The 72,089-nt window shown below is 40.9% G+C and overlaps 1 protein-coding gene across 1 annotated transcript; it reads left to right on the forward strand.

Annotated features, from left to right (window-relative positions):
* Nucleotides 1-5,257: 5,257 nt before the first annotated feature.
* RHCG (Rh family C glycoprotein) lies at nucleotides 5,258-28,510 on the forward strand. The gene is made up of 11 exons (XM_088148187.1): nucleotides 5,258-5,462; nucleotides 12,009-12,195; nucleotides 13,312-13,462; nucleotides 16,294-16,441; nucleotides 17,302-17,468; nucleotides 18,087-18,224; nucleotides 18,392-18,528; nucleotides 18,852-18,976; nucleotides 21,441-21,514; nucleotides 25,230-25,323; nucleotides 26,040-28,510. The coding sequence occupies exons 1-10, from the start codon at nucleotides 5,258-5,260 to the stop codon at nucleotides 25,299-25,301; spliced, it is 1,404 nt and encodes a 467-aa protein (XP_088004313.1). The 3' UTR covers nucleotides 25,302-25,323; nucleotides 26,040-28,510.
* Nucleotides 28,511-72,089: the final 43,579 nt, after the last annotated feature.

The raw sequence follows: 72,089 nt of genomic DNA on the forward strand, positions 1-72,089 counted from the left end.
GGGTAGGGATCCTCAGAATTCCTTCCCTGAAGGAGTATGCCAGGTGGGCCAAATCTTGCTTAGACACAATTCCCATTGATTGAGTTTTTATTTATATACACATACGCCTACATATATACACAGGCATATATGACTGATGTATAGGCTTGGGCTATATGGCTGTATTTTAAAAGTAAGGTATTGTAGGCTGATTTTAGGTTTGAAAGGCATTGCTGGGTTCACCAATTGCAGTAAGCCATGGTTTCTTTTATCTATGGTTTGCCAAACAAGCCATAGCAGTCCAGTTTGAACTGAGAGCTAGGGTAAAGTAATGGTGAATGTGATGGGCAGACTAAGAGACCAGGTTCAAATCTCTTCTCAGCCCTGGAGCTTATCAGATGGCTTTGGACCAACCTTGGTGTCTCAGCCTGACTCAGCTCATAGGGTTATTACTGTGGGGATAAAATGAAGGGAGATAACTTCACCTCCCCTTCCCATTTATACTGCCTTGGGCTTCCAGGGGAAAGGTAGTTGATAAATAGCTTCAATAGTCTAAGAAGGTTTCTTCAAGAAATAAGTTTACCCAAGGCGTTAGTTTTAGCAAAATGTCAAGTCCACGATGTCCAACTCCCAGTTCTGAAGCATTCTTACGCAACCCGGCTTGGTTCTTCTTTATTAAGTGGTACATGTAGCTTGTAAACAGAACATTGCTAAAATTAACGCCTTGGGTAAACTTCCCTCTATTTATCCCCCTCCCCTTATTGCCTGGTGTCGATTCCTCTTCACCTGGTGTTGACCTCCCACCTTCCTCTCCCTCCTACCCAAGCTCCTTCCTGGCTCTTTGGGCCCCAGCTGCCTGCCGGCAATCAAGCCAGTCTAAATTGCCCATATATGATTAAGCTGCTTCCCAGCTCCCATTACAACCATTAACAGCCACCACCACCCCCTTAGTACAATTGGCAGAAACAAATCAATCCAACTCCCAACGAATGCAATACAACGGAAAACAACAACAGTTGGGTGATGCAGGTTCTGACACAAGGCTGCAGGCTGATCAGGAGTGTGAATGATCTGCTCCCAACCTTTCCTTTATTAAGTTGAGCTGAATTGTACTTCTCATTCTATTTGCACCCATGTCTACAGATAAAGCAGATGCAAAGATTACAAAAACCTATTTTGGAGATATGTCACCATAGAATGAAATCCCTAGAATAAAATCACAAGGGCCGTGTGAAGATTTGATTAGCATATTCAGTGTGAAGACCCTTTGAATAAATCTCTGAATCAGATTGACTTTCTGAATTTGCATCAAACCTCTGAATCAAATTGGATGATTCAATGACCTTTTGCGCATACAAAGAAAAACTTGTTTTCAGAATCATATCAACTTGAAAATGCAATTCAAAAAACTGAGTTGGATTGATTCAGGGATCTGAACTGACAATTTGAATCAGATTTGACTTGATCTTCACACCCCTGCATAAAACCATGAGCAATCTAATTTAATAGATCTCAGTCTTCTTCCTTCTTATAAAGTGATTCACTCAGTTTGAGTCTAGCAGAGAGCTTTTCACCTCCATCTCTCTCTGTTGTAGATGTTGATTTGGGTTTGAACATGTTTGAAACTGGATAGTAGCCAGACGTTTTGTGGTGAGAAAGCCTAAGGGCTCAACAGATGGTGGAACATTCAACGCATAACAGGCAATTAGATTCAGGTAGTCAAATGAGTTATTTAACTATGTTAAATATTACTTTTTAGAATATTTTGAAATAGGTCTAGGAATTATTTGCTAGATCAGGATCTTTTCCCTGATTGGATCACAAATTCAGCAGTGGGAATAAGCATGGATTTCAAAATACAGTTATGCAGTTAAAAGATAGAATGAACGTTGAAAATTTAAGGAAGAAGGCTTGAATGTCCTTGGAGAGGAAGGAGGATTCTACAGGACTCCCTGAGATAAATGTTTTCCTGATCTGAAAGCAAATTGACTAATTCTCAGTGTGCAAACGTGTACTTTAACTGGGGAACACAAGAAAATAAACAGAATGCCATGAGGTTGAGCAGAAGGACTGAGGCTCACTAGAAAAGTTGTTAAAAAGGTGAAAAATACGGTAGGTCATATTCCTTCCTTTCGGTGTGTGTAGATGCAGAATTGCCATGTTTCATAACTGTCATGATTTTTTTCAAGCTAGGAGGAAAAGTGATCTAAAATGAATATGCTTCACTGCTGACCTGTACAGTTGTAAAGGGCCAGGAACTCACATTAGAACTGGACTTGTAAATTGGTTTCTCTCAGCGCTCCAAGTCTTAATCCTGACCCCAGGATCATCCTGGCCACAGGGTCACCCTTGGCAAGCTTGAGGGCTTCAGGGAGCTGGATAGTCTTCTCTTCAAGGTCCTGCTGCCCCACCACACCTATCCCCCCTGCCTTCCCCACCCCATCACTGCTTCCTGCACACTGAGGCAGTGCTACAAATTCTTCAAGGTTTGTGTTTGTAAATCAGGAAATAGGTATTTCAGAAGTAGAATAGGATAATGACTAATGAGAATGTTGGACTTTGGCCAAGGAAGATAGAGTTTCAGTTTTTCATTCAGTCACGAAGCTTATGCTATGACCTTGGACCACTCTCTCTCTCCTGCATTACAGGATTATTATTTTTTTGTTGTTTTTGTTTTTAGAGGGATAAAGTCAGATAAATGACCCTGAGTTTCATAGAGAAAGGATGGGCTACAGATCTGAATACTTCATAACCCATAGTAATATAGTAACAGGATCAGTAGAAGAAGCTCTTTGAAGATTAAGAATAAGGAGGGACGAGACTGACTGGCATTATATGTGAGGGCAACACAACAATAGAGAAAAGCATGGAGAACCTATGGCCTTCAGATGTTGTTGAACTTCCAGTGCCAGCAGCTTATGCCATCATAGGCAATGGTGAGGGGTGTTGGGAGTTGTAATCCAGGGGAATTACAGGTTTCCTCCCCTGGCATGCAAATTAATTAATGGCTCTGCTTGCCAGAGAAACCAATTACTAAACAATTTTTTAAAAAAAATCTCTCCAACATGCCAAGATCAGCAGCCACTCGCAAATTGGTAATACCTCTGTGCTGAAATGAACACTCAACATGCCAGTCACTTAGGCACAGCTGAGGCAAGATCCAGAATAAAGTACAGTTTGTTACTGTATGGCTCTTTTGGTAGGATGGAGTGAACCTGGAAGGAGATAATGGAGAAAGAGAACTGGGAATAGGTACAAGTTTGGGGAAGGGGGGGGGGGCGTGCTTTTAATATGGGTAAGCACTTCCTGTGTGGATTGTTTCTAAATCAGGTTTAGGTCTAGAAAGCTGTATTGTGTCAAAATCTGCACTGTGATTTCTCAAATGTTTTCTTCTTCTGTGGAAGATGTTTCTGTTTTCTACCTTATTCACAGAATGTTTGAGAATTCATTTCTCGTTTCTCTTGGAGATGTCTTTGAGCTTGATTGTAACTTGGAAGTGGTGAAGGCTGCTGTCACTGGTGGTGGTATAGAACATATTTTTCCATCTTCCTGAATCTCCCCTGTCCACTGGGAGGAATTTCCTCCTGATAGATTCCTTGGGATTTAATGGAATCCTAAGAAACCAGGGAGGCTGCAAATTGTTGAAGATAACAGCTGTCTCCAAAAAAGCAGGCCATTCAGATACACACCCTTTGGCTACCACCTAACAAAACCAGTGAAATGTACCTCTCCCCCCCCCCCCTCAATTACTGTGACAGTAATTTCAAAAGCGAATTCCCTTTCATTCAACTGAATAGGGAGAAAAAATGCAGGAGAAATGTTCAATGTGGCACTAGTTGGAATGCTAAGAATTAATATCATTGAGGGTCTCTCAACCAGCTTAAGTCAACCAGGCACACTCCAGATTGGTAGAACTACAACCTCATGCTCCCTGGTCAATGTTTGGAGGAAATTAGTGGAGCTGTAAATCAAGACACAGGAAGGTGTTGGGCTGGAGACAACTGCTTTCTACAGAACATATAATTGCAATTCCATTGGGGCTCTAGTGGTCTCACTCATTCACTCACTCGAGTCATCCACAGCTAATGTATCCCCCCACTGGGTGGGGATGATGAGAATTATAGCCCAACACATCCCAAGAACAGTAGCTAAGTTGTTCTGATGTGCATATAAGATGACTAGGTCATCATGAAGAAGAATCTGACTGCTGGATTCCCAGGGTGGGGGACAGTTTAAAGATGCTGAGAGTACATATGTACCCCAAACCAAAAGATGAGACAAAAAGGGGAAGCAGTCATTCTGGAACTGCTTTGAATTCAAATAACTTGTAAGAGAAATAAAAACTTTTCTTTAAAGTGAATTAAAATTAGGATTGGTAAGGATTTGATATGTTTTTGAATTAAAATCTATGACGATGTCATCCTTTTCCTTTATCTTATGCACGCACAAAGACATACATCTTGGACAAAATGGATGAAATGTCAGCTGTCATTTTCTTGAAAGAGATTAACATTTACATGTGCATTTACTTGGAAATAAGTCCTACTAAATTAAATCAGAATTGGCCCTAGAAAAACAGGCACAAGACTGCAACTGAACATTGTGAATAGGATAGTTCTAGTAAGGGAAGGTTTAATGCTCTCTTTCTCTAAATCATGCACACACAAACATACGCACCTAGAAACCTTAAAAATAAGCTGATTGCTATAGCCTGTGGATTCCAGATCCTAGCGCGAGTGATAGAGTGCATCCTCTTTTTAGCTCATGCTTATACAGGTACGAGGAACTCAGGAGGAAATAGTGAGGCCAAAGAAGCAGGATCTCAGCCTTTCTATGCAAAGGTATATGAGATCAGCCCCCTAGATGCACAATGGTTTGCTTTGTCCTTCTAAGATATTTCCTTGTTTTATCTCCCTCCACCTTCACTTGGAATGTGACAAGGCAGGGCAGGCTTGTGGCGCTGAACACAGAATCCATTCATCTATGATGTTGAGCTCATAGAATACATTCTTAAGAAAAGCCGGGACATGTGCTTTGCCTCTTCTCTGTTGACTAGAATGAGAGAGTCCAGAGACAGATGCAAGCTGGCTCAGTCATGGCATTTGTTCCTGGGGCTGCTGCCCTCTGAGGGTGGCTGTGATGACCGGCAGCCACACAGCCACACCCACTTCTCCCCAGATACATAAAATGAATGAACAGGTTGGATTGTGAGTTGGTGCTTCCAAGCTCCTGGAACTTCAGTTTCCTGTCCCCTTCATTGAACAAGGAAATCCAACTCATGGTGCGCCCTAGCTTGATGGCGAAGAATACTGATATGCACTGGCGCCTACCTTTGGTTTGCCTCCTCTGGGAGGTGGCCATGATTGTCCTTTTTGGCATTTTTGTACGCTTCAGCCCTGAGGCTAATGTGGCTGATTGGGAGAAGGAAAAACACCAAAGGAACATCTCTGATGTGGAGAATGAATTCTACTTCAGATACCCCTGTGAGTATAATTATACCAGGCAGTGATCCAGACTTTTGTTTATTCGTTACACCTCTGGTGTAGTGCTTTTCCTTCTGAATGGCAGAAGGGCGTACTTGCACACAGTCTTGAGAATCATAATGCTGGATAGATTCGGCCGGGAGCTCCAGATTAATGCCATAATCTGTAGTAGCGTGGTCAGGCACAGAGTGCTGAGTCTGGACTTTATGGCTGTGCAGGGACCTTCTTTGCTTGATTGGGCTGCGCAACTTTTCCTGGGTTGTGCATCTGGGCTGTGACCACAGCAAAAGCTTTAATTTGATTTCTCTTTGCTTGCAGGTACATTGAAGCCAAATCAAATATAATTCATATCATTTATTTCCATTAATTAAAAAAAAACAATTTCCTCTCTCCTGTCACATTAAAAGTGACCATTTGAAGATTTTGGAGGTGCACCCAAGAGTTGGGGAAGAAACATATCACCCTGAAACTAGAGATGGATTGTTTCACTTACTTCGAACATCTAACACGGCTTCTCCCTGTTTTAGATGGCAATATGTATTTCTTCACGATCTATATGAGACAAGCCTATGTTTGGAGTTCCTGCCATCCCTCATTTCCTGAGTGAGGTTCTGGATGTCTACCCTAAAAGTTCTGATCTGAAAAATCCCATGTCATCTGTGTTTAGGTAGGGTTAGTGTTTTGGCTGGAGGGAATAATAGAAAAGTGAATCAAGACATTCTGAAACCACAATTGCAATGCAGCCTTTCATAAAGGAATCTTCACACAGAGCAGGACATTTAAGAGGTGGTTAATGATCTGATTGATTTTTGTTGTAAAATAACTTCTGCTTTTTCAGTGGGCAACCAACTTCCATTGTAGATCAACTTGGAAATTGGGCAAGTTTCTCAACCTCAGCATCTTTAAGATGGGTGGACTTCAACTCCTAGAATTCCCCAACCAGCATGCATGAGCTGATGTCCACACATCTTAAAGTTGCTGAGGTTGAGAAACACTGGTTTAGATAGATTCCTCCAGAGGGAAATTCATGCTCTGAGCAGAGAATGTTTCTGGATGTTAAGGTCAATCGAGGAGGCTGAACTTTTAGGCAGGAGATTGGAAAGCAGAAAGCAGGTGGGGTTTTCCTAGCAGATCACTGGATATTTTTTTTAGTAGAGTGTCAAACTCCCCATATTGCAGAGATGGTCAAAGATTTCACTTTGCAAGTGGTTGGGATGGGGGAATTGGAGGTCCCAAAATAGGTAGAGAGAACCAGTATGATGTAATGGTTAAGGCACCAGGCTAGAAACTGGGAGATGGTGAGTTCTAGTCCCGCTTTAGGCACAAAAGCCAGCTGGGTGACCTTGGGCCAGTCCCTCTCTCTCAGCCCTAGGAAGGAGGCAATGGCAAACCAGTTCCAAAAATCTGCCAGGAAATTTGCAAGGACTTGTTCAAGGCAGTTGCTAGGAGTCAACATTGATTTGAAGGCACCAAAAAAAAAAAAAAAAAGTAGGCAGAGTCACATCACACATGTAACCAGGACTGCTTTCCTCTCTGTGTGTCTTTTCAAAGAGGATTGTCTTTGCCTTTTACCTATGGTATAGCTACACTAAGTAGGTTTGTCTATGTAGTGTACTTAGTAAATGTACTCGGCGTCCACTTAAACTAACATTTTTAACATAGTCCCTGCCTTAAAATAGGGAGAAACTGGGCTGCCAATTTTGGGCAGCAATGTTCAGAGGAATCTCCAACAGAGAGAAAAAAGTCCATGCGGTCACTGAATGTACTGATGGGAGACTCCTTTAGGCAATAATATAAAATCATTGCATCCTTCATAGGAAGCCAGAGAAGTTGCGTTTGCCAAGGCCTTTTCCTCATTTTGCTGGTAGGGGATGAGGCTAGACAACTCCCAAGTTCTGCTCTCACAATGCCTCTGCTGAGGCCCTGAGGCTTAACCATCAGAGGCAAGAAAAGCTTGTTCCGTGGTCCCTTAGGCTGTTAATCTCCCAGGCCTGTAATACAGCCTTCCTGAAGCTGAAGCCCTCCAGGGTTGGGCCCCCAGCTTCAAGAACTTCTAGCCAGTTGTGTTTTGAACTACAGTTCTTGGTGGAGGGTCAAAGACACCAGTAATAACAGTGTTTATGTTATTATCAAAGCTGATGAAAAACCTCTTAAAGAAAAGAGCAAACTCTCTTGAATTCATCCAGACTCTTGTTCATATTGCACTAAGCCATGGTTCCCCTAACTATGGTTCATTGAATCAGCCATGATTGATTGTGCTCATATAACACACTTGATAACATACTGTAGTCCTGAAAACACCATGGTTGAGTTCATGCAACACATGAATACTAAACAAATCGTGACACTTTAGTGCAAAGATTAATTCACTCTTAATCAGAATGAATGTTTCAACAAGCATAAATATATGGGAAAGGGTGAAAAGTATCTTGATGAACACATAAAACAGACCAATAAAAAAACCCCAGATCAGCAGACTTTGTTTCTTAGACTGCTCACAATGCATATTTAATCAGAATTAAGTCACCTGTGGATTCCTCTCAAGCAAATGTAGATAAGTTGTCACATTTAGACAGCCTTGGTTATCCTCAATGCAACAAGATCTCTCATTGCATCAACAATTAAAGAAACACCTTTGCTGATTACCAGTAATAATATGGTGATAACTAATCACTTTAATACTTAAGAGAGAGATATCAAGAATACAATTAGGAATAAAAGTTATTTAACTGTCGTAACTAGAAGCAGCACAGAAGACTCCTTCAAATACTGGAATTGCTCAAAGCAGATTTATGGAATAATTAGCATTCATGATAATCAGCTTCAAACATAGATCTACCAAATGAACAGCAATCTTTGCTCCAATGTCATGCTAGCTGGGAATTATGGGACCTGTGGTGAAAGGGGTCTCCTTTGTTACGGGCAGTATTGACACAATATGGCTTGTTTCAGGAACTGCCTCCCATTCCAGAGTCTTCATGAAGTTTGATACTTCATTATTAACCAAGTCGCAGTCTTAATGCACTTAGAGGAAATTACCCATTTCCCACTTAGATTTCATAAACAGAACACCTCACTTCATTAAGCACGGGTTTTTGATGAGAATCGGCTAGTTCCGTCAGTCCCTGGAGAGCTTTAAGCTGCCCGGTTTCACACTAATCACCATCCTGGATTAAGCCAGGGAAGGGTTTAATCATTAAACTTCTTTCAGATAACAGCAATGGTGTTTCAGCCTAAATCCTCTTCTTTCTTAGTGAGTCCACATATGAAAATCAACTTCCAGATTAGGGTAATGTATTTACTGTGTCAAATCAGAGGTCACAGAACTCTGCGCAAGCTTTTGAGTTCAGCAGAACTCTTTGCCAGGCAAGAGGAAGGAAGGAAGGAAGGAAGGAAGGAAGGAAGGAAGGAAGGAAGGAAGGAAGGAAGGAAGGAAGGAAGGAAGGAAGGAAGGAAGGAAGGAAGGAAGGAAGAAAAAGAAAGAGAAAGTTATAGAAGTTTTGCTATGGCTGTAATACTTTCTTGATTGTATCTGCAATAAGTAATAATTGATTACTAATTCTGTAAGTATAAAATCCAGATATAACTGGCCTCCATTTCCATCCTTCGACAAAACATGTAGGTTCTTCACCAGATAAAAACAAAAGGAGGGAGAAACTAGAAAGTTTTCACAGTAAGAAAACTAGAGAAAATGATAGATGAGTATGTGGGGGAACAATATATTTGATAAGATTGAATATCAGATGCCAAATGTCCACTTCCTTTGTGTTGAGAGATAAAATTTAGTCTTCTTTACTTGCATCTACTGATTGGGCTGGCTTTTCCATGAAATGATAAAGTATTGTGCATGCTCTCTTTCTCTGAAAGAAAATGTAATTTGTCAGAATGAGTAAACCAGGCATGGATGGAATCCAGAAACGGAATGACCTTTTTTCCTCACTGATGCTTTATAACAAAAGATAAAGAAAGAAAAGGAAAAACAGGAGAATTACTCAGAATGCTGCTGGTCATAATTTGCTGAAGCTTCACAAGTTACAACATTTTCCTTGATAGTGGAGAAATTGTTTTATCTGAAGACAGTTGCTCTATCGTTAATCAAACAATTTTTTTTTTTGATACCCAGATGAGAGAGAGATCAGTGAAAGCTCCCATATCATCTACTCTGAAAAGTATTTAAAATGTGGTGGTGGTGGTGATCCAGAGGCTGATGGGATAAGGAAGTAGAAATGTCAGAGTGTTCCTGAGAACCTTTTAAGAATTTGTTGTTTGGCTAGCGGGAGCTAGTTTTGGATCCACTAGTCAATCTCAGAGAAATTGGCATTTGGCCTCCAAAGGTTTCTGATAACCAATAATTTGATTTTGTAGTCTGAATACATGTTCAGCAGATATGGGTTTGTTTCGATCTGTGACTGCAATTCAGCTGTGACTGAATTATTAGCTAAAATGCACAGGGATGCCCCAAATCCCTGGGGATTTGGGGCATCCCTGTGCATTTTAGCTAATAATGTCACAATACCTCCCTTTATTGTTGGAATGTGAGTAAAGCGATGGGTTCTTTGCTCCTTGTCTGTCTTGAAGGGCTGATACATGAGGTGTTTTCCATGGCTCTGCAATGTTTCTGGCCATCTCTCCTTCCTGGTCTGAAAAAATCACATGGGAGGAATTTCCTTGCAACACCTTTCATGGGGATGGAATTGAAATGTGGGGTGCCATGGAGGCTGCAGACTGCCAGAGACAAGATGGTACAGACGTTCACCAGTACCTTATAATTATAGGTAGTCCACAGTTAACAACGGTATTTGGGACTGGAATTTCTGTCGCTAAGTGTTGCTGTCATAAACCTGATCACTTAGCAGTGGCAATTCTGGCAGTCTCCATTTCTGTCATTAAGCGAATCCCACTGGTTGTTAGGCGAGGACCCACCCAGATCCAAGCCATTCCCGGTTTGGTCCCTCCCAGCCCCGAGCCTCAGTAATATAAGGGACTGCCTCCTCTTCAGCTGTCCCTACTTGCCTATCTCTCACCCAACTCTGCCCTTTTGACTGCCCTGTGCTCCGCTGGCCCTGCCACCCTGCGATCTGGACAAGGGCACACACGGCCTTGGGAAGAATGCCTCATGGCCAGCAGCTGTCTTACAAATGGCTAGGCTGGGCACACCTTGTCAGCAGCGGGAGGAAGAAGATGGTGAAGGTCAACTGGGGCAGCAGGCTGGCAAGGCCAGCAGGCCGGCAGAGGCAGTGGAGCGCAGGGCAGCCAAAAGGGCATAGGTGGGGGGAGACCTAGGTGGGTGGGGGAAGTTGAAGTTGCATGTGGAGGTGGGGGAGGGGGTGGATCCCAAGCCAGTGATGGAAGAAACACAACCCCATCTTCAACTTGTTCACTTGCCTTTGGCATCTCCTGGACCACCAATAATTGCCAAGTTTTATTTTATAGCACAGAAGCAGATTTCTGTTTTGAAAATATGATGAGCAGCAAAGTTGGTTAAAGATCTGTGAAGCTGCTTTGTCCTGTAGATAAAGTGTATCCCATCCCACTGCCTGGGGTATAGGGTGAAAATTGCTATTAATCGTATCCCCTGCATAGAGCAAATTCCAGGAGATCACTATTAGATTTTGAAGTTTTTGACCAAAAAAAGACAGCAGCAACATTTTTTTTTCATTAGCGGTTAGGCCAATATTGACTGTGTTCACACAACAAATTTACTCTGGTTGCTGCATTCACTTTTTTTGTGGAGTGTCACAATGCATTAAACCATAAACTAATCAAATGGGCTGGCTTCATACAACTGCTAAGTCACAAAAATACTAAGTAAGTTTAACATTAACCAAGCTTATCATGTTGTGTGAATGACTCTTCTGGAAATCTTTAGTTGACCTGGTTAAACCTACTGCACGAACATAGCTTGACTCATACCTTCCTTCTAAAGTCAAGGCAAGTTATATGGAACTGATACGCATGCACTTCAAGCAATCCTGTGAGGTAGGTTGAGGGAAATGAAAGACAGTTCAAAGATCAACCAATAAATATCATGGCTGACCAGCATCTGAACCCAAATCTCCTGTGTGCAACTAGTCTTGCCCTTTGAGGAATCCTGACTTGTCAAAACTTGGGCATGCAATTAATTCTAGCCACTGTATCTACCAGCATGAAATTCTAGGAGATAATCTTCTTTAGAAGCATTTGCCTATTAATTCAAAATTAATTGTGGTTGCTCAGGAATAAGAGAAAACACTTTACCTTTGCACTCAAGCAGTGTTTCTCAGAATCTTTCAACTTTTAAGGAACTTTGTTCACCCTGCTTTATCTCCCACAATATGCTTGAAGCATCCGCTACAGAACATCTGTATTGTAGGCAGTGCTGTGATGGATTCCAGGGAAGATGCTTATGGTATGTACTGTTCTGACATAAACTGAATGTTGTAGACCTTAAGTGAGGAACAGTTGTGTGTAAACTAGTTGAGTGAGGAAGTTGCTAGACATGCAGGTAGGTGTGGAATAAGGATGCGGGTGACAGTCCACATAATGGAGTATCTTTCTTTATTGCAGCTTTCCAAGATGTCCATGTGATGATTTTTGTGGGTTTTGGCTTCCTCATGACCTTTCTTCAACGCTATGGCTTTGGAGCTGTTGGCTTCAACTTTCTCCTTGCTGCCTTTGGGATCCAGTGGGCTCTCCTGATGCAAGGCTGGTTTCATACCTTTGAGCATGGGAAGATACTCATTGGAGTAGAAAGGTAAGATGGCATGCTTGGACATGGGAAAAAAAGAAAGAAAGAATTTCTGGGTAGCAGGACACAAGACTAGCATGATACAGTGATGAAAATAGATTAAATTTGTGGCTTTGGAATGCAAAGATGGACATTGGGTGAGAGATAAGATGGACTCTCTTATCTTTTATGGAGTCAGAAATAAATGTTCCGGACATCCAAAAGTAGGATTTAGAGAGAATATGGAAGCATCCTCTGAGACACTCCATTTAGTCTGAGGCACGCTTGGAATTTTGGACCAAGTGCACATGTGAATATGTTGGAATTTAGAGTGAATATACTGAGTGCACTCACAAAATGGCTGCCATGGTGTATATGTTAGCAATGGTGAGGTAGACTTTCAGGATGTTCTCTACCATCCCTAGAGGACCTTGTGGTCCAAAGGGAATTCCTGCCAACAGATAAGATACCAGAGGCTGGTGTTTTACTTTACAGCATGCCAGATTTCTGTTTAATTTTTTTTAAATAGAAAATAGTCAGTGGAACAAGGAAAGTGGTGGGTTCCAAGAGATATACCTGAAGGGATATTGGGGGCTGCAAGCTCATGCTGCCCTACCCTACTGCAAGCTAAGACCATTATTGTAAATTCTGCACAATGGATGATAGAAAATGTATATCAGGTCAAAGCTATTGTGTGACACTTAGGGACAGATTGGAAGAGTGCTATTATATCCCTTGTCAGTCATCTCAAGGCTAAGCAAATCCATTCTTCAATTCTCATTGCTCTAATATGAACCTTTCCCAATTGCTTGAATACTTACAGTGTAGTGCTCAAGCAAAGAAAAGAACCGTGGCTTCCCATGATTTGGAAATTCAGCTTCTATTGATGCAGCCTAATTGGAAGACCTCAAAGACCAACTTAGGGTCAGATCATTGTGGAGAAAACCTACCTATGTGGTCACCAAGTGTCAATAACGACCTGATGGTACATAATCAATCAATCTATCTATCCAATTGTGTTTGTCATATTTGTAGCCATGTCTCACTGCTGGCTCATGTGATCAACTACAGTTCCAAGACACTCATTGTTGTGTTGCTTCAGTAGCCTTCTCTGACTCCTTCATCTCTTCCTTCTCCTCTCAGCCTGATTAATGCAGATTTCTGCGTGGGTTCTGTTTGTATCGCCTTTGGTGCCATTTTGGGCAAAGTCAGCCCTGTGCAGCTGCTCGTTATGACACTGTTTCAAGTGACCCTCTTCTCCGTCAATGAATATATCCTGCTTGACCTGCTTCATGTAAGGCTATTCACCTTGGTTCCAAAAATTCAGAGATTCTTCTATTTCTTAACTTCCACGTGACAAAATTGCCTTGTGTTTTTGGTTATTACGTAGCATTCTTAACAACTCTGTGCAGTAGGCAAGACAAAGAGGACAGTGGTTTAAGCTTTAGGTCAGGTATGACTAGCTTCCTTCAGCTCAAAGGCCACCCTAAGCTTTGTATGGCTGGGTGTGAGAGCCATTTCTCACACTAAGCAAACATCCTGATACCAGATCGGTCTGTTACCCAAACAAGAGATGGGTGAAACCATCTCTCCTGTCCTAAGAGATTATCTCCTAGCTCATTATAACACATAGGCAGGAGGAAGTGGCTCAAAATTGGAACTCCAATTTTGATATGTCTTGCATTTGATGCATGCTGTCACTCGAAATTTTTTGTAATGGCTTCATTCGTCTTTCTACAATAAACCTATTTATCAGAGGTTTTGTGGCCTTGGAGGTCTATTCTTACAATTGAAGGAGCAAAGCCTAAAACTAGACAAGAAGTATACTCCAAAGGTAGGTGAGGCCAAGGTCGAACAGGGGAAGGAATTCATAATTTCTAAGGGGTGAAATGGGTGTCTTAAATTTCTGCAAGACTGCTCTCTACCTTGCTTCCTAAATAACCTTCAACCACAATCCAAATACAGTGGTACCTCGGGTTACGAATTTAATCTGTTCTGTGACTCTGGTCGCAACCCGATTTGTTCACAACCTGAAGCAAATTTTCCCATAAGGTTCAATGTAATTACCGTTAATCCGTTCCGGCATCCGCGGACCACGCGTCAAGGGCGGAAAAACGGCCACGGACTGCACGGCACGGGTGGAAAAATGGCCGTGGACCACGTGGCATGGGCGGAAAATGGCCGCAGACCACGTGGCACGGGCGGAAAATGGCCGCGGATCCGGTTCGTACCCTGAGGCGGAGTTCGCAAACCGAGGTAAATTTTTGCGGCCGGAGCTGGTCGCAACCCGAAAAGTTCGTAAGCAGAGGCATTCGTAACCCAAGGTACCACTATATTAGCCTGTCTACTCACGATCTTTAGTAGCTGCAAAACGGGTGCCAAAGTGGCCTACTAGCTATGCTTTTTACACCCTTGTTATAACACATCCTTCCCAAAGCAGGTGCTCTCTAGATGCATTGGTTAACAATTCCCAGGATCCTCCACCAGCATATCTAACAACGCAGTTTGGAATTCTGCCGTCCAAATGCATCTAGAGGTCTCTAGATTGGGAAGGTTAATTTAGCAACATTTGCTCAAAAAACCCTGGTGAAACTCCTAGGGAGCCAATGAAAAACTCACAACTATATATACACCATAAACGTATTTGCTAAGACTTCAAATTTTCCTCAACTTAAGAGGGGTGACAAAAAGAGAGAGGGCTTTCTTGGCGATAGCTCTTCTGCTTTTAAAGAACCTGCTAAGAGAAGTTTGCCTGGTATCCACAATATGACTTTTCACTTGTTTTGGATTAAGACTGCTCTTTCAGGCTTTTAAAATATCAAGAGCTGTTGCTTTATTTGCTACCCTTCACTTTTCCTTCTGGCAGTACGTTTTGATATTGCATGCCTGCTATTTTTGAGGGAACAGATGGGGCTGTTGTGTTCTTTCCTTTGCATTTGTTTTTATTGTAATAATCTTGTATTTTATTATGTTTTCACTAGATAATAAGTTATCTTGTTTAGTACCCAGAGCAGAGATGAACAACATGTTGCTGGTCAAGGAAGCACTTAATGGGAGAGTATTACATTACAGCCCACCCCCCACCCCCATATGTAAGTGAAAGGACAGCCATATTAGGGAGGGAGCAGAGCCTACTGCTGGTCTCTTGCCCAGGATCCACAAGATTCAGGACTCAACCCTGGTGGGATTGGAATGTGGTTGCACAAGTAGGGCACGCTTTGACTGAATGTACATAAAAGCCCCTGAGAGGAAGAGGTTCTCTTGACCATCAGATAAGGGGATGGAATAAGATTGTGACTTGAGGGTTTGAATAGAAAAGCAGGTTTAAAATAATTTTGCCAGCCTTGTGGAACAGAAGGATACCTCCTTGACTTCATTTCAACATGCCCTTGTTGCAAGTAAAAGGGCATCTCGTTTCCTAAATTTATACCGTTCATTCTCTACTCTCAGTAAGGCTGAAGAGAAAACAAAAGTCCAATAAATATGACATCCAAAAATTATTCTTCCATATTCTCAAAGCCAAAGGTAAGAGAACCAGACTGAGGACCTAAGTGGATACAACTCCATTCTAGGAAGTAGCAATTCCATGCATTTTTTTTCAATGTTTCATTTATGTGTTTGTTTAAAATGTTTTTTTTATCTCATTGTTTAGCCAGAAAGACTCCCAGGGTTGCTTTCAGATAAGATAGTCCTTGCCTGCTGGCTTACAATTTAAAAGACATTCCATCAAAGGGAAAGGAAGTAGGAGGGAGGAAGGCCAGCACAAACTCAGATTCTACAGTCTTTGCTACGGGTTGTGCAAGTCATAGAGTTGCAACTAAGCCAAATGAAAAGGTCTGCTATTTCTTCTTTTTCAAGACTCCAGTTTCTTACACTCTCAGCCAGCGTGGGTAGCGGTGATGGAAGTTATAGTCCAGCATATTTCTGGGGCAGGTAAAGGAAGTTAGAGAGATTGTGTGGATGAAGATCTAGAAACACAATTTTCAGATGCCCAAAGGCACAAATCTTCTACTGAGACTGTTAATCAGCTGAGTTCAGGTTTCATTTGTGTTGAGTTGATTCTCTGTAGAGAAAAACCAACCATTTCTGGCTAGGCTTCAACCTCTTTCATATCTGTCATTGCAGGTGAAAGATGCTGGTGGATCCATGACTATTCATACATTTGGTGCTTACTTTGGCCTAACTGTGACCTCTATTTTGTACCGGCCCAACCTTGAGCAGACCAAAGACAAGCAGGAATCTGTTTACCATTCAGATCTTTTTGCCATGATTGGTGAGTTGTGCTTCCTCTCCCTGTTAAAGGGGAGGGCCTTCACTTTTGAAGATAGTGGACAGAATTAGTGAAAAGAGGCTTGGGCTATTGGTGAAAAGGCTGGTCCTTTTCTCTACCTTTAATTCTGTTCTCGGTAGCCCAAGTGATATACTTAAAGGAGAAAATGCTCTGAAAGCGAACTATTGTGGACTTTGAGCCTTTAATCTATATTACACAAAGCTGTATGTTCAGCACGTCTCAGAAAGCAGGAAAAGATATGCTTGGCATGTCATTGTTTTGGAATCCTGAAACATCTTTTGACCCTTATGATCAAATTGAAAGGAATGTAGAAGTTTCCTACCAAGCTGTCTCTAAACCAGTGTTTCTCAACCTTGGCAACTTTAAGCTGTATGGACTTCGACTCCCAGAATTCTCCAGCCAGCCATGCTGGAGCATGGCTGGAGAATTCTGGGAGTGGAAGTCCATACAGCTTAAAATTGCCAAGGTTGAAAAACATTGCTCTAAACTATCCATTTATTGAAGCACAAACTGCTCTAAACTATCCATTTATTGAGGCACAAACATTTAAATCCCATTAAGGTTATAGAGCTTGGTTTTCTGGTTTTGCTATAACAACCTTGAGGCCCTATTTTAGATGTTTTTAAAATGCATACAGACATACACTATTCCTGTAGAAGAAAGCAGTTGATATGCTATTATAGGGACTAGTTGCTTAGTAAGTTATTTTTCCTGTCCTGTCTCCACGTGGGCTGGAGAGCTTCTCAGGGGCTTACTTTCATCCCTCATACTTTATCCGGAAGAGTGAGCTGTCTGCAACTCCTGGTCTGTCCTCATAGCAAGCCAATTCCTTTCCGTTGCAGGGACCCTGTTTCTGTGGATGTACTGGCCCAGCTTTAACTCAGCCATTTCCAATCATGGGGACGCACAGCACCGAGCTGCCATCAACACTTACTGTTCCCTTGCTGCTTGCGTCCTCACTTCTGTGGCCTTCTCTAGTCTCTTGCAAAAGAAAGGAAAGTTGAATATGGTGAGTACTGTAAGGTCAAGAAATGGTGTCATGGCTTTCTCTGATCTTTTATGAAGTTTCATGGAACCGCTGCCACAGGTGTGTGTGTGTCTGCCTGCCTGCCTGCCTGCCTGCCTGTCAATCAATCCATCAATCATTAAAAAACAGCCAGTCTTGTAGGAACACCACCTTTTACGAGATTTCAGCACTTTCCTGGCCAAAATATCATAAAATATCAACCTGATTGCTCAGGCAAGAACACCTCTCTCACAAAGGTTCAGGACAGAACACTGAAATCTTGAGAAATTTCAGGAGAGAATACCAAAATATTTTCAGGCAAAATGCTGAAATTAGGTAAGATTTCAGGCAAAGATACGGACATCTCATGAATGTTGAGGCTTTTGAAATTTCTTTTAGACACATTTAAAAAAAAAAAATTCAAAAGAGTTCTCCTTCTCCTTCTCCTCCACAATGGGTCAGAAAGCCCGTGGTGCTAGGCATAGTGAAATTGCAGTTTGAAAAAACTGTTGTTGCATCCAGGAATGACTGTGAGATGTGAAAAAGGCCCTTAAGCAAAAATAAATAAATAAATAAATAAAGTAAAAAATCAGGGATTTAAAGAGCTGTGTCTTTGTCTAGGTCCACATTCAAAATGCCACCCTGGCTGGGGGGGTGGCCGTAGGAACATCTGCTGAAATGATGCTGACCCCCTATGGTGCCCTCATTGTGGGCTTTATCTGTGGCATCGTGACAACCATCGGATACGTCTTCATCACAGTAAGAGTATTTCTGAATGCTTGGCACCGAAGCTTTCCTGAACCTTGATAGTATGACCAAACAGTGCGAAAGTGGAAATGCTGTTTCCTTTCACTGCAATATGTTGTAGCAGATTCCTCTTTATAGCATTCATTAGACACGTTTTGTCCTTCTTTTCTTTCTTCTAGCCTTTCCTATATGCTAAGCTACGTATCCAAGACACCTGTGGCATCCACAACCTTCACGGAATGCCAGGTTTAATTGGAGGCATCGTCGGGGCCATCACTGCTTCTGCTGCTACAGAAGAAGTATATGGGAAGAAAGGGTGAGGTGCTTTGGGACATCTCTGGAGGGTGCCACCCATTTGGCTTGGTTTCCTTTTCTTTGGAGAGAAAGAAAGAACTGCAGGAGACAGAACCGTGGACTGCCCAGTTTACACGGTGCCTAAGCCCTAGGAGTTTTGCTTTTACCTGCAAGATGCATCCACGCTCCTTTAGGAGAACTTTGAAATGCCAGCGAGCAACTCACCCTTTGAGGAAAAGAGAGGCAGATGGTGATGAACCAAAAGGAACTTGGGACCACAATTTTTCTCGGCATGGAGGAAAATCCTCACGTTTGTCTCTTTCCCATTTCACTTCCTTCTTACAGGCTCACCAACACATTTGACTTCACCGGAGAATACATGTATCGGACACCCAGCATCCAAGGGGGATTCCAAGCAGCTGGCATCGCAGTGTCATTGGCCATGGCCTTGGTGGGGGGAGCCATTGTGGGTAAGTGGAAGATCCTCATGCAGATGTAGAACAGCTGCTTTTCTTAACAGAGTCCTCTCTCTCAGTGTGTCCAGCTGGAGGTGGAATATCTACTTATTCACCTGTCTCCAGTTCTTCATGATCCACCCAAGTGGCTACGGTCTTTTTGCCTCTGGTGCTTCCCTGCTGCCATCTTCTGGCATGTTAAGCTTTAGTAAAAAAATCGTTGGTGACATTTCTTTCATTCAATATCATAGAAGAGTAGAGTCACCTTCCATCTGAGCTCAACTTTTGTAGACTTACCTGGAAACATTCATGCAGTTTTCTTGGGATTATGTGGAAGTGTTTCTTTCATGTTCTCAGTTCTGCAGCTCTTTCAAGTTTCAGATGTCAAACTTAAGAGGTATTTTTTTTTAGTTCTCATGAATTCTTATGTATATCTTGCTGGATGTTTCTCCAAACCTAAAGATTTTCTTTTGTGATTTTTGCCTTAGTACAGAGTGTTTTAAAACTATCCCCCCGATGTTGTGCACATTAATTGCATTAATATATACATTCTCATACAGACTTCCCCCGCCCCCTAATATTAAGTTGCAGTATTACTATTACGATCCACAAACTGCGTTGCAAATTTCAGAAAACCGCAAAATTTGTAGGGTGCCTGCATTTTACTTCATGTGCTTTGATTCCAAAATGCACACTAAACAAATGTCTCTCCATTCCCATCTTCCACACCTATTTCCTGCACCATCCTTCAGCCTCCGTCTTGTTTTCCTAAGGGAAAAAGCAAAATTGAAAAGGAAGGAAAAACTAGAAGGGGAGGACGGGACTTCATTTACAAAACAACAAAAAAAGTGTGTGTGGTGCTGAATTCATGGCCCATTAAGGAGAGAGACCCTGGAACTGTATCTGGTTCAATTTAGGGACTGATAGGATGGCTGAACATTTCCTCAAAAGACAGCAGGCTAAAATGAGCAGGTCTCTCTGTATATGTGGTTCTAGACCTCAATCTGCAATTAGCTTGTGATAAACAGAAGACATCGTTAGGTTTATAGCAACACAGTAAGTCGTGTTTGCTTGTTTTGGGTTTAGTGTGTTGTACAAACCTAGACAATTGTACTTTCACCATAGTTAACAAAATATTAGTTTGCTTATGTTGTGTAAATATAGACAAGAGAGATATTCTTAATCTTGGTTCAGACAGACCCATGGACATCCAATGGGGGGCAAATAGGTCCACTGATATCGGACAGTTATAATAAATTTGAAATAACAACAATATTGTCATAATGTCATTGCACAAATGATGATATATGAGGCACATTACATTGTCATGACTACTTATGGCCACCTATGGACAACCATTTAAACTACGGAAGGGGACCCCAGTGGCATCTGCAGGGGGGACTCAAAACAGGCAAAAGGCCACATATGGCAGCTAGATGCAAGCCTCGTCCCTTTTCTTTGTGCCATGATGCCAGTCCACATCTTGCCTGTTATGACCCGTCATAGATACTGCTGGGGGGACTCTTCTTTTCCTCTCTAAGAGCCAATTAGTTCTTCTGGGTTAAAGCAGCCTTTCTTTCTTTCTTTCTTTCTTTCTTTCTTTCTTTCTTTCTTTCTTTCTTTCTTTCTTTCTTTCTTTCTTTCCCTTCTTCAATATTTCCTCATCTCTCTTCTTTTAACAGCTACGAAGAAGAATCCCAGGGAGGGACAGGTCCCACTGGCAAGATTCAGAACAGAGGGGTTGGGAAGGCCTTTGACATCAAGCCAAGGACATCATGAATTAAACCTAGAGCTGCATGCAGGCCTGTGGCCACAGGTTGCCTAAACCATGGTTTGTGGTTTAGAAAACCTCATAGAAAACCTCAAATCTGTATGCATTTATGAAAGGAGGAGAATGAACCTTTTCCACCACCATTTTAGAACAATAACAGCTTTTTCTTCTATGGGGCTTCATGTGTCACCTTAAGCCATAATGTAGTAGTTTTGGTTTCAGTTTCACTTCATATGTGAATCCAGAAGGAATCTGGTAGCACTTTTTCTGACAAACGAATTTTATTGAAAGGCAGAAGTTTTCATGAGCTGCAACTTACTTCATCACTCTGGGCATCCTATGAGGTGAGCTGCAGCTCTTGAAAGATTATGTTTTTTAATCAAACTCATTCACTGGAAAAGGTCCTAACAGACTCCTGATTTTTTGCCACCATGGACTGGCATGGTTCTCCTCCTACAGTGTGTAAATCCAACCCTTCTAATGGGGTTTACTTAGCACCTTGCAAGAACTGATGGTTGGCTTGTTCAGTTAATCAGTCCATTCAATTAAACAAGCCATTTTAGGTTTTGTGAACCTGGGCACAAATTCAGAGACCTGCGGTTAGTTCTGAGCCGCAGTTAGTAGAAATAAATCTCAGCTGAAAAAGAAAATTCTAAAAACCACAAAAGCACTGTAAGTGAATTTAGCACTTGATTTTCTTCCCCAAAGGTGGCATTTTGAAACTGCCCTTGTTTGGTGACCCTACAGATGAAAACTGCTTTGAAGATAATGTCTACTGGGAAGTAAGTGGATTAGACCTTGATTAATTAAATTAATCAAGATTGTTGGAGAAGCTCCCTCTGTGGATTCTGTATCAATGATTTATTCAGTGGTCCTGGAATTAAGTCTAACTGAATGCAAAAGAATATGTATCTCATGAAGCAGTTTTGAAGTGCAACAGATACCCTCTGACTGAGAAGCTTATTCTTTGAGATTTTCATAATTCATTATTGTTTTTTTTTTAATAAAATTTTTTATTCTTTACAACAAACACAAAACATACATAAACAAACAAGAACATACAAAGGCATAAAAAAAAACATCTTCCATTTTATACCGTGTGTCAACCAGTTACCAAATCGTTGGTGCCCCTTTCAGAATCTTCACTCATTTATATAAATTCTCATATCATCTATTCAAAATATACTTGTATACTTATCAATTATCAATTATTAATCATTTGTAGCTAGTCTATAAAATCATTTATTACAAGAAATTTTAGCTTTCATTATAGGATTAGTAATACATTTTTATCCATCGATTATATATGTATATATATATAATAATTAATATCAAATTTCTATTATAAAATTTCCTAATCCATTACATTACTATATTTTCTCATCTAACCATTAATAAAACAAATCCCGTGTCATATAAAATTGCTTATCTTCTTACTCTAATTTCAAATATCAATTTAACTCATCTCTGCACATTCCATAATTTTCAATAACTTCCTCCTGCATAGATACTTTTTCATTCTTCCAATTCTTAAAAGTTACAGTTCTAACCACTATCAAAACATACTTCATTCTTCACTACATGTTTCAACAAAAATATCTCTAGTTTAAAATCTATATGTTACTATATCCAACCATATATGAATTTTAGTCTAATATCTTAAAACATTTAGAATCAAATACAATTCTTTACTATATATCTCAGTTTTATACCTTATTCAAACACTTGCATAGTTTTAAGTTCACCCTTTTCATTCAATATCCCAAAATATCTAACTGTTTATTCCTTTTTCTATATTATTGGATAAGAGAAAGCAATAATAAATGTCCTTTCAAACATTCTGCTTTTTAAAGCTTCTGTCAGTTCCATCATTGTTGTATTCCCCTCGTTTTTTCTTTAGGCATCTGGAGTAGTTTCTTTCAATGTTGTTTTACTTCTTCTTTTTAAGTATTCTCTTAGTACAATTTTCCATTATAAACTTGTATAATCTTTTTCTCACCCTCATTACCAAGAACAAGTCTGTCCCTCTTCATTTATCAGTTGATTAACCCTTTTTGATTCTCAGTTTATAAGCCTCAAAATAGTTCTGTTTAGTGTTTCTAATTTCTTGTGCTATTTCTTCCTTTTCCATTGATCCCGTTTTATGTTTAATTAAGTCCATTTTAGCTTTGATGTCTTTTTTTTTTCTTGCGGGAATTTCTGCAGCTCTTCTTCCAGTTTTTTATAGTCATCCTCGATAGTTTATAAATCTTTTTCTGCATTGTGTTTCTCGTATAGTCTATTATCAAACCCCTTGTATAGACCTTCATTAAGTCAAAGGATTCTTTATCTTTGTTCTTGCCAAGAGAAAGAGAAAAAAAAAAGAGAAAAAAAGAAAAAAGAAGAGGAGGGGAAAAGCTAGGTCTCTTTAAAAGTCCAACTGGGGGGGGGGGGAATAGAGAGCAAAGCAAAGCTTCTACCAGAAAGAAGAGCTACTGCCACTAAACAAGGCTCTTGTGACTAACTCAAACTTTCCATCTTGAATATTTTCAAAATCGCTTTCAACTCCCCTTTCTTATTTATAGTTATTCGGATGGCACCTGTACAAACATGCACATCCCACTATCTTTTTAGAAAGCCCAAAGTCCTTGAGTATACGTCACAATGAAAAGAAAAACACTATATCAAGCCTCTAGATGGCAGTGCAACTTTCTTTCATTTACTTTCTCTTAGCTCCACTTTCCCCATTTCCAAAACAAAAAATATAGGTTTCTTCTAACAATAAAAAAAATCTTAATCAAAAAAGAAGCTTGAGATAAAAGATTATTGAGTATTGAAAAGAAAAAGCCAGTCCAGTTAAAAATATATTTTTTTAAAAGAAAAACATCTTGTCAATTCCACTAAAAAGGGAAAGTTAAAAAACAAAGATTTTTTTCCCCTTTTTTTTTATAAGGCTCAATCTCGCCGCTTAATCCACTTTTCTTCACTTTTAAAAATCTCTTTAAATTACTTAAGGTGTTCTCTAAGAATAGTTGAATAGTAAAGGTCCATCTCACCCGGTTGACACCCCTCTCCTTCTTCTTCCTTTGGAGCTGTCCCGGCTTTCGCAGTCATTAAATAGCTGCCTCTCCTCCGACGGCTTCAAGAGCTTCTCCTGGGATCAATCTGGGACTTGCAGTGTCCCTGAGATCCGCAGGACGCGCCCTTTGCAATCACCGTCTCTACAGGACGGCTTAGGTCCATCGGGACCATCCGGGGGGGGAGATATCGGTTGCGATCCTGGGAGCCCAGGATTGCCCGCTGTATCGCCGCGACGCCAGCTCCACCCCCATAATTCATTATTGTTATACCCCATGTTTCATTCAGGACCTCAGTGTGGCATTCATAGGCCCCTTCCTCCTAGTTTCCCACAGCAACAACCCTGTGAGGTGGGTTGGGCTGAGAGATCACAATTGGCCCAAACTCCCCTAAGGAGCTTCCATGGCTGAGCTAGAACCTGGGTCTCCCCACTCCACCTCTGCACCACATTGGCTCTCTTTCAGGATAGTAAGAAAGGTAAAACCCAGCCCAAATTTCTAAAAATGAAATCAAAATTGTGACCCTTAGTTCAGGTAGAGGAATATCTTTGATATGTTAACCTGAAAACCTGTTTATCCTCATCACCCCTTTGGACATACCACAAGATTCCTCCCTCTTGTATTTTAATGCCAAATGTATTGGAGCTCCATCTTCTCCATGTGTGTGTGTGTGTGTGAGAGAGAGAGAGAGAGAGAGAGAGAGAGAAAGAGAAAGAGAGAGAGAGAGAGATTTATTGACCGCCTCAATCCTGAGATCAATATGGTCAAAGCCAGCTCTCTAATTGTGCATTTTATTATGTTTTTGGAACAGAATTCATATCCTAGTATTTCAAAGTGCTTGAATGTTGTTATTCTGGATGTGCAATAATACAGCATCTATTATATATTCCAGATAGATATACAGGGAGAGAGAGAGACAGAAAGAGAGAAATATCCATGTATGTATGTATGTATGTATGTATGTATGTATGTATGTATGTATGTATCTGCCTGCCTGCCTGCCTGCCTGCCTGCCTGCCTGCCTGCCTGCCTGCCTGCCTGCCTGCCTGCCTGCCTGCCTGCCTGCCTGCCTGCCTGCCTGCCTGCCTATCTATCTATCTATCTATCTATCTATCTATCTATCTATCTATCTATCTATCTATCTATCTATCTATCTATCTATCATCTAAGGATAGATACTCTGCCACTAGATGGCACTGTTGCCTGCCATATGGTGAGCTAGTTGCATGCCAGAATTCCCCAACATAGATGCCCTCCAGGTGTGTTGGATTACGATTCCCATCATTCTCAGCTACCTAGCCGTGTGTCATGGAAACTGTGGTCCAATACATCTTGGACTATCGTGCCCTCCCTTCGGATGCATAAAGGCAATTGATGCAGGAAGAGGCCTAAAAAAGGAGGTGATTCTGACTTCACACTGCATTCTGTCACCCTTCTAAAGGTCCCTGGCGATGAAGAGGACAACCTGTACTGCATGCATGGCTCGAACGCTAAGCCTGTGACTACCCCTTAACCTGTACATCAACAGACGAAGGGTAAGATAGCCAACCCTTTTATAGGCAAGCAGATTTCTTTTATAACTTTACAGCAGGGCTCAGACCTGATCAGATTCTCCAAGGGCATTAAAGCCCAAATGAAACTAGTGCTCAAACGTCTTGCATTGCTTCTTAAAACTGGGCCTAAGTTCTGATTTTTATATGCTTCCAGTGGAAGGGAGCTGTTTATTCCTAAGGCAGGCTCCAGACATCCTTCTTTATATTCTTTTGTTGCTGGCTGTTTTTTGTAATGCCAAAACCCAGCTTGCAGTGTCACAGTCTTATTGCCCCTCCACCCACCCACCCACCAGGTGAAAAAGGCTTTGGTTTTTCTGCCTTATTCTCAGAGGGCATTCAAATGTTTTCCATCCCTCTGCAACCTTCCTAGCTGCCCACACTTCCCAGTCTGGAAAATTCCCATAGGAGGCATCTCTTTATAAAGCCTTCTCTCAGCATTTGGTGGAAACATAGAAGGTCAGGGAATCTGCAGTGTGGTAGAGAAAGGATCATGCCAAGGAAGAGATTTGCATGCTCTGGGGGCCTCACTGCTAAAGTAAGGGAAGAACAACCCACTTTGACCATGAGAATTGCTGGCTACGGGTTATGAAATACAAATTTGCCTGTCAGCTCCCAGTCTGGAGAAGGGTCCTCTAAGACAATAACATATGTTTTCAGCTGACACAGTTAGTAATGGGATTTCTCTCTTTCTCTTGTAGGGCAATCAACCTCTGCATCTGGGATTCCCTTGGTTTTTATTTTTTTACTGTGTTTTTCCCCTGCCTTCTTACACACTCTAGGTCTTCCTAAAGAGAGGTTCCAAGTTTTGGGGCAAATGCAACAGTGATATCATCCTTCATATGGATACAAAGACTTCTTTAAAGGGGAGCTTTGAGCTTTCCATGGTCTCATTCTCCTTTTCCTCCTCTCCCGCCCCTTTGAAGCAATCCCCTTAGTGCACCCCGGACCACAGGCCATTTAGATTACAGCATAGTAAGAGAGGGAGCAAAGGATTCTCAAGCCAAATTCAAGCTTTGGGCTCATAAGGACCATCGAAAAAGCTTCAGGCTTCCTTGTTGTCTTGCGCTGAAACATCTTCCTAAAGAACGGTTGGTTTCTCTGGCCTGCCCCAGCACCTCCTCAACAATCATCCCAAATCTCCCTTCTTCTTTTTCTTATGAGATGTTTTTCCAACTAAAGAGAAAAAAGGACCTTCAGTCCCATCTTTGTCTCCTGAACATTCTGAGCTGCAATATTATGGCTAGAAACTTAGGAGACACGTAAGTCTTCTAAAGGTTGCATTCAAGAATGAATGCATTTTGCCAAACACTTTAGATTGGGGTGGGGGAATCTCAATTTTCTGCACTGAAGGAAGTTGTCTGGAAATTGCCGTTTCCAAACCAACACAAAAAGATGTCAGTTTAGGGCCAGCCTGTGTAGGAGTACCATTATGCCCCAAACAGTGAATGGTAAAAAACTGAGAATAGCAATATGTGTGCAGCATGCTGAAAGATCTGTGATATGCCCTTGGACCATGAACACCAAAAGATGTGCTTTAATAGGCCTCACTGAAATCAGTGACTCTTTAAAGGACTTAATGCTGGCTAGATTAAAAAGCAAACAGGTCTGAGGACATAATCCGTAACAACACTGTTTTAATCTGTTGTGGGTTATATCACATATTTTGTTCCTATATTATTCTGGATCCCTTTTTGAATAACCAATGTCAGGGATGAGGGTCTAAAATAACTTGGCTACAGGTCTTCTGGGCCCACAGAGGGACCATTTGGGATGACTTGATATTTTGAGAGCATCAAAATAGGTAGGCTTTTATTTGCTCATTGCAGTGGTTCATAAATTGGAGAATGGAATCAGGGAGGCCTCCAAAGAGAAACAGTCATGGTAATGACATTCACAGAGATCAGATAAAAACATGTTCTAATCACACGAAATACTTGAAATGTTAGATCACTTAAGTCATTTAACAACATTTGGTCAGATGAGACAGTGCTGGATGTAATCCTAAATATAGTCCAGGGAGTTGTGTTGCGGGACTGATCACAAATAGTCAATTTGCTGATAATGAAATAGTCAATAAAATATAAACACATTTCTGTAAATTATAAATGTAGATCTGCCAGGGAAGGCCAATTTCTAAAGAATGAGGGAATCTGTTAAAAGTGAGTTGAAAGGCAGTGTTGAAAGGTGGTCTTCTCCATGACATTTTCAAGTTATTTTAAACCACAATAGAAAATGTACATACAGGATTTCAAGTGCATGGTTAACCAGCAGAATCAAGGAAACTTGAGAAGGCGAAAGTATTATCATTCAAATGAAGAGATTTTTAAAATATGAACTCTGACAAAAGGAATGCAAACTAATAATAAGGAAGTCGAAGAGAAAAAAAACCCTGAAATTGCTGACCTTTTATCAAAAGCGTATAGCTTTCCCTAAAATTGGCTGCTTTTTTAAAGGACTGGATACTAGTTTTCCAAAAAAAAATAGTTGAGGAAGGGAGGCAAAGGAATCTAGAAATTACAGCTTCCTCTGCATTAACATCTATTCTGGGTAAATTGGTGGAAAGCATTATGAAAGATAGAATTACTAGGCATATAGAAGAATGAGCATGCTTTCTGTACAGGCAAGTCTCACCTCCCCAATTTTTTAGAGTTCTGTAAGGAGTCAACCTGATCCATTGTTTACCTGGATGCTTTTATTCAACATCTTCATCAAGGAATCCTGAGAGTAAACCTAGCAATCAAGGCATAAGAGCATTCCTTTTATAGATGTGACTAAGAAAGAGAGAATGAATACAATGAGAGTTTTGCAAAAGAGGGCTGACAGAAATGAGGTTATCCCCAAGGTCTGTATGGGAACTGGAACTTTTTAATAAAGTTGTTCCAAAATGACCTAGCAATGCGTAGCAATGGTTGAATTTGTAGATGATTCCAGATTCTTCAGGGGGGGGGAAAAAGTCAAGAAGCCCTGAAAGGGTTCCCCCAAAAAGATTCTCTTTCATCTGCATGGGAGAATATCCACCTAAGTCTTGCTACAGATCTTGGGTGGTTGTTCACCGTCTGATGAATACCTTGACCCAATGCAATACCAGCTTCACCAAATCAGTCAAAGCCTTCGGGGCTGCATTTGTACAACCTGCTATGCTGCTCTCCTGAATCTGTAAATGTTGTAAGTAAAGGCATTTTTACAAAAAAAAGACCCATGTTTTGCCATGTTTTATCCTCTGCAAAGACTGATCCTTTATCTCCCACTTCTTCATTGGACAATGGCCACAGTACATAACTTAACAATAGGATCCCAACGTTGTGCTGTGTAATAAAGAAGCTTGTTTGGGTTTTTGTGGATGGTGGGAAATGAAATGCTGCAATTTATAGACCATCATTGTTTGCTTAGCAGAGTGTCTGAACCCAGCCACCATCCTTTGTAAAGCCCATTTTCAGCAATCCAAACATTAACATTCCAAGCGATGCTGGTGGCTTAATGTTTCTGAATTGCACGTACTTTCCCGAGGAAGGGCCCCCAATTTCCCCCCATATTGGGGTCTGCTTGCACATTTTAAAAGAACTGGATATTGAAGCAAGGGGAGAGAGAAGAGAAGCTCCCATTTCTTTCTTTTCTTTTTTTTCTTAAAAGGAGGGGCCGCCCTCAACTGTGTCTGCTTATATTCTCACACCCGAGGAAGGAGTTGGATGTAAGCCATTTGTGTCCCCTTGGGATACAACACCCTCATTTTCTATGCTGGAGAAAGAGGGGCCCGGGCACCCCCGCCCCAAACCTGTCTCTCTTTATCACATGTTCCTGGAATGTGTCAGCAGCTGCCAGCAGCAGCATCTTAATTAACTGTCGGCAAAGATGGAAGCACATGAGACACTGTTCTAATTGGCCTGTTGGCATTGTGAAAATGAGGAGGGAGTGGAAAGCAACAAAGGGGAGGTGGGATGAAGGAGATCCGTCTGTCAAGATAAGTGAGGATTTGGCTTGGCTTGATCTGCCATCACTTTGATTTAAAGAAGAGGGGAGAGAGAGAGAGAGAGAGAGAGAGAGAGAGAGAGAGAGAGAGAAAGAGAGCAAGCAGAAACAACAGCCAGAAGTCCTGGTCAGCAGCTAATTCTTTTTCTCCCAGGTTCCTTATCAAGGGTGGTGCAGAAGTGGCAGTCGAGGGTAGAAAATCAGATACTGAAGGGTTCATGCATTCCTGGTTGCCTCTTGCTTTGGAACCTGCTCACCTGCTTTGGAACCTGTAGGGTTTTTTTTACACACACACACACACACACACACAGTCCTACCTGGATCTGCCCACAACTAAGTCTCATGGCCTCCAAGGCTATGCCTGGCCCTAGCATTAGGTCAGATGAGGCTGGTATCTCTCACAGGTGCTGGAGACAGCAAGAGAGGCCCCCTGGCTTCTCCTGACCCCTCTGGTCAGTCTCATCTCTTGGAAGACAGACCTGTATTGCCACTCAGCCTTCTAAATTGTGTAGGTAACCTTTTGGGGTGGGTGGGCAACACTAAACATATATATTTCTATCTCTATCTTTCTATCTTTCTCTCTCTCTCTCTGTCATCTCTATATCTATCTCCTCCAAGTGTTGGAGAGAGCACATCATTCAAGGGACAGTGATGGAGTTTACGGACCCATTTTAAACTTTTTAATTATTATTTTCTCTAATATAATTAGGCTGGTCAGTAAAAGAGGTGCCTTCATCCTATCAGAGGCTGAATACATTTGACTTGCTCCTTTTTTTAAAAGGTGGGGAAATTATGACACCAATTTGGGGGCAAATTTTAGCAGTGCAACCTGGCATGTGAATCCAAGGACCACAAAAAATGGGGTTCTCAGGCAGCCTGAGACTCATGTACCATCTGAACATGAAAGTGTTGATTTCTGAACATGAAAGAGAAGCACATCATCTCCATCTTGTGCTTTGTCCCAAGCAGCAAAATGTACTGCACTGGCTCTGCCCAAGGGGTCTTACTCTCAGGGAAATGAGTATAGGATCATAGCTAAATGGTGTTAAGGAAGCCATGGTCTGAACCTCAATGCCCCATGCCAAAGCCAGTTTGAGGGGGCCCTTGGTAAAGGGCCCATCTTGGAGTTTTATTGCATGGAAGAATCACAGCCAGAGTTCATGGAGAAGACACGCCTTGTAGCACAGTGGAAGTGTCAATATATATATATTTTATATATATATATATATATATATATATATATATATATATATATATTGACACTATATATATAATATTTTAATAGTGAGGTTTTGGTATCCAGCATTTTATTTTTTCCCCAAGCTTCCCCAGCTGACTTTGCATCTAGGAAGTTGTGAGAAAACCAAAATTGCCTCCAGCTAAATGTTGACAGTGTTGGTTTTGGGAAAAGAGATATTACTCCTTTAGTAATCAAGGCGTATTTCTACTGGCTGACTCATTTATCCTTGTTTCAAGCTTCTTTTCTTCTTCAAGCCCAGGTGATGCCAGTCATAAGCTAAAGTGAAAAAGCACAACCCAACACAAAGAGGATTGTACAGAGCAAAAATCTATCCTGTTTTGGAGTATACAAAAGTATATGTGGAAAGGAGAGGGAATCAAAGGCACGTGGGTCAAGTGGCCACTGAAACTTCTAGCCTAGTCTATTGGAGGGGTTGAATATTAAAGGGATGAAGTTATTCACCAAAGCCAAGACACGTTCCCAGGGTGGTGGTGGGAAGGTGCTGAAACAAGACATACGCGAGGATGTTCTTGGGCTCAGATTCACAGTGAATCCCCTGAAAGCTCTAGGCCATCAGAAACAAAGTGATGATCATATAAAGACGATGGCTTACATCTCCTCCCCCACCCAGGGTGAGTATTAGCAGGTAAGCAAATAATCTTAGATCATGACACAGCTGCAAGACTTACTTAGGCAGAAAAAGGAATCCCCAATGTAAATAGTTAAAGGAAAGGCCATGCACTCTGCAACCACGGGTGAAAGTTTGGTGCTTCTACACCTCTACTACATCAACAAACAGTTCAACAACTCTGCTGATGTTCAGAAGAGCGATGAAGACCAGGCTCTTCACCCAGGCCTTTGGCAAGGGAAAGTGAAACCCCTCGTTTCATGCCATTGGATCCATCACAGCCGCCATCTTTTTCCTTTTATTGATCTTACTGTAATTTCTTCATTTGATAATTGTGACCCACCCAGAGTCATTGAGAGTTGGGCTGCATACAAGTTTGTCTGTCTGTCTGTCTGTCTGTTTGTTTGTTTTCAAGATTTATAAGGCCACCCAACTCAAACAGTGTGACTTTGTTTACATTGGCTGGCTGTTTGTTATACCATGGTTGTTATACCATGTTATATATACATGTTATACCACGGGTTGGCTGGGTTCATACTATAGACCCCACCCAGTTATTACTCACTGACATGTTAATGCTACTTTTCTCTTCCCTTTCAGTGATTGTTATTTTTGTGTCTAATCTTACTCTCATTTTTAAGTTTCTACCTTGTTTCTGCTGCATCTGACTAGGCAATGTCCATAATAAACTGACCACATACGGCTCACTCGGCATTCAGAATTCAGGGACTTCTTGACAGCAACAGTAGTTCCTACAGAGTTCATTAGTTCCCCCAGAAGATTTGTGTTTCTGCAGTCTGTCAATGGTTCTCATAGGCTTGAAGGTGGTTTCAAAGAATCCACAGACTCCACACTGACAGGGACCAGTTCTTCCCTGTTTCCCACACAGTGTGTTGACTCAGTGAATTTATTGGCTTTGAGGCATTTTCTGGCTCCTCCTCCTCTTCTAAGAATGAGTCTTTTGTAAGGATATGACACACCCACACTTTGGTCTGGGTCCAAAAATTCAACTGAAATGGAATAGTTGATCCATATTCCAATGCTGATCTTTGATGATAATACAGATTTCATTTGACATTCCAATTGCTTTGCTTCCATAAGCAGCTAGAACATCCATCATTAAAGGCCAACCCATGTAAAAGGTGCTATAGTCCTTTAATCCAAATGGGAGCCTATCATTAATTTATTTGTATTCCTTTCACTCTTTGATGCTACCTACAGACGTATTTCAATGCACACTTTGTTTTGTACTTGCTTCGCTGTGTCTATGGGGCTTTTTATACATCTGCCTGCTTGCCTGTCTCTCTCTAGTCCCCTGTTTCACTGCATCTGTGCTAGATGTTCTAGATGTACATGCTATATTTAGCATAGGTCACATTAGCACCTATGTATTTCTGTAGGTTCCCTCACAAATGGGATTCTACACAGTAACTGCTTCAATACGTACAATGACCTTCCCATGAAATGTTGATTGTAATTCCCTGCCTGCATTTCCATAGCACACTTGATGCTGCTTTAGGCTCATGGCTGCATCCTTGAGATTGTGTATGTCTGTGCGTGTTACTGTCAGGAAGTGCATATGTTTGCATAATTGTATTTTCCTGTGCTTAGTTTATGTGTCGTCCATGGGCTAGGGTTGCTTTGTATTCATACTTGAAGGTACAGATGTATGTACCACACATTCAGTAGCCAAGTCCATTCCTATGTACACATTAGCCACCATACCTGTCACCATGTCTGTGTGTGTACTTGCTGATCTCCATCAATGCATGTGTGAAGCTCTCCAGGGTCTTCTGAAAGAACTCTGAAAAAAAATGTAATCAGATTAAGGCGGCCAATCACTTTGAGCTCTTGAAAAGGACATACGGTTTCTAATCAGTGCCTAGCCCGGAGTCTCACAAAGAATCTAAGTAACCCGGCAGGGGTCAAGCCCTCTGAAGCACAAGCAAGAGGGGCCTGCTTTTTTCTCCTCTCTGTCCCTTGTAATTATGTCAGTTTACTAGCCAAATTGTCTGCTTGAGTGGACACTGGGGTCTGTCCATTCTTCTCCCAACTCGCCTTATTCATGTGGTAATACAGGAAAAGCATGGCCTTCTCAGGTCTGGGGATGCTGCTGGTCTTTGGAGATGTTGTGAAGTTGCTTTGCTGCAAAAACTCAGCCAAAGGAGTTGCGAGGTTTGTTGGTGTGTTTGTTTTTTCCTATAGCCCATGGAGCATTTTAGTTATTTATTTATTTTTAATTGTTTTCCAGGGCCAATCCTCCCATAAGAAGCTACCTTCTACAGAGCAAGACTATGGTTTTATGTGGGCTGTTGTCTTAGACTTCTTGTCTAAGTCTGAAGGACACAAAGTCAGGGAAACTGAGCTTATCCACTCATCTCCACATCCTTGCTAGAGCAATGTCCCAGCTTGTCTATTTGGGAGAGACAGAATTCTCCTACCCCACTGTTTCTCAACCTCAGCAACTTTAAGACGTGTGGCCTTCCACTCCCAGAATTCCTCAGCCAGTCTGCAAACCAGGTCCTACACAACTCTACCAAGTGCTGTCCATGGTCCTGCTTGGCAACTACGTGAACTCAAGTGAATGGCAGGAATGATACCAGAGTAACATTTAGCGTAGCCTGGCAAATGTCATCTTCAGTGGCATGAGCCCTAATAGCATGATTAGACACTTGTTTACTTGTGACTATGATCACAAATGTGTCAGGCACATCTCTTTGCTTGAGAAGGTCATGAAAATATTTTTTTTGGTTACCAAAATTCTTTGCAGCCTGTTACATTCATGGGTTTTCTTTCTGCTTGGAGTAAAACATGTATCACATACTGCAGCCTGAAGAGAAGTTTCATTGTTCCTGCTATTCAGCTGAGTTGACATATATGTCTATTGGCCAATTTTCCACATGATTTCTTGATACAACTCTCAGTGCCATAAGAACTCATGAGACATCCTTCTCTATGACTGGATTTACACACTATTAAATGTTAGGTACCTCGAATACAGAGATTTAAATCCCTAAACAAACAAACAAATCTTTATTTGCTTTTTTTAAAAAAATAACATTTTTTACTGCAGACCCTAACAATTACTCTTAAACTCATGCACTGTTATTTGCACTTTTTTTTCATATCACCAGCCTTTAGACTGCCACATATTCTGCTTTGTTTAGAGACAGGCTAGTAAAAACCAGTGGAGGGTTAGAAAAAAATGTACATTTATTTGCAAGACCAAGTTGGCTTCCACTGGGTTTCTTCATACAACATCAAAGTGGGCCCTGACCAATGCTGTGATTTAGAAATAATGCTACTGTTGGTGCAGTCTAAAATTACACTGGTCATTTTTGCAGCCACATCACATATTAAGTTTGTAATCAGGTGCTTTGAGTGTTACTATAGATGATGCTATAGTACTACAACGTTGTCTCCAAATTTTATTTAAAACAGGATGTAGAATGGAATCTTATCACCTGTGATTTTAAAAGCAGGTCAGATATAGTTTTGGTGGTCTCTAGTCCATTGACATATACTGTGGTGTTTATTTTATTGATTAATCAAATATATACACTGCCCATCTCACTGTAGGTGACTTACAAGTAAAAAACAATAAAAGTCTTTACAAAAATATACAACATTAAAAGATGGAGAGAGCGTTCTCAAGCCACCAACCTTAGGGTTGCTCAGGGTCAATATCTCCAGAATGACCTGGGAATGGCAGATGTGGAAGGCCACTGCAAAAGCACCTAATTAGCTGCTTGCAACATCTTTCCTTTTCCTAACTTTTTTTGAAAAAGCAGATAGAATCTGATTGGCTCCCTTGACATAAAGGTAGTTATGGATGCTCACTGCAGGTATGTGTATGTGTGTGTGTGTGTACTGTATATTATACACACACACACACACACTATGGCAAAATGCTGTTTATGTCCAAATGAGTTGTTTGCTTCACCTCTGCAATGCTATATACATCCAGAGGTCATCCTCATCAGATCATTATGTCCAGGGTGTCAAATTACCCAGTTGCACCACTGTCTTTCACCCAGAGTCCAGCAATCTGGAAATGCAGACACCGAGGGGAACAAATAAGAATTGGAACATGTCTCTAGCAGACGTTATTGTCTTCTGCGCCTCTCTCCACCACCCTTCCAGACATAACATACGCAGACACACTCTGTGAAGTTGTTTGAAAGTCTGCTGGCAGTTTTAGTGGCGATGGAGTACAGCTTAGCTATGATCTGATCAGCTTCGTATCTAAGCTGTATTCTCCCTGCTGACAAGTATTTGAAAGAGGGGAGGGACCACTTTCAGCCCCAAATGATGAATCTTTCACAGACAAGAATGGGCCTTTTCTTCTGCACGGTTCTTTGCCTTGTTGCTAGGCAAAACGGCATGAGGCCCACACTCGGAGGCCAGGGCCTAGACTGGCCGGCCTCAGGTTAACAGGATAAGGAGATTCAGACCAAACAACTTGTTTTATAAGGTGCTTTTTTCCCCTTCTCCTCCTTCAATGGCATTTGATTGGCAGATAACATCTCGTCTCTAATTCCAACCCAAATAATTGCAACTCCTTCCTTGGAGCTTCTCTGAGTTGTGGGGTGTGGAAAGGGATACAAGGATTTGCATAGCGAGACAAGGGTACATCCTTTCACTTCTATTTCTCCAGTGGTCATAAAACATGCTGGCTGGTCTGTCTCACAATTTTGTTGGATTCAGTGATAAATGCTCCACTGTAAGACACCTGTTTTGTCCTGTCCCATTCAAACAAACATGGGGTTTCCCACTGCATAACAACTCAGAGTATTGTTATAGACCTTCCAGATCAGCAGTAATGAGGAAAGGCATGCAACATCTCTGTGGAAACATTTTCATGGAGTTTCAGATATTGCATTCACAGTTATGAAGATGCAACTATTTCCCTATCTGTCAAGAATATTTCAAACCTTAGCAAGTTCCTGGAAATAACCATTAAAGAGAAGATTTTTCACTTAAGAGGGGGGGAAACTGCCTTGAAATATGACAGTTTCTTATTTAGGAAAGAAATAAGTGATTAGCAATGAATAATGACAAGCAATTGCTTTCCTCATTCTTTTTTAAGACACCAGGGTTATGTCATAAATTAGGAGGTAGGAGTATTAGGTATGTTTGCCACTTTGAGTTGACCAAAATATATAAAAGGTGGGATAAAAATTATGATTATTAATAATAATAATTTAATTCAGAACTAGCAAATCAGATCAAAACACATGTTTTATTTTTTGTGTATGTATGTATCAACTTAAATTCCTTTCCCCTGTCTATCCCCTTCCAAAGATTGCTATAACAGTTCACAGAGGATAAGACTAAACATGAGGATAACAAATAAATCAGCAGTTCCCTAACTTGACACCATTTAGTAAAATTGTCTGACCTGGATTAAGGTGATTTGCATATTCTTGGCTAATTATGGATAAGTGAGCAGTTTGAACTACATCCATCTTTCTCCATGAATCCTTCCTTTGAAAATAAAACCCAGATTAGTACCGCAAACCATATTTAAATGGCCATTCCGATTGAACATGTATGACAAGGTGAGCTCTGGGGAGACAAGAGCTACATTTAACATTTTATGTGCAATGGAAGGATGTAATGCCTGAAGAATCAAAATGGGTGAGGACATGGATAGGGCTCAAGCCTGCTGTATGGCAAAAATCACCACTGCAATTTCACAGTTTCCTTCCTCTGCAGAAGAGGTCTCTGCTTTTCCACCTTATTCCCAGAATGCTGCACATCTTTCTATCAAACTGGGAATCACTTTTTTTTAGTGTCGCTTTTTTAATTAGAATTTTTCAACACAGTTAAAGTAGAAAAAAGAAAAAGAAGAAAAAAAGAAGATAGAAAAGAAGTGGGAAAAAAAGGAAGAAAACAGAATTATGACTGCCACCCTTCTTTCTATAGAGCAGTTGCCATCTTACTTTTTCCCTTCCCTCTTTAACCCTTTAAGAAAGTCTTTATCGTTTTTTCCCTGACCAAACTGGTCAACTTTGCCATTTCCACAAACTCCATCAGTTTTATAATCTATTCTTCTACTGCAGGTATTCAAAAACTGGGAATCGGTTTTTGATGATTGCAGGATATAAAATGAATGAATGAATGAATGAATGAATGAATGAATGAATGAATGAATGAATGAATGAGTGAGTGAGTGAGTGAGTGAATGAATGAATTTGATAAAGCCATCAGGGAGGGATTCCATTCTGAGGTCTTCCTTTGAGATTTAATGGAATAGACCTTAAAGAGACAGGATGTGCATGTCCACTGAGTGGAGACAAGTGATGAAACTTGTCTCATCATACAAATGCTGTGACTGAGGTTCTTGCACTGGTTATCAGGCCACAAGTTCATAATTGCAGCATACACTGGTTGTGATGACATCACCATGCGCTTGTCAATCTCACATCATCAGTTTGCTGCGGGCACCACTAAGAGTGGATTGTGCAGTGAAATATAGGATATACATCCATCACTACCACTAAGTACAAGATCGCTACATACCGCCTGGGGGGAAGGATTTCATAAAAATTCTCTTTTGAATTAACGTTGAAAGCAAATCTCTTCTGTCCAATTAAACGAGAACTTGTTTTCAAAAGTGCAGGAGAATTTTTCGGTAGGGCACTAGATAGGATGTGATATCCCCTCCACCCCTCTATTTTGTGCCATGAATATATGATTATTAAATAGATACTTGTTTGATCACATTTGGATCCAGAAATCAAATGGGTGAAATGAGCAACCTGGATCCTCCGCCGAAATTCAGGTAGGAAGGCACGGTGTCTCACCTGCATGTTTCCTGAATGCAAAAGTCAGTAGAAAGTTATAGAATTAATCTAAGGATAATCACCTCAAACATCACCAGGGTAAAGCATAATCTAGTCTCCAATGAGTGAATTTGGTTTGTGTCTAATATATCACTTTCTATCAAACTGGGAATCACATTTCTTGTGTCTCTTTTTTTATTAGAATGTTTCAGTGCAATAGAAGTATTTAAAAAAAAAGAAGAAAAGAAGAAAAAAGGATATAGAAAAGAAGAAAAAAAAGAAGTTTTCAATCTCAGAACAAGATTGCCACTGGTCGTATATATTAAGCTTGTTTTGTTTTTTCAGAAAATCATATGAAAACCTTTTGAATAATTCTGATCAGAGGAAACCCCACCAGGAATGAAGGAACTGGGTTGGTTTCTAGTTTGAAATGGGCTATGTGGTTAAGGATTGTTGCTCAAAGCTTGTCTGTTCACTGGACCATCTTGAGGTCTCAATTAATGTCCTCTTGGACTTCTAATTCAACAGTATCAAGAACATAATGCCGATACCCAAATATTTTAATGCCACTTAGATTTCCAAGGCCTGAAGACAAACATCAGTAGAAGCGTCCCAACATGTAAGCAATTGTCTTTCCTTCTTGAAACAGGCCTAATTTTCTCTCGCACTTCCTTTTATTTTTATGTTTTTTCCTTTCCACTCCTCCCAACTTCTAACAGACAAGATGCGTAACCTGTCTGAAGCCTCTGCTCTTGTTCATTTGCATTCCCGCCAGCCTCCATTAAGGCTGTGGCTTGTTTATAGAGTTACAACCTCCACATTCGGTTGCTGGATGCATTGTTGGCTAGCCTAAGTCTCTCGCTCGTTTTTTTAAAAAGATCTCTGTGGCAAAAAGAAGCCCATAACTAAGCCTTAAGCAGACATCTTTTTTTCAGCCATAATTGACATTTAACAGACGCCTGCAACTTTGTCTGTACTTAAAAAAAAAAAAAAAAGCAGAGTAACAAAGAGGAATCCCCACATGGCACACAGTGGCTGTTTGTATCTCTATTTGCCTCCTAGAGTGTTTATGCTAATCCACTGCCAAGTGGATTCCACCTCTGCATACTGATTTGGCATTGATTCAGTCTAGATCAGGGCGTGTGTTGTCTGGGACTTGGGCCGTGTGAAGAACCCGAACAGAAAAGGACCTCTATGTTGTTTGTCGGTGTTGGAGAGAAAGACCCAGTCTCCCCTTTCTTCCCACATCCCATAACAATCACCATTCTGACTACATAAGGGGTGGGGGTGGGGAACCAACCCTGTCACCTTTGGTCAAGTCACAATGGATCTGAAGGGCACGGACACTGGCTAGGAAAAAGGAAGACGAGGATTCCAGTCTAAAATTCCACCGCTGGCAAAGGATTCCCACAGATGGGTTGACTGGTTGCCAATGGGAGAAGAAAAAGAAAATAATTACATGGGGTTTTCCAAAGTTTGCATTTTCCAGATGTTCAGGTCTGTGGCTTCTATCGTACTCGTCTGCTGCTAGAGATCGCACCTCTGTCCGTTTTATATCTCCTATGGCAAGTCAAATGTGATCTCAAAAGAATTAATCTGGAGGAGAGGTTTTATGTTGTGCTTGATCTTTGAAGAAAAAACAAGTAACAGAGAAGAGAAATGGAAAATAGATGTTGAGAGCAGACACTAATGAAATAGATGCAAATGATAAATACTAGATCGATGACATAGATACTAAGGGTTGATATTAGTGCACATCAGGGTTTAACAAAGTCTGTGAAGCCAGCCACTGCAAACTTGGTGAGTCATCAAGCTGACATGCCAACAAATAACTCTGCCACATGGGATAAAAATAGTGCCTTTTTCTATATAACTATCCAAGGGTCAAGAGCCCAATATTGTGTATCTGGTTAACCCACAAGCAGGAAAAATGCCTCCTAACACTGAGTCAAATTCCTCTTTCAAAAACTTTGGGTCCCTCCTCTTGAGCAGGGATGAACAAATGGAGTTGTTTGGAGCAAATGGTCACCTAGGCCTGTCCATTCTCCAGAAGATTGTTCTCTCTAGCTCCCAGGATGCTCCTTGTTTTTTTTTGGGGGGGGGGGAGGGAGGCAGCTGGGCATACTTCCAAACAAAGCACCCACCCTCCATTTTAATGTTCTAAATATGCCAATCAGGCCTGTGTGAAACCCAGAGATAATCGGGTAAATAAAGATGATGCTAGAAATTGGCACTTTGCCAGCTTCCCAATTATTATTATTTTTAATTAAAAGAGTCTTTTAATTAAAATAATGGGGGGGGCAGGGAGCCTGACAGATGTCAACTGAGGTATCCACAGACAACATATTGCCTTCTCCTATTTTGGGGTAACAGGAAACTGGGAAAAAAATGACTGAAGGGTCCTAGCAAGGCAGTGCTTAAGTTCCTATGCTGTTCATGATGGACCTGTATAATAAACCATCATAGGAGAGGAAAATGAGGCCTCATTGGTGGATCACACTTTTTTTTTTAGCAGACGCTCAGATGAGATATAGCTCTGGTGGGATATTCCCATCCATCAGGCCTTGGGATAACTGGGCAGCTGGAGAGATCACCAAACAGAAGGACAGCTGTGAGGGATTTAAGTGCTCTCCCAGTCTCTAGCAGCAATTCTCTCCCCTCCCCACTTCTCTGATCTGCATTTCAATGTGAGGGAAGAAGTAAGTGGGATGCTGCTTAAAGGGGTTAGAATGATTAATCATTTAAAAAGCAAGATCTTAATTACAGGGTGCAATTTTTGCTATTTAAGGAGTCCATTAGTTTCTTGAAAAAGAAAAGGGGGGGGGAAATACCACAGGTTATTCTCCTTCTAAAGAAATTGAAGAAGGAGAAGAGGAGGCGGGAAAGGAGGGATCCAGAGGGATGAGCTAGGGGTGTTTCAGGTAGGTAAGCAGAAATCTGAAGGGTGCATTTTAATCTGCTACGATTTGGAACCTGTTATCATAAACCCGCATCAGATGTAAATATTCAAGCCTATAAATTTGGTGTACGTGTGTATGTTCATTCACAGGCTCGTTTGAGATGTCTTATGCTTCTCCCCATGATGGAAGAATGCTGGATGATGTACATAAATACATTTTTAAACAGTTGCAGCGTAATATTCGAAATCGATTTTAAAAAACTTGTAAAGACTTGTAAACATTTTGAGAGTGCAAAACCCAGAATAATGCCTCATGGGCACCCTAGGCAATCTTTGTTCATTCTCCAACTGTAGTGTTTTCACAGAAAAGCACATCTCTCATAGACAACTTCCTGTTGTTACAGTGTGCCATTTCTGATAGCAGTTGTGGTTGAACATGTTGAAGCCATAATCTGTGTAAATTCTTATGTGCTAGAACACACTGCTTGGACTGTCCCCATGGAGCCCTCATGTGAATGAGTGTGGCTAACCAACCCTGGACAAATTCATCCCTGGTTTGTTTAGTGTGTTCTTCAGTCTGGGGACACTGACAAAACCTCTAGGAACAAACCAGAAGATATAACTTTGAAGACCTGGTTCTGCCACTTGGCCTGGGGTGGGGAGGGGATACATCAAGCGTGGGGATGGCTAGCTCCATAGAGGCCTGCTGTCTTCAGCCCCAGATCCATCATCTTCTTGGGCTTTTTCCTTCCTTTTTAGTAATGTTTTGTTTAAATTTTTATGTTTTATGTATTTATATATATTTATGGTTTTAATGTTTTGTGTGAGCCACCCAGAGTCCCCCGTTGGGGGGAGATGGGTGGGGAGAAATTAAATAAATAAATGAATGAATAAATAAATAAATAACACCAAGTGTGCAAAGAAACTAAAGCTGTCTATGGTTTGTTAGCTAAGCTTAGTTACAGGAGAAGACACACCTGGCACACGGTGGAGTAGTATGTGGCTTATTCATTGGCTAGCCTGAATTCTGGCAAATTGTGGCTTCTGTATCATCTGAAAATGCACAGTGATGTCAAGGTTAGAGTAAGAATGCATGATCAGAGGCCATCTTTCAATCAATCTGCTTCTGAGCCACTAAAGACTTTAAAGGTGAATGCTAGCCCTTTTAACTGAAAACTGTATAGTCCTCCCATTATTAAAATGCATTGTTTTATTTTACAGCCTTTCTATTTAAAAATAGGCATCACTTTTTAAAAAGGTCACTTCAAAAAAGCTTTCAAAAATTAGGAATGACCTTCTAATGAGTCTCATTAGAACCTAAATATGGGATCATTTTTTTCCTGAATGATTCCTTATGAATGAACACCTCTGTACACAGAAATCTATTATATCAAGAATAGAAACATTACACATAATGGTCTAGTTTTCTATCTGCAAGAAGGAAGCTACATACAATGGACCACCTAGCTCAATATTATAATCTGGAATAGTAGGAGCTTAGAAAGTTTCAGCAGCTCTTTTTGAAGATGCCAGACCCTGAAACTAGGATCTTTTACATGTGATCTGACCCAGTGAACTTCGCTCTTCCCGAAACATGATCATGTAGCATAAATACTAGTCCTCCACAAAAGCAGATTCATAGCACTTTTAGCCATATGTGTGCATAACTTCCCTATTTCATTGAAAAGACCAAAAGCAAAACTACACTGAAAATTCATTCTTTGGGAATCTGTTAAAATAACAATCCACTGAGACAGGCTGAAGGGCTACCACCAATGGAACGCCTTCAGAGAAGGTGAACAGCTGATAGAGAGGAAGTATCCTTAGGCAAGAAGTTCCAAAGCTTATGCATGGCTGTTGAATGGTACCCTCCTATATCGTGGCAGATCATAGCTCCAGTCTTAGAGGGATGGGGTGAAAACCTATTCCATACTGGCCAGCTTCGTACAGTTCAAACTCAGTGTTTACTGTGAAGTCTAGGAGTACAATCAATAAAGTGGTCTATTGGTGTCATATGCACACTAAGTCACTATATCTTGTCCAGCAAGTCATGATTAAAAACATGATGGTTTGATATGTGTGAATATACCCATTATCGTAGTGGATAGACAGATTCATAAGGGAGGGCACATTCCTCTGAGTTCCCCTGTTGGTAAAACATGTGGATTTTCACTTCTGAATTTCATTTTCACTGCTTTTGCCATGGATTAGAGGGTAAAATATGAAGAGTGAAATTGGTCAATCATGAGATGGGGACGCAGAATCAGTCTCCACCAAAGAGGATTAATTTCATGACCAGTCTGCTAATGAGGAAGCAGATTGGAATTGACTATAGATTGTGGGATAGATGTAGCCAGTGGGGAAAGAAGAACCGTGAACTTAAATTACCAACAATCAACAGGAGATGGCAGCTTTTCCTTAACATTTAGGGACTGAGCATAAAGCCACCCTTTAGACCATCCTATTCCCCACCCCCTGGTTTTTTTTTTAAATGCATTCATTTTTTCATTCCAAAGGCAGTTGAAACTAATGGCCAGCTATGGGAAAGAAAAGCAATGCTAAATTAAGAAAAGAAAACCAACACATTAAAATTGCTAAGCAGATAGAGCTGGCATAGTAGAATTCAGTTGCATGGCTTCTTACCTTCTTCTCTTTCAAAGTCCCAACAGATGATGTCCATTTTCCTTTAGAGTCCTCATTCTATTTCTTAACATATATGCTGTTGCTTCTCAAAAAGAATAGGCCATCCTTTGGGCTCTTCCTTCCTTCCTTCCTTCCTTCCTTCCTTCCTTCCTTCCTTCCTTCCTTCCTTCCTTCCTTCCTTCCTTCCTTCCTATGCTAAATGCACAAAATTTAGTTTATTAAAATATACAGTCATAGATCAAGCACAGAGAAACAGGATACTTTGTGAAGTCTGTCACTCTAGGGGTGTGTGAGTACTTAACCTGGAGCTTTGATGGAAATTCAAATCCTTAAATCAGATTTCTTAAATAGACTAGTTGATTTGAATCATTGCATCAAATTGGTTTGAATGATTTGGGTGTCTTCTGCAGACGGCAGAATTTGTCAGAACACATTAGGAAATCTGAATCAAATTGATTGGATTGAAGGGCTGGAGATAGCCAATTCAAACCCAAAGTCCAAAAACAGATTGGGATCACAGATCTGATCTTGCTAAATTTGTGTAATCTTCTATGATTCCATTCTTGGGCTACTCTACTTTTGCTAAAGTAACAGAAAAGCTACCAAAATGTGCATGTTAAATTGAGCATGGATTGCAATCCCCAGTTCTATATAGGGTAGGGATGTTTCATGCCAGGCAGCCAAGGGTTCCTCGAAGACTGGCACTGACATTTAGCCAAGTCAGGCAATACTCTTCCCACTATTGCTCAGCAGAACATTTTTCTTTAGCTGTCTCCATGTCCATTCAACCAGCTCTAGTGGTTTTCTGGAAAGCCATGAAGATCTGTTTTATTGCTCAGGCATTAAGGCCAGGGTATTAGTAGAGTCTTATATGTGTGTTTTGATGTTGTGAGTTATTTATGTGGTACCTTGATTATTGTTGTTGTTCGCCCTTTGTTTTGTTTTATTGGGCTTTTATCATGTTGAGATGTTTTATATTGTATTGTTGGTTAGCCACCCAGTGTTACCAGTTCAAGACAGGTAGCCCTATAAATTATCTCAAGAAATGAATCAATAAATACACTGGTGGACGACACTCAGCAGAACTCCTCCAACTGTTCCTTCAAAAGCAGTGGTCAAGATCAGTTGTAGGCACAGCCACCTGGTACTAAGCTGCAAGGGAGAAAGAGCCAAATGGGAGGAGAGAATTGGGTGGCATTATAGACCTGTTTGCAAGGAAGGAGTAAGCTTTGTGCCAGACAATTGACTAACTCAGCTCTGCATGAATAAGGAAGAAAAAAGAGCTCTGTTCTGTCCTTGCCTAGAGAGAAAGAATGGAAAGGAGGATGTGGCACATTGCCCTCTGGGCTGGCAAAACATGCCAGTTTCTACTTTGCTCAAGGTGAGGGCTTACAAGATCTCTGAAAGCATGATATAGAAAATCTAGCTATGATCTTAACACGTTGTGTGAACCCAGCCACTGGTTTTCCATGCTGCACTAAGCCCTAAAAGGTCAGTGGTTGCTATGAGCCCACCCTTTGTCATTTGCAAAAGATGGTTTAAACCGAACATTGTCTGAAGTCAGACAACATGGTTTATTCAATAAACCATGGCTAAGGAAACTGTGACTTCATACAATCACAGAAGCGCATCACACCCACATATATTAGAGGTCATACCCTTGGGCCCCTAAGACAGGATGAATAGAAGGATGATGATGATGATGATGATGATGATGATGATGATGATTTAAGGTAAGATCTGCCACCAAATGACATAGTGTAGAATGTTGCAGTCTGAAATTCCACCAAGCATAACATCCCCAACCCCTTATTCTTATGTTTGACGTATGATTCCATGGCCTGAGAACAGGATCGATTTTCCTTGGTCTATTTGGGGGGTTTCCTCCCCTCTTTAAGATACATATATGTGTACAGGAGAGCATAGAGAACTATTTCTGTCTTCCAGCTCTGGGGTTTCCCTGTTTCAGCTGCATAAAAATCCATACTCAGAATACGATGATTGCTAAGATGCTGCTTTTTGTCATTGTTACAATGCAATTTATTCTCAATTTCATGACTTGTTACATTATTAGTGTTATTGTTATTATTATTATTATCTCTCGATTTATCTTCCATGCCATTGCTTGAGAGGCCTGGTGATGTCTTGGGTTCTGATCAGACCCTTTGCCCTCGCGAGTAAAAGGTTATGAGGGTTAATCGCCCAATGCCTCCCTCTTTGACCTCACTGTGGATTTATCTCTTTGTACAGTCATTTAGCCATTGCCATACACAAAAGAGGGTGATTAAACACAGCCCAGGCCCTTCACGCCTTAGTGGCTTAATTTACTGATCCCTGTGGATTAAATGTCTCCTTGGGACTCTCTGGGGCAGCTAGAATGCGCCAGCAATAGGTCAGGGCTAGCGTGATGAGGATGAAGCAGCAATTTCTACCCCTGAGTTGCTCACTCCCATCTCTTTTCGGCATTGTTGAGCTGTGTCAGGGTTCAGATAATCAATTCAAAAGTGGAATCAAAGGGCACTTTTCTGAAATGGTCTTCTTCACTTGACAAAACAAACAGCATGTTTCTCTTAAGGTGGGAAGGGGGACTGGCCAGAGTGGGGGGAGAAGAATGTGCTATAAAACGAGAGGCCAGACTTCCTGATTGCACCTTAGGTTGTCATGTAGATCGTTCTGCAACCCCAAGCAGTCTGTATGCGTAGTGGGGGGATTGGCTCCAGGGAAACTTTGGGAATAATGCTTTGTTTCCTTTTCAACCTTAGGAAACCCCAAAGGACCTATTCTGTGGTTCTAATTTTTTAAAAATAATTGCATACTTTTGATTATTGCATGGGGGATGGTTTGATTGTTCCCCACCAAGAGTCGATGGATTGCAGCAGGCTGAAACCAAAGAAGTAAGTAAACAAAGAAATAAATGTTCAAAGGGGGCAGGGGAGAAATGTAATATTTGAAAATTCAACAGAACGGTTGAGGCATTAGCCCGCCAATCAACCCTGCCATTTTCCAGGATTCTCCATTCTGTTCTGTTTCCTCCTCCCCATCAAGATTCGGTGGCCTATTAGCATGTACCATCCTGATTGGACAATTTCAGGTTCCACCACTCCTTTGCAAAGAGGTGGAGTCTCTGGTGGCACCTTAAAGACTCATTCATCTATCAATGTGCCAGCTTTTGTTCTCCCCATTCACTTTCCTGCGGATCTGCGGGGATCGTCTCCTTGTGCATCATCAAGGCCCTTCTGGCCACCTCAGGATGCACATTTGCAGAATGGCTGTGCTAGGAGGAGACAGGATTGACTGAAATTAGTGGCAAAGGCAGCCGCACAGCTGCCTTTGGAACATCTCAGCCCTCTGTGTGTTTAAAAGATGCTCTGCCCCCTCCCCCAGTTCTTGCTTTCTCAAAAGCATCTGCCTTTAATTACTCTCTCTCTCTTTCTCTCTTTTCCTCTCCATACATATCAGATGCATATTGCACCTTCTTCACATGAATGCTGATTAATTGCAGGGTTAGACTCTGAGGCAGGCCGGACCACATTATTTCTGATGTTTGCTCTTTTAACTGGGAGAATAAATGCCAAGAATCCATAGTAATCAGTGGCTTTTAGCTTGTCACTCTTATGACACTCTTTATTTAGACCAGGAAATGGCAAATGTGCTGGAAATAAGAACTTTATTATCAGGGTTTGGGGGGGGGGGGTTGTGTGTTTTCTTTCCTCTTTTCCCCCAAGAGGGAGGATGCAGAAAGACTAGAGTTAGTTATCTTTCAAGCACTGGGAGGTGGGAGAGAGGAGGTGGAGGAAAGGACAAGTTAGGTATATATTTTACACTTTCCTTCTAAAACAAAATATTGATTTCTTGAAATCATTCTGTTTCCAGTCAGCATAAAAAGAGGTAAATGGTCATATCATTATTATGGTTGGTCGCACAGTCAGCCAGATGTTTAGACTGGATTTGGCATTTTATCCACCTATTGAGTCCTTCCCAAGGACCTGGGATAGGCAGATGTTGTTTGATGGTGTTAAAGGTATCATTGCAGCATATGAACTGTTCCAAGTAAAGCTGCCTTTTACTACTACTACTACTACTACTACTACTACTACTACTACTATTACAGATTAGGTGGCAACACTTAGCTGAATTGGCTGCCCTTGAAAAACTGCTACGTAAAGTGAGACTTGACTTAGTCCTTGGATAAGAGACCACCAGAAAATCCTTAAACTGTAGGCTAGCTTAGAAAGTTTTAAAAAATGCCAGAAAGCAAAAGAAAATGACATTTGCATGTGGCCACCAGGATTCAAGCTCAGCTTGAACAAATCTTTACATTTCTCCTTCTCCTTCTCCTTCTCCTTCTCCTTCTCCTTCTCCTTCTCCTTCTCCTTCTCCTTCTCCTTCTCCTTCTCCTTCTCCTTCTCCTGGAAGAACTTTGAAAAGAGCTTTTTTCTGATTTAAAACTGAAAGATCACTAAAACTGAAAACAGCAGTATTATCAAATACAGGACAGTTGATCACATAACAGGAAACTGATCTGTGGTAGAAGGTTGATCCTATAGGAGACTGGAGCCTTCAAATTTTCTAATTTTTGCTGTCCTGAATAAAAGGAAGAAATGGAAAACTGTCACTTTTGAATAAATACTAGTTTTGTATTGCATCTAAGCTTAGGAAACCATGGTTTTGCTAGTTAGGTAAAAACAGATCAACCCATGTTTTGCTGACCAGCTTTGTTCGCCAATCACAGTTAAACAGACCATAATGGTGGCTTCTTTAAAAGTGAAAGATTTCCAATGATGAGAAAAGAGGAACAGCGACATAAATACCTGAACCAGAGCAAATTTCTAAGTTATGGAAATCTGGGTAGCTGATGGGTGTTTTTTTTTTTTAAGGTTTCAAAACACGTACATTCAGCTTGCCAACTCTTTCAATGAGTTCTATGGGATTTTGTCTCATTATTAGATGATCAAGGGCTATTTCACATCTTTCCCTGATCAACTATTCTCTGCCTGAAGATGAAGCAGGTAGTATATGCCTCCTCCTCCCTCCATGTATGAGATGAAGGCCTGGTTCCTACGTAATGCTAAATGGTAATGTTTTGTGCTTAGTGTAATGTCTGAAACCACTCTTTGGGCTTAGCATAAAGTGTCAGATTTTTTAATGTTTCTCGCGGGCACCACACCCTCACTGCATTTGCCATCATTGGGCCTGATCTGGTCCTTGAGAACTGCCTAAAGCAAAAAGGACAGACCGTGTTGTTCAAGTGGAGGTACACTTTCCAAGCTGAATGCCAGCCGAAGCTCAGGATGGCAACAGGATTCAATCCGTAATCATTAGAGAAGTGCATTTGCCGCAGATGTCTTACTGATCTTTTGTAGCCCTTATTATTATTATTTTTTGTACTTTTCTCAGCCCCGTCAGCTCAGGTGGGGGCCCCATGGGTTGCACCTTTTCAAAGCCCTGCTAGCGATCTGATTAACACCTTATTAGAACAGCAAGGGGGCTTTTCAGTTTCTTTTCAGTTTCGAACATCTGGTGTACAAGCCTCAGGCTGCTGGTGAAGCAGGGACCCTCTGCTCCAGCCACATGCTGGGATCAAGGTAAGCGAGCAATTAGTAAATGCCGGTCTTGTAAGGAGGGAGCATGCTCCACAGACGTTGGAACATTATAGGCCTTGCAATGGCTGGAAAATCAGCAAGGAGGGGGATAAGGCCAGCTCAAGAGCTGGAGCAGGAAAGGATCTCCAATGATCTTTTCTGAGAAATGTGTATGGTGTTGAATCTGGGGACCTCGGAGCTCTGGGACATTGCCACCAACTCTAGCAGCAGCACTGCTCCTAGCTGTGTCTGGGTGCATGTGCAGAGAGCGAGTCAGTTTGATTGGAATGATCAACTCCGTCTGAAGTGCCAAAGCTATTTGATCTGACATTAAATCACTGAACGAGATCAATTCGGATTGCTGGTTCCATTTGGGAAATGTTTTATTTTTTATTGCCGGTGCATAGACTCTTACACAGATTCAAGGCCATTTCATCAGGTTTAACCGTTTCACTGAGAAACTGAGTTCAGTTCAGTAGTTCAGCTGAACCGATCTCAAACTGAATCTTCAGTACTGAAATTCATGTTGAGTGCTGAAGGTTCACACATCCCTAATATCTGATCGCCCAACTCTACGCCTATCAGTTTATATAATCGATTTCTGTCTTTTCATGACATCCAAATGCCTCATTTCTTTAAATAGTAGGACCAGCCAGGAAAGTGGAGTGGAAGCGTGTGCGTGTGTGTGTGTGTTGTGTGTATATGGATGGATGCAGCTGGCACCCTGAACAGCAGGGAGATCTACATGCCATATTTTGTTACAGATGACCTCTGAGTGCCAGAAACAAAACAGACAAAAGGAGAGAAACTAGGACTGGCTTTCAGGACTGATGTCAATCCTTTCAGGTGGGCCAGATCAAGAAACAGATACAGCAGGAATTCCAGAAATTTATTTATTGTAGTAAAGTAGAACAACATAATTTTGAAAGCCCGTCCAAGTTTCTCTCTCTCCATCTTACACTAAACAAAAATCATAGCAGTTTTTTTTGGGGGGGGGTGGCCTTTCTTTCAAACTCTGGACTATATAACCTGTGGTCCAACCCCTTCTTAACAGCCCATTTCTTCCTTTCCCTCTTAACAGCTTTCTCATACTTTCTCCAAGGTCAGCTCTAAATCTTTTTACAGAACCTTTATATCCTGCCTACCCTTCACATCAGATGCATATTTGTTCTCCAAGATAGGTTTGATGGGTCTGTTGTGCAAAACCTCCAAAAACCTTGGAGTCTTGCCCTGAGAAACTTTGCCCAAGTTCCCCCAAGTTGTAATTTTAATGTGGTTTGAAAAGAGTTAATGATTAAACACATAAGCAGCCGCCATGCAGCATGCTTAACCTGGTCATTGAAAGAAAGATTTGTACAAGGCACTGAACCATAATTGAATGTAACGTTCTGGGCTCTCATGTTTGCCATGCTAACCAAGCTTATCATGCTGTGCACATGCATAGAAGACCCACAGCTGCTGGGTCTTCTGTTGACCTGATGAAGCCAGGAAGTAGTTTGGATTCCTGCACTGGGTTGGGGTTTGCCTCCAAGCTCCTTTCCCATCCTCGCATTCTGTGCTGCTATGAAGTCACCATATTAGCTGCGTTTCATTCACTCAACCTAATTTCCACTAAGGTGAAACTAAATTCACTTTTGGTGTTGGCCCTGCCTACTTTTTGGAGTGTGTCTTCAAGCCTGCCTCCACAAAGCCAGGTGTGGCCTTGGCCTGCCAAAGGTTGCTCCCTTCCCCTGCCGCAAAGGGATAGGACGTTGATGGCATTTCTCCTCAACCACATGGCCTCTTCAGTATCTAGTTCCCTGGGATTGCTTTGAGAGAGAATGAAAGCAATTGGCAGGGACTTCTCCCCCAGATGCTTTCCTTTCCCACGCCTGCCTCTGCATTATGTGATTTCCAATACCCCCCTCTCCTCCTATCCTATTCTCCTTCCACCCATTCCCCCTCCCTTTCCACCATCACTACAGTGATGTCATCATAATCCCAGGTCCTGGGAATGTACATTGTTAGTTTGGCAAATAGAGAAATCCCCACTCAAGCATCGCAACTGAGGGCAGAAGGGGATCAGTGGAGAGGGAGGGGGAAACACATACAGCAATGGGACTGCAGGAACTGAGTGTCAGCCCTCTTCTTGGACTTGCCCGATGAATTTGGTATTGAACAAATAACAGGAGGGCCAGCCAAACAGCCCTCACAGCTGGTCACAATGAAGTGGGGAAGGAGGTGGCATATCCAGCTATTCCCCTTCCTACGTCTTCAAATAATATGCAAAGGGGAATCTTTGTTGCGTCTTGGGGGGAAAAAGCAATCCACAATGATATGAGCTAAAGCAATGGATATCCAAAGCAACGTTTCTTTACTGAAGTGCCCTAAAATAGTGATCACTGGGCTCCCTGCCAACCAGATCAAGAGCCCCAAACAGAGATTTGCAAAAGATAATAGGTAATGATTATCAATCATGAATCATTAATTACATTTGCATAATCAGGAAAGGCCCCTATCTCAGCAATAAAGTCATTACCCAAATCCAAACCTTGAGGCTGGCACACCAGTCTTACTTTCACCCCTAATCTATTCCTTCTCTCTTATGAGTATTATAAAATGACCCCTTTTTACACCACCCTTTGCCTGACATGTTTACCCCTTATTATCTGCTTCCTGCTCCCTCCCTCAGAGTCCCACTAGACTACATTACAATGCCAAAGGGTACCGGGGGCCTTGTAGTGTCTTAATTTTTTTTTTTACATTTCTATCGCTAGCACAGAAATATGATTTCAAACAGAAAAACCAATTCTTAACTAAGAAAACTAAAATGTGCCTTTACAGATATCCTTTCCACTTTCAAAAACCACTGTTGCCTGGGAGGAACAGAAAGTAGAACGGTTACGACATCCACTGGGTCCTGAATATTCCAGAATTTCTTTGGACTTTGGGTTATTTGGTCAGGAGCAGAGGCTGCTGGTGATTTTCGTATTGTAAAAAATTGGTACACGGGCAAGTTGGGAAAGAACTTTTGTATCTGAATTCCAGGACATCCAATTCTGCATTTTCAACCACTATGCAAACCCAAACTGAGTTATCCTTGAAAATTCACCAATAATACACATACATATACATATAATATACATATACACCTATACAAAGAGTCCTATATTCATGAAAACAGTATATTAAAATGCATTTTATTCAAGGAGTTTGCCAAACTATTGCATAACTGGCAACGTTGCAAAGAAAAAGGAATACATTGGGAGACGTGTAACAAAATAGGATCAATGTTTTTTAGAAAAAAAAATCAAGTTCTTAATATACCTGTAGAACTAAGAAGTGGAAAGAAAGCAGACTGGACCAATTCACTATTCCCTACATGGAAGATAAAATGTCAGGTTCATGTCCTGTTTTCCAGCTTCATTAGAGATACTTTGCTCAGACAACTTCCTCAGATTGCCTTATTTGAAGATGCACAATTTTTTTCAGAGCACCAGAATATGGAGAAAGTGTCTTTAAGTGCATTTCCCTACACATATGTAAAGTACATACATATAGGCAGAGTTTTATTTATTTACTTGCTTTATTTACTTGCGGTGTATATGCCACTCAATCCAACAAAACTCAACGTGGCCACCAACAACATGCAAAATAGAAGCCCTCAATAGCAGGAAGACCCCTCCAATTCATAACAGGGAGGTCCCCCTCATCCCCAATCTCTTCTAAAGCTCTCTGGAAAAGCCAGTTTTTAATGGCTTAAAAAAAAATAGGGTGAGAGACAACTATATCTCAAGCATGATCCAGATTTCTTATTCACAAGTTGTACAGTATGTTGACTGAAATGTTATGTCAACAGGAGCATGTACCTTGTATGGTGCATGCTAAGATGTAGCTTGATGCAGAGGGAGGCATGCTCCTTCTGCTTTGCATAAATGATTTCCTTGATCATACAACACAAATGGGAGAGCCCCTCTCAGTCTTCCATTACTGTCTCTCTTGATCAAGAATTTCCATCTTCATTTAAATAACAGGGCTGTGTTTTGTTTTTAAGTGTACATCACCTGGCATCAAAAAGTTTGCTGATCTCCAAATCAATGAACAACCCAATGTAGCAGAAGTCCCTAGCCAACCTTGGCTGATCTCAAAAAGCTAAGAAGGGATGGACCTTGTTAGTACTTGGATGAGAGACAATTAGCTTATCCCAGGACTGTATTAAGAATGTGAAATAAGAAAAATCCTGGAAGAAAGCAATGGTATATCACTTCTGCCCTGCTAGCAAGAAAACTATGAATATATCTATATTGTTATTTACCAGGGGTTGAAGGAGACTTTAGTTTTACATTAGGTATTCCTCATAAGACTGTTAAATATACCAAAGCTTAAATTGACCAAACATTGGTTAATTGACTATGGAGATGGAGCTACAATTAATAGAGAAAATAACTGCTAAATGGAGAGAAACCATGCAATGTGTGGGTGATTTTGGAAAGTGCAGATGGCCCTGTTTTGGACAAATTTAACTGGGGACAAATTTCCACTCCTTGCTTTTTCTGGATATTTCTTCTGTAGTCACCAAAAAGGAGAGAAGATCTTCTTGAGAAGGCGATCTTCAGGAAAGCGGTGTATATGAGCCTATGGGAACAAGATAATAAAGATTAAAGTTATTAATAATGATACAAATATCAAGTCACTGACTAGTTTAAACATTCTAAGCCATGGCTTGTTCAAACACCATTGACTGAACAATAATGGTTGAGTTCACAAAACATACTAAAGCAAACTGCCAAACTTAACATTTTGGCTTAGCATGTTATGTTTTTGAGACTATAGCGACTGGTTCCATGAACTTCCATGGCTGAGTGTGGAGTTCAACCTGGATTCCTTCTCCCAGCCCAACACCTCGACCAGTACATCAGATAGCATCCCCTTGCCCTTCTTAGAGCACATAGTAGATGTGTCTCATGACATAGCTGACTAGCACAGGAAAGACTGTTGTAGCTGTTGGATTGGTTTGTGGACTATATCACATGATGATATAAAGGAGGTTATCCTGGTTTTTCACAAAGGTTATTCTGATGGCAGCTATCAACAGTGGTGTTTTTTTTTCCCCCTGAAATTCCCAGGGAAGTGGAAATAATACACAATATTAATGGATCCTGGAAAACTTACATTAGGTTATGGTGGTGTTTTCCAATCCAGGTTCTCCCCCAGAAGAAGGCATTACAAGACCTGTCCAGCTTCTGCTTAATCACTACACTAGCAAATACAGATCAAAGTTGGAACTGAGCACTACTGGTCTTTTTGAAATCTTTCACTCAGTTTGCAAATAAAGGCATGAGATGGTCAGACCAGACAGGACTCCCCTGTAACAACTGAGAAAATGCCTTGGGGAAGAGTTCTCTAATGAGATCTCCCCTTAGGACTGAACGGACACGTGAGAAGCCAAGGAAGTTGCAAACCAGTGGAGGGAACATTGTAGAATGCGGGTTGGGATACTTGAACACACTGTCATCTGGAGATGCTTCAACAAATCTCACCTGGAGATTTCTGGAGTCTCAGCATGGGCTTCTCTTCATTAAAAGTTACAAATACCAGAAAAATTGAAATGATAGATTTACCAATGGGAAGTAGTGGGTCCCGAGAGGTCCAGGATCAAATCTCCACTTGATCGTGGAGATCATTGGGTGACAGCTGAACCAACCCACCTCATATGGTCCTAGTTGCATGAATAAAATAAAGTAAATTTCCCTGTGCACCATCTTGAATTGTCAGAGGAAAAAGGAGATGAGAGACTGCATTGAAGGATGAAGCTGTGATCCTAACTCTAATTCTGTATTTTCCAACTAGATGTTCTGGAGAAAACTGACATGTTAGGGTCATATCAGGTCAGAGGAGGCTGTCTTTCTCCACCTAGCTCATTATTTTGTCTTTGGAAAACTAGTAGAATAAATCTCAACAAATGATGGCATATACATAGAATTTCCCACCAGAAATGGTATATCTTAGGGCAGAAGTGCAGAATGGCAAAAATAAGAATCATTACATAGCAAAAGCAATGGGATTTCTACAAAGCTGTATAATATGTATTTAAAAGGACATTTTCTATATGTGTATCCTTGAAAAAAAAAGGAACCTTCCTTCCGCTGGTCAGCTTTTCTGTTCTTCACAATATGGAACATGACAAGGTATTTTTCAGTGCTATTTTTGTATGTTCTATCACAGCCTATATTTAAAGCAGCACTTAAATCTGCCAAATGGTGCAGCATTTTTAAAATGGTTGTCAGATCAGCTCCCTTTCCTCCCACGTACAGTACATTTCTGACATGGTTTGAGGGGCAAAATGGAAGAAGCTGGAAAAATGTCCTCATTTATCTGGCTCAATCGGGAAGGATATTTAGGGAGACATCAAGAATAGAATTAAAGGATTGTTTACTCCAGTCCTTACTTGGGGAAACAGATCACTTCAATAGCTCTTTAAAATGTAAAATCAAGGTGTTAAACTGGGGTGCATAGTTTGCATGATCTGAAAGGCTTTGTGAGGCTTTTTCCAGGATATGAAGGGCCATACTCCAAAATATTTTGAGTGGTTCAAGAATTTTTAAGAGGTGCCTGTGAGTCTTAAGCTGCTTGTTTTTCTTTTTAACCAGCCAAGTCCCCAAAAGGGGTAAAACCTGCCCCCACCCTTTGAAAAGGGGACCATGCAAGAGATGCTGGTGGATGTCCTGATGTCCTGGCCTGCAGTATTTACTCTTATCAAAGCAGACTGTAGTGATTTCTAAATGAAAAACAGAGTCAGTGGGCTTTTCTCTGTTATTCCTAAAGGATACATGTTGGCCATGATAATCACAGTCACCAGTTCAAACTGGATGATATTCTGAATATGAATAAGCTATACCATATCAGGTAAGGCTAACAAAGCTGGGCTGCAAAACTCTGCACGGCTACTAAATGGCAGCAGAGAGATGCAGAAAACAGGCTCATTCCTGCCATCTAGTGAGCCAATTGGACTTTTACAGGCCAGATCTGGTAGCCCCTAATATCAGGCTACATCTGGATCAGAAGCTCAGAAACGACTCCAAAACTAGGTAAAGAAGGTCCAGTCAGATCAGTTTGGCTGGAAAAGTTGGATACCGATACAGAGCCCGATGCCACACCTGTTAGCCAGGGGCCTATGAATTGAAGTTTTGACAACCTGTGATCCCAACCCACTCCCAAGACAACTTGCTAATGGAAGCAACCATCCCTTTGAAGTCTTCCAATCTCTGGGAAAGCAGAGTCTCAGCAGAATATTTTAGCTGGTCAGTGATAAAAAGCTTCTACTTGGCCATTGGTTTGTTGGTGTCAATTACTCCTTTGATATTTGGTGGAAAGAAAGTAGATCTGTCTCTACTGGGAAATCTCTGAGTGATGTTCAGTAGCTTCTCATTTCCCATTATTTAGCAATTGCAGCAACTGGATGCAAGTCTCAAGGGTCGGCCTGATGGGGCAGTATGGAGTGGAAGAAATTCTTTCTGAGATGTGGAAATGATTTTGATGTAAGCTTATTTGCTATTTTTGCAGCTGCACCAAAGTGTTTGCTCCTATTCGGACCAACGGCGATTCCAAAACCCTTTGCTCAAATGCTACTGCCAAGTCAGCTCACATTGACCAAAAGCCATACTAGCCAAAAACAGAACTTAAAACATACACACACACACACACACACACACACACACACACACCAAAACAAAACACTGCCTTTTCCTCCCACATCCTCAAGAGGATTTATTCTCCCACATTCAGTCCAGCTCTGATCCTGTAGCGGTCCTGAGGCAGGAGATAAAATAGGTCTTTCCGTTCCAGGGCTGTATGGAAAAAACCAACCCTTTGTTGCCAGAACTCTTACAAGAATCAGTGCCCGCGGCAGGTGCTGAGAATGTTACAAGCAGTCCAAGGGGGAGATGGGATTGGTGAGAAACCCTTTCTTGCCAGTGTGTTTGTGGTGGCTCAAAGCCAGTAAACACAATGAAGTCTTTCTTGGATCATCTTTGGTCCTCTATCCTAAAGGCCTGGAATCACCCCCTCCTTCCCCAAAGCTTCCTGCCCCACAGAAAGACAGAGAGTTCCCTCTTTCTCCAGCGCCTGTTTGCCAAATCTCTGTGGTCTCACTAGAGAGACAGAGAGAGAGAGAGTTTAGAAAGAACTGGAATGTTTATTAAGCAATGACCTGGACCTTCTGCCCTGGGGACTCACTTTGCTTATGAAGCAGAGAGATGCCAACTAATTGCACATGGCATTTATTGAGTATGGTTTTTCCTCTTCTTCTTTTAGCCCCCCTAACATAACTTCCAAGTAATTCACTGAGTTCAAACTCATTGCAAAAGATCAAAAGATCACATCGGGTTCTTCAGGGAGATCTTTTTTCCTTGGGTCTGTTTGTCAGCTACTTTTCTGCTGTTATGCATGTTTCAATGCCCCCATTTGATCATGCTGACACTCTTGACTGACTCACCTGGGTCTGGCAATATGGGACTTTGCAAATGACCCATTCCTCTCCTACTCCAGCAGAGAGCTCCTCATCTAAATTCATGCCCCTGTCAGCCTCTGTGATGTTTCTAATCAAGTCTTTCATAGTGAAGGTTGGTCTAGCATTGCATGCTGTTGTTGCTACAAGAAAGCTCTCTTGCATGATCTCAAACATCTTCCCTCCATGAGGTGCTTATATAGAAGATGCCTATCATCTTCCAATAGTTGTTTCTTCTCATCCTGTCTGGCTTTAGTTCCCCAAGCCTCTGGGGGACTTATACCAGTAAGAATATATAATTATTTTGTTTTTGTGGACCTCAAACAACTTGTGATAACTTGGCAACTGTTGTTCAATAACAGGATGATTTTTCTTGCATGCTTCCACACCAGGCACGCCTTTTCAAGAGAAAAACACAATAGATGGTTTCTGGATGTTCTCCCAGGTCCTGGTTTTTTTTGGGGGAGGGGCACACTGGCCTTGGGTGACTGTGAATTTTGTAATTGAGATTCAGAAACCCAGTGAAGCAGTCCTTGACCATTACCTCCTCTTCCACAGGGGAACCTAGCCATCACAGTTGCCTGCTGGATAAAACAGGGTAGCTCTCAATGGAAGTAGCCCCTGATAGCTCCTGAAGATGGTTCTCCAGTTTTATCTCCCTGCAACCTGTTCCCCAACATTCATGAAAACCCACTACTTTAAATGCTTTTGAACCTCCCTCTTGCTGTTGGGGAACATACATGAAATAGAAAAAGGCCTCCTCCTTGCTCCCAAATGTTTGTGTCTGGATTTTGGATCAGTTAACACTCTTGCAACCGAGTTAGCAGTACATTTAAACATCACTGTAATGTGGGGAATGTGTGTCCCCAATTCAAAACAGGGTTCTATTTCGAAATGCATGTTTGGTGCTTCTCCTTGCTCCAGAGAATTGTATGTATCTGGCAATATTTTGCTTGTTTGTTTTAATTCTTCCCCAAATATAGCAATTCTCTCTCTCTCTCTCTCTCTCCCCCTCCCTCCCTCCCCTCTCTTCCCCCTTTTCTTAATAATGATAACATTAACAGGAGCTAGACGAAGAGAAAAAAAATGCAATGAAAGAATTTAGACTTGTTTTTAAATGAAACTATTTTCTGTTTCTAGCGAATATGAGTAGTAGCCAAACAGAAAGGGAGGGGAGTGCCAAAATAGTACCAGTTCTGCAGTAAAATCAGGAAGAGTATTAATACTGATCCCACAGGATAACTGTCTTTCTCTGCTCCCCCCAGCAACTGAGAGACCATTAACATTTCATATTCTAAAATAGGTATTTTTCCCATCTATGCAAGCGGTATAAGTAGAAATCCTCCCCCCTGCCCCCGTTCCTCTCTGTTCTTTAGGGTTCATGTTGGGGGTGTTACAGATTGCTTTTTTGGTTGTGACTGAAAATGTCGTGGGTGCAGCACCAGGGAATCAGAACACTTCAGATGTTGCTTGCTTGCTTTTTTAAGGAAGTAAAAAGTAAGAGAAATTGACCAGGCACTCCAGGGAGCTGAAAGGGATGAGAACGTTTGTCTTGCCAAAAGGGAAACTGAGGACATCACTTGATCTGTGGAAGGTCACTGAGTCGCTTCCCTAGACAAAGGGGTGGGGGAGTGGGGGGTTGAGCAGGAAATGGGGGATGACATGATGTAGTGGGCAAATGAATAGAAATATGTCCGGTTTGAGTAGCCCTTGGCAAAGAGCTTGGGGATATGTGCTCTACTAGTGAACCCAGTGGATGGTGAAGTCCAGTTAAGGTCATCACTGATGGAACAGCCAGTTATATATAAATAGGGACACATAGTAGAAAATGAAACCACACTGCATGCAAACTAATCCCTGGTGTTCCTCTAGTGAACCTGGGTGGTGGTGAAACTATTTAGCTTTTCCACAATATCCAGGATGGGCTATATTAAAAAAAAAAAACATGAGGGGAAATTCAAATAGCTACCGACTTGACACATCACATTTCCATGCTTAATGCCCAACACATTTTGGAAACATTTTTTTTTTAGAGGTGACTTTATTAAGTTTGAGAGATAACATTCAGGTGGCCCCCTCCCTCCCTCAGTGACAAGGGTCCTGAAGCACGGCTGCAAGTGGCCAGGAAGGAGGACAATCTTCTCCCATGCAGAGAAGAAGAGCGCAGTGACATTTCAGTGGGGAGAAGCATCACATGTGAATGATGGTAATGTGAACTGCAAGGAGAAACAGCTAAGTGATCATTAGAACTTCCAGTAGAAGAGAATATTTGTAGCTCAGGGTTGAGCTGTGGAGTCCTTAGTTGCACATCATCAGTGTAAGTAAATGTGGGGATCATGTTACCTAGTTGGGTAATGAAATGTCTGCAAGCAAACAGCCAAGCTCAGAGAGCACCAAGGACTCCACAATTAGAAAGTTGTAGCATGTATGTGTGATTTGGTCCCAGTTCACCTTCTTCTCTCTCTCTTTTTTTTAATCAGCCCTTAGTTGTATCTTCTTCACTGGGATGGGGGTATCTTTTGCATAATAAGACAAAATCTGTTTTCTGGCACCCCCTCCTAGCAAATTAATTGCAAACCCAGGTGTTGAGTTCAGGACATTCTTGCTAACTTTCCTTGCTTGTTCTTTCTCTTCTTTAGAGACGCTAACATCAAGTGAAGAAACTGGGCCCAACCTAGGCTGTCAGCTGGTTAAAGAGCTTGTAGCTGATTAATCAGTTGCTTTGGAAGTACTTAATTGGCTCATTAAATGATTGCATTGAAATGGAATTTACACAATGGAGCCAAAACCTCTGCATAGGTGTCTTTTGGAGTTGAACTAGTATATCCTAACAGGTTCTCAGACATATTGCAGCAATATGCCAGACCACGTGTCTTTAGAAATAAGCAAAAACGGTCCCATAAGTCCTCACCTTGGAACTCTTTATCACTGAATAGCAGAATCAACATCTGAAGTGAATAAATAAACGCATAGATCATAAACATGCATGCGTAATTACAATGCCTTCTTTTTTTTTTATTAAAATTGCTGGCACTAATTAATCTAGTCAAGTTTAGTGGAATATACAAGTCAAATCTACAGTTCTAATTTCAGCTCCCAAAAATATCTACAAAATCACAGGTTCTAGCAAACTGGAACTTCAAATATTCATCTTTGCTAATCCAAGTCTTACAGGTACTTTCTCTTAGATTGTGTGTATGCATGTATGTATGTATGTGTGTATATGTATATGGGGGGGGGTGTATAAAATCTGTGCAAACCCTATTGCAACATATTGACCTGATTCACTCATCACACTAAGCCATGTCCTACATAACTCTAACTGAATAAGCCACAACTGGCTGCATTTTTGGATCATATCCAGCCTTCAGCTGACATTTACAGACTCCAGTGGCTGGGTTCACTGAAGATACTAGGTCAAAGCCAAACAAATCTCATTTATAGCTTAGTTTATATGTGTAAAGTTCATCATGATTGTGTGCTATTGATTTACATGCTGCCAAATGCAGGAGAGTGCCACAGAAGCTATTTCTATTTGTTTAACAATTCGGCTCAAACATAGGTGTCCGGTAGAAGCCACCATGACCCAACTCATGTAATGGAGAAACTTCATACGTGATGACGGCATGACCCATATCACACCACTAGTCCTCTCCTTCTCCATCCCCAGACATATCATATACTCCATGTTCCTGGAGACTTGGGTTACAAAATATAAGAAAGGTTTTCCAGTTAGCCCCCCACCCCACCCCTGCACCCAGTAAGCTGACTTCTGTGGTTTCAGCCTCATTTCACCATCATTGAATTAATTTGCCAAAGACTGATTTGTCACTTTGTCTTTTGGAGGGAGGTTTTAGGAGGCCAGTTCCTCCAAGATCAGGGAGGGGGTGTTCAGAGTTCCCACACCAGAATGCTGATTTATTTCAATCTCCTGTTCTCCCCGAGGAGAATCTGTTTCTCTGGTTCTGATCTCTTTTCTCTATCCTATAAGACAGGGCATATTACATGTTTAACTCCTTGTTAAGAGGAGTTCCCTCCCCCCCTTCACTTAGCCATCGCTACTTCTATCGTTTGCTGGTCTCCTCTTCCTTTTTGTTCAGTGCATGGTGTGTGTGTGGGTTCATGTGCATTTTTTCATTTTCCTATCGTCCTTGCTTCAGTTGCCATTCTGCCTCCCCTGTTTTGTTTTGTCTTTTGCACCTGATTTATTATTTCGTTCATCCTTCCAAATCTTGTGTCTTTGCTGTTATCATATTTCTTATCACACATTTGTTTCATTTTGATTTTTTAAAATGCAAATTGCTATGTGATAAAAGGTGCATGCTTTTAGGGGATAGAGACAGATGTAAATTCCCAAAGCCTTGGAGGTGATCTTCAAAACTTCTCTCAAAGTTACTACCAAATTGTAAATATACATGAGTCAAAAAGTAGAGGGGATAATCATATTAAATATATTTCATTCATTTGGTTTTAGAAGAATTGAAATGCATATTAAATTAAATTAAATTAAATTAATATTTTGTAATGAAATACTATACTAGATAAATTGTATGATGCTAGAAATTATTACAAGTCCATCTAACATGCACTTTGATTTACACTGAAAATAATAGAAACTGAAGTAATTTGGAACCAGTTTAAATCCCTTTATTTTAAGAGGTGTTTTCTAGGTCTGAATCCAGAGTTTTTCTATGAGCTTTTTGGGACAGCCTCTTAAAGGTTTTTTCTGATTTCGAAACACCGGTACTAGGGAAAAAAAAGGTAAATATAAGATAAAACTGAGTATAATGCAACTTTATTTTTCTCTAAAAGAAGAGAAACACATATATGCATTTCCCTTCTACAATATAAATTGAGCTGGTCATGTTTTTTGTAACCATTAACACAGTTTTACATGTATCACCAAAAATCCATATAAAATATCATTCAGGTATTTATATTGAATTCTTTCTAAATGATAACATAGGGATTATAATTTAGCATATAGATAGAATTGATAAATTAGTTAGAATGCTATTTTATGCTGCCTCTTCACTGACCTGGAAAAAGTACATTAAGTTTTCTGCTATTTCCTAAACTAAATTTCTAGATTGTTTAAGTGGCTTTGCTTTTTGGACTGTTCAAATATCTTCCCACTAATGTGGGAAGTGCAGAATGCACTAAAGCATTCTGAGAAGTGGGACATTCATATAATGTAGGCTATAGAAATGTGGGGTGTTGAGAAGCCAATTTGTATTGTGAGAACGATGCCTGTTAACCCCAGCCTGCCTGGGGATATTCAGAAATGCCGAATAGGTGCAAATAGAGATGGCATTTGATAAAAATAACTTTACAATTGATCTATCTAACTACTTTTGATCCTTGATAACTTCCAAAAAATTAATCCAGTAAAAGAACAGAAAGGAAATCAGTGCTATAGCAATATAGATGGTAGGTTGGGGGTTTTCAACATTTGAAATAGGCAGCACTAACTGATTATATATATATATATATATATATATATATATATATACACACACACATACATACATACATACATACATACATACACACTAGCTGATTATACATACATACATACATACACACACAGACACACAGAGTATATTAATTTGGAAAATTGTTATAAATAACAACAGAGCATTTGGCCAGATTTCAGGAATTACCAAAATTTATGGTTTAGGTTAGAAAACCTGGGAAATGGCTTTAATAGAGTATACTCTTTTTTTTAAACTTAAAACTATTTTAGAAATTTGAAGATTTGGCTGATTCTTTTTTTTTTTCCCCCCTTGACTCGGAACAACTTAATACCAAACCTATTCAATATTTTATGATATGATGAGTGATTTGTGAAATTTTAATAAATAACAATACATATTACTGCTAATATATTCCTAAAATCAAACCTCTGTGTTTGTGTGTGTGTGTGTTTGTGGATAGATAGATAGATAGATAGATAGATAGATAGATAGATAGATAGATAGATAGATATAATTTCAGCCTTTTGATTATGGACATTTTATGAAGACAGTTACTTTAAATTTTGGAATAGAAGACAAAAAGGCAGGTGGTAGATTGGAATCTGTCTGTAAATGTCTGAGTGACTTATGGTAGATATGCAAGCTTTTGTGTTTCCTTAGTTTCTCCCAATTGTTTAACCCTAGCAACAACTAATTAGCATGCTCTAATTAGTAATGGTTGGGGAAGAAAACCAGGAGTGAATTTGTGTGTGTTTGTACATACGTGTGAAAACACTGTACATTCAGACTAATTGACATCTGGCTATACTTGTGGACCTTGGACTTCGAATAAAAGCAAAGCAGATCTAGGAAATTTGACACCTGCCTCCTGATCCCCCCCCCCCCAATAACACTTATATTATAGCATTTAGTTCAGTGTTCTCTGACTTTCAATATTTCCAGGTCTGTTCTTGAAATTCTTTTCTATACAGAAGTATGGATATAGACTCAGGATGTTTCTTAGAAGCAGTTTTGACCTGTTTCTGAAAGATCCCCATATTGCTTATTAGCAGAAGGAAAAGCCAGGCTGAGTAAGTGTCAAGATTTAAATAATATTCCTGCTTTTTCTTTGTTTTTGTTTTTTGTTTTTTGTTTTGCTATCCCACTCTACTAATGTCTGGAGGCACGTTTCATCCTGAAATTAAAAGCTCAGTATTATTCCTGATGGGTGATCTGATTTAACTGATCTGACCTAATCCTAATTCCTAATTTGCTCACTGAATTACAAAAAGATTATACACTCAGAGAAAGGTTTTCTGTTTTTTGCAGTGTCTTTGAATTTTTCTGCTGTTGCTTAGAGCTGGGTTTTTGAGCCCATGTGTCGCTAACGTGCATTATTTGGGAACGACGGCAAATGTAAAGCCCCTGTTTTCAGATGCTTTCTCTGAATGACATCATGGCCTTTTCTGATTGGCTGTGAGCACATGAGCTTTGTTTACAATATTAGACCAACATGGAGCCCAAGGGAGAGCCTAACCCATGGGGTTGTTTCCAAAATAGAACTGATAGCAAACTTTTAGCAAAGAACAACCCAAAGGGTTCGAATATATTTGTTTCCTATTCATTTTCGCACTGAAAACAATATATTTTTCCTCTTTCATTTGAAAAACAAAGGGTTACGCCAAGCAACATCTGAGCTGTATAAAGATGATGCGGCTTGTCTGCTAAGTCTTGCAGAATATATGTGCACAGGAAGCATGCCTTATCTCACGATAATTTTGGTATGGATGACAAAAACATTAGCGTTCATTGGAATAAAGCCAGGTACATTATGCATCCCAGAATTTCAAACCAACCAGATTCAATGTTCAACCAACGAATTGAAAGTCTGGGGAACACATTTAAAATGATGAAATCAATACTAGGAATGCAGAAACTACTTTTGGGTTAGGAACCAAAACTGACATTGATTTGGTTCAGCTGGTTGTCCTCTAAAAGTGGGTAGGACAGAGAAGTGAATGCATCAAGGAGGACTACATTTGATTTCACTTAATGAAAATATAAGTACAATTAAATTAAATTAAATTAAATTAAATTAATGAAACAAAGAAATAGGACTATTCCCCATGTACTGAATAAGCTTCCTCTTCTGGCACATTACTAAAAGAATGTCTCCTTTGAATTGAGCTTAACTCCTGGGGAATTCAGGGACACATCTTTGCAGTTTTCCTGGCAACAGTGTGGGAGCAATTTGCTATTCCTCCTCCCTCCCCCCCCCCCAGTGTGGCACATTCAATGTTACAATTTGTCAAGGACTTCTGAGGGCATATCCTAGGCTTAGAAGAGCTGGGGTATTTGTGATTTTATGGCCTTAGGTTGTGGTTGGCTGTTATAAAATTAGCAATATGTTGGCCAGCAAGGCAGAAACCATGTAAACACCCTGAGAATAGATGGGAAAATAGAGCTCAGTATGCTGAGTTTGACCAACAGCTGTCTGATGGCTCTAAACATGGTTAGCAGGATCTCAAAATTATCTCACTGAAATGAGGCAGTTAAAGGAGCATTCAAAGCTACTTTTTATCAACTCTTGTTCCATATTTTTGGCATCAACTAGCAGCAGTTCCTTCAGATTTTAGAAAGGATTGGACCTTGAATCTTCTACCTGCAATGTATTTGCTCTGTTACTCAGCCAAAACTACTCCCCTACTGAAGCGTGGTGTTTTCCAGTTATGATCTGAACAAGATACCCCTTTGGGAGCACCATGTATTCTGCCAATCCATGCTGGTTGAAAATCAGAATATGAATGTTCTTACTACGGTTCTTTTCTCCTTCAAAGGCAGAATGCAGATATTCTTTCATTGTTAATATTATTATCAATTATTTGCTCTTGTTTTAATGTGTTTCCATCTTATTTTAGTCTATGATCACGTTCTTATTATTCTGTTATTTATCTTATTTTTACTTCAGGGTTTTCCTAAGAAGACATGATACAAAAACTCCTTTATTACTTTTTTGTAAAAAATGATATTATTACTGTTTTTGAACTTCAGGCCAACAAAAAATAAAAATGAGTAAATAAATATGGCATTCACATTATGCATTAGTTATTGTAACGACAAACAAATGGTATGCTATTGTGGTTAAGACATGGCACTAAGGCAGAAAAGATTCAGGGCTGAGTCCCAGCTCAGCCATGAAAGCTCCCTGGATGACTTTGGGCCAATAATTTTCTCTGAGCTCACCTACTTCTTAGAGCTGTTGTGGCAGAAAATGTGGAAGAAAGGAGTATGTTCTTGAACTTTTAGAGGAAAGGTGAAATATAAGTGTAATGAATAAATAAAATTATTATATGCTCCAAATAGAACAATTATAAGTAAACCTAATATTTGTAGCGATTCATATTTGATTAATTGGTTTTTTCCATTTATTAATCATAAGTACATAACAGCAATCTGTTTAAGCTTGGCAACAAGCCTTGAACTGGCCATGACTCCATCCTCAAGGGAAGGACTGAAAAACTCAGAAGAGACCAGCTGAGCCAGGGAAGCTGGGTATAATGTTGGAAAAGAAGGCAGAGAGGAAACGTGGTCATCCGATGCACTGTAGCTGTGCTCTTTTAAGTATTTTAATCAGTTGTGACCTTGGGCCCATCTCTCTTTCACAGGTTGCATTCACAACAACGTGCTGAACCCTAAACAAAACACAATCGCTATGTTCACAGAGCATGTGAGGCCCAAGTCAATAAATTATATTATCTCTTCATCTGATGGATAATGGCTGAGTACTTACTGAATCACCAACTCTCTAATTCCATGTTAGTCTGTCCCAGTGATTCTCAACCTTGACAACTTGAAGATGTGTGGACTTCAGCTCCCAGAATTCCCCAGCCACTGAAGAAGTCCACACATCTTCAAGTTGCCAAGGTTGAAAATCACTGGGATAGCCTGACATACAGTACGACCTCACCCAGCCTCCATCTAGTGTACCTCTCTGGTTATTGTGATGATAAAAATTGGGAGGGGGTTCCTAGGACACTTTAGGGAGGAAAGGTCAGACACTGAGAAAACAAATCTTTTTAAAAATCCCCCTGAGTTCAAGAAGGATTAATCCCCATCAGGGTACCTAGATATTTTGGGACTTGGATATTCTGAAGAACGGGCATAGCACTACATGAAAAACAAAGCAAAATGATAAGGGTTGTGGGTGTGGGTGTGGTTGATGCCTCCTAGTAATAGAATTATCCCAGTTCACCCTCTCTTACTTACTTTCCTTCTGGAAAGCAACTGAGATTTAGATCTATCTAAAATACTTTCCTTATTTAGGAGAAGGGCCTCATTCCTTGATTCCATCTTCCTGATCTGCCCCCCTCCCCGAGTCTTCCCTTTCTCTGGCATGAAGGGGCATGCAGCCTGTTAAAAAACAAACTTGAATTTGGGTACACAAAGCCCCTCTTGTTTATTGAGCGCTCCTGAGCTTCCCCCTCCTCCTCCTCCTCCTCTTCCCTCTTTCCATTTTGCATTGAGAAAAGATTGTTCCATTTATTTGTTTACCTCGTGCATTAAGGGACACAAACTGTGCATGGTCATGAGCCACCAGATTGGAGGAAAAGAACACAAAACCCAGCACATTAAAATTCCGAGGCAGCTCCCGACAAAGTCCCTCTGTTCTGTGAAAGATGGCTAAGAAACGCCAACAACTAGCACTGTGACAGTCAGGCAGTCGGGACAGACAAAGAGCTCACTGTGTCAACTCTCCCTGCCCTCCAGAGAGGGAAACCTTTGCAATCACCAGCCATGATAATCATGGTTGCGTATACCAGCTGGCACCTCTACATAGGCGCATACTGACCTGTCGCGGCATGAGAAAAATGAGGCTGGTAACATGGCATGGGGTGGTGAGCATCAAAGGGAGTGGGGTTTTTTTCCTTCTTCTTTTTTTAATAAAAGAAAAGCCGTGAATGGTTGTCATGCAACATAGCCACCCCCAACATCAGAGGGGCAAACAGATTCATGGGTGCTTGGGTTACACTCTTCTTTGCAGACCAAAGATTGCTGCCTGGTTGGGCACATCTCAACTATTCTATCTTCTTTAAGGTTCTCTGCCTCTTATAGAAATGTATCTGAGAATATTCATTTATGGATTGACAAGATCCCAAGGTGGTGTGGAATGGGGTAGGATGGAAGGTGAGATGTAAGCATCTCGTATTTTTCAGCCAGTCAAGAAGAGAAGGCATCAGGCTAAAAACTGGGAGACCGTGAGTTCTAGTTCTGCCTTCGGCACAAAGCCAACTGGGTGACCTTGGGCCAGCCACTCTCTCTCAGCCCTAGGAAGGAAGAAAGGGCAAACCACTTCTGAAAATCTCACCAAGAAAACTTCAGGGACTTGTCCAGGCAGTTGACAGGACTCAAAAATGGATTTGAAGGCACCAAAATAATAACAATAATCATGATCATGATCATGATGTCATCCCCTGTTTGTTTTACAGAATTATTTATTGAAATTATTTATCCCACTTTTCTATTTACAAAATGGCTGCTCATAATAAAAAACAGGTGCTTTTCAACTGAGGAGTTGGGGTTGGAGGATAAGTAACAGTAAGGAAAAAGGGAAGCAAATCAAAACCCCAGGTTAAGATGCAGATTCAAACAGCCCCCCGCTTCCCAAAAATAAGCAGATGGAAAGATTTCAAAAATACAACCCAAAGCCAACTTTGTTGCAGAAGAGGGAACCAGTGGAAGAGTTCCCCAGGCTGTGCTTGAAGGTTGTCTGGTGGGTGGGGCTGGATCGTCTTCCAAGATACCTTTCAATCACTGATTCTTGACTTTGTACAAGGACAGCCATGTTAATCTATGGTGGCAAAAAAATAAATAAATAAAAAATCAGAGCTTATGCCTTTTAATCAAATTTGTTAGTTGGAAAAGGTGCTGCCAGACTCCTTCTGATTCTTGAATCTCCTATTGTTGTGATCGATTTTCTATCAGTGTAGCTTTCCCAAAGTATATCTAGTCTGTTTTAGACTTGCCAAAATACCTGGTGGTGCTGAGGGAGGGCAGTGGGTAAGATTTGAGCTCCAGAGCTCTGGTGGTGCAGAGGGAGGGCAGAGGGTAAGATTTGAGCTCCAGAGCATTTTTAATTTATTTCCAAATCCACTCCATAAAAGGTGGACAAAATAAATTAAGATAAAAACATAAAGATATAACAAAACTATTTCAGATAAAACCATATGGCTTAAAAAAAATCCTATAAATACACACACACTCACACGCACGCACATGTGCACGCATGCACATACCCCCACACAAACACAAATAATATACCATAGCATCTCTTGCCTTGAGGAGAGATAGTACCAACCATATTAATGTCCCTTGGTTGTAATGAATGAATATTAGTAAATTAATAGATTAATAATTAATCTAAGATTGATGAAGGAGGAAATGGGTTTGCAATTAGGGTGGAGGCTGACTTTGGAGCCCTAGCTCTGAGCTCCAAGTCTACTCACCCAATATATTTGTAAATAAGTTACAAATACTTCAACATGCCAAGATGTCTCCTGTGGCTTTGTTCCTAAGGAGAGGTTAAGCACAGGTAAGTGTCCCCTGGAACATGCCACCGTTTGGAGGGTTACAACACACATGTAACCATAGACTGATATTTTCGTTCAAGAGACTCAGAGCTTGCATAAAAGGAGTAGTTGCAGTGAAGGATTGCATAAGGCAGCATTTGTGTTCCAAATTCATTAGACCCACTCTCATCCTGATGAGGTGGGCTGGAAATATGAGAGCTGAAGTTCAATTTATCTGAAGGATACCTGGTGAGATGGCTTTCCACACCGCATCATCGTCATCATCATCATCATCATCATCATCATCATCATCATTATCATCACTGTGATCATCATCATTTGAATTTAGAATTCTGTTTTTCTGAGAACCCATGGAAATATATATGAGGGTCATCCCTGTAAAGTGGGTTGACAGAGGGGGAGTGACAGGCCAGGACTCATCCAGTGGATTCCATCCTTGAGTGAAGACTCATCCAACCAGCTCTCCGACTTTTTCTCTCCAGTGGCTTTCATAGCCACTTCTGAAAGATGACTTTAGCAAGGCTGAATGTTCACCGCTAGATGGTGATGTAGCAAAACGCTTATTTTAAAAAAGAAATTAATACAAAGGCAAACCAAGAGGCGTGCTTGCCTAGACCTGTTTGGCCGTTACTGTGTATGTGACAGATTACACAGATTCAGCCACCATTCTTATGCTAAGGCTGGGACAAAGCATCCAGTTTCAAAAGGTCTGGTTGGGAAACAGCCATAACCAAGTCGCAGAGCATCTGCTTTTCATGCAGAAAGACCCCAGCTCTGTTCCCAGTTTCTCCAGGTTTGGGTGGGAAAAACTATGGTTTAAAAGCCTGGGGAGTTGCCATCAAGGGGTGGAGAAGCAGGGATTCTTCTGACATTACAGAATGATAACTCCCAGCACTTCTCAGCCAGCATGATCGATGATGAGCAGTGTCAGGAGTTATCATTCAGCAAGATTTGGAGGCTCAGAAGTGCCTCGTGGCTGAGTTAGATAGACCAGTTATGTGGTTCAACTCTCCATGCTCCTCTAATTCTGATATATAAATATGCTTAGAAGTCCTTAAAGAGGTATCAGCAAGTAGGATTGCCCATCCTCTGCAAAGCAGATATCTGTGCTATCCACGGCTGGCCCTCCCATTTGAGATATCATGAATGGGCAGCATAAACTTGTTTATTATTTCTGGGTTTATTATTATTTATTGCTAGAGGAAGACAGAGACCGAGAGCACACCACGTACAGAATATCTTCTCTCAAGTTCTGGGCTGGAGAACTTTAGAACTTGATTTCGAGGGGTCAGTATTTAGTTCTGCATTCTCAGGCAACCAGCTGTCCTGAGTAAGTCTTGCTTTTGTAGCTTTGAAAGTCATGTTCTCTCTCTTTTCAACCATTACTGGAATGCAGCTATAGCTGAAGGATCACAGCGTTTCCCACCTCTGCTCTACACCACGAACTGTGTTGCCTCTTGTTCAGCCTTTTTGGAGGAAGTGATGTAAGAAATAAAATCAGCTGTTTCATTCATTTTTTTCCTGAAGTGGATTGATTATATTTGATGACTGAGACTGAACTATGTATCCAGGAGATGGCAATTCAGTTATTGCTTCTGTTATGAATTCACCAAGAGTTTTTGGAAGAGTCACTCCCACCCACTTAACCCCTCCCCCCCACAGCCATCCCTCAACAAAATGGAAATAAGTTTGCTTAGCCTTAAAGACTACTAGGAGGACTACACATTCACTAAAGAATGTGAAACATTTAATTCATTCTGGAATGTTATGTAAATCTGTTGACTTTTATGATGGTTCTTGTTTTAAATTGTCACTTCTGCATGGTGTCTTCTAAAACTCATTTTGTAGCATTCCGAACTGTTACTGATAATTAGAGGAAAGTGGCATATCAGCTCCACATAAAACTAAAATCCTGTACCCCTGGCTAGTGGATTCAGTCACTTTTGAGATTCAGTAAACCTCTATGTGTATTTTGACAAGTATGATGACTAGAAATGTGGGAGGGAGGGAGGGAGGGAGGGAGGGAGGGAGGAAGGAAGGAAGGATGGTAGGAAGGAAGGAAGGAAGGAAGGAAGGAAGGAAGGAAGGAAGGAAGGAAGGAAGGAAGGAAGGAAGGAAAGATACAGAACATTTCCATCCCAAATAATACATCCGCTGCCTTTTTCCAGTCTGTCTTCTATACAGAGTTCTGGCCATATGACAATTCTTTCAAAACATCATCTTCTATTAGCAGATAAATCTACAAAAATCTAATTAAAAAAAAAAAGCTTGCAAAGTATTGTTTGGTCACAATGGCTTTAAGGATAATTTTACTATCAAGTAAAATTTGATAGATTATTTTCCATGTTATAAAGCAACAGTTATATATTTTCCCTTTTAATATTTTATAATATTTGATTATGTTTTGTCGCTTGTTGTATTGTATGAATTTTTTTTCTCCATGGCAGTAAATAAATACTTCTAACCAACTTCTC

Source organism: Python bivittatus, unplaced genomic scaffold (assembly GCF_059951505.1).
Source record: "Python bivittatus isolate LINGU-HERP-01145 unplaced genomic scaffold, Pbiv_v1 ctg000530_np1212, whole genome shotgun sequence".
In the NCBI taxonomy this organism is placed as follows: domain Eukaryota; kingdom Metazoa; phylum Chordata; class Lepidosauria; order Squamata; family Pythonidae; genus Python; species Python bivittatus.

What these genes read in the sequence shown, in the direction of transcription:
- RHCG (XM_088148187.1), top strand. Translation starts at nt 5,258, where the DNA reads ATGGTGCGCCCTAGCTTGATGGCGAAGAATACTGATATGCACTGGCGC. An exon ending in AGATCTTTTTGCCATGATTG is followed by an intron (nt 16,442 to 17,301) that starts GTGAGTTGTGCT and finishes TTTCCGTTGCAG; the next exon opens with GGACCCTGTTTCTGTGGATG. An exon ending in TCGGATACGTCTTCATCACA is followed by an intron (nt 18,225 to 18,391) that starts GTAAGAGTATTT and finishes TCTTTCTTCTAG; the next exon opens with CCTTTCCTATATGCTAAGCT.